The following is a 72,089-nucleotide window of genomic DNA, read 5'->3' as shown; positions in this document are numbered from 1 at the left end:
CTGGTGTTTCGCGCGCGCGCGCCTTTTCGCGTCGTCTGCAATCGCGTTGGTGTTGCCGTGTCTGCATGTCTCTGCACCGATTGAGTAGTTCCTAGTATGATCTCTCAGGAATCGCGTTGTATTTGTACATCCCATATCCGCTGATCTGCGAGGAAACAGACAAGCAGTGCAAGCTCTCTACAACAACCTTCAACAGAAATCTTCTGATCTCAGAGGCCACATGCTGTCGTCATGCCTATCTCCCGACTTCCCCGATAGATGACGTTGGCATCGGATATTTCTTTCGCTAGGCTTAGACGCGTTCGAAACGAGAAGCGATCTCGAAAACTACTCAAGGTTATCCATAATACTCTGTCGTCGAAGCGGCCTGAGACTAAGCGAAAGCCGTTTACGCAGTCATTTGCTTCCAACTAAGTGAATTCTACAAGGACAACGCCAAATTCAGTTCGAAGCGGGCGGCCGGGACCGCCGCCAACACGGCGGCCAACGCGCGGCGGCGTTCGCCGCATGTATTGCAACACAGCAAACATCCTGCGTCGTGTCGCCGCGTCGTTACTTGACGCGTGAAGTTCGTCGAGAAAGTTCGCTCCATGTATCCCGGGCTTTAGTGTCATAATGCAGTACTTCTCTTTTCTGCTCGTAGGCGGCGGCACCGCCCCGAGCAAGAGCGCGGGTACACGGAGGAGTGTTAGATATATAAGGCGCGTCTGTGTAGCTCTCTGCGAATGCGTTTGTGGCGCAATGGGTTAAACGCTCGGCGATCTATCGTCGCGGACCGAGAGGTCGTGGGTTCGATTCCCAAATTTTGCATGTTTGTGGAACTTTTTCTTCTGGTTTCTTTCTTTGTATTATGTTCTATGACGTATTTCCGTGACGGAAATACGTCAGTGAAGTCTTGGTGGACCCCGGAATAAAACACTTTCGTGTTAAAAAGAATTCATTATGTCACAATTTGAATACAAGAATCTTGTGCTCAGCCTTTACAATGATTTTACTAAAGCATTTGATTGCATCCATCATTCCATATTACTTGAAAAGCTTGAAGCCTATGGTATTCGAGGGAACTCTCCAAACCTCATAAAATCCTACCTATATCATCGCTACCAATACGTAAAATAAACAATTGCCGCTCAGATTTAAACTACATCAGCAGAGGCGTTCCTCAAGGCAGTATTCTTGGCCCGTTTCTTTTTATAGTGTATACAAATTACCTAGTAAATGTCTATAGAGATACTAAATGCATAATGTACACTGACGATGATGTACAGTTTTTTCCTCACCTGAACCTGGCAGCATTCAGAATAAAACCAACGCTGCTCTTAAAACTCCCCAAGGATGGTCAGCAGCAAACATTCTACAAGTTATTACAAACAAGTCAAAAGCCGTGATTTTCAGACCGAAATCTAAGCAAATAAATAGTAGTTTATTCACCCTTCTTTATGCACGGGAAACAATCGAAATAGTAAGTAGTGTGGAAATATTTGGAGTTATTTTCACACAAAATATGTTTTGGTTTGCGCGCGTTGATTCAGTTTTAGGCAAGTTATTCCGAGTTGTTGGTATGATGGCGCAACATATTACCTCTCAAAATAAAGCTTCTTGTTTAGAATACACTCCTTCTTTCTTCATTATATTATTGTTTATTGGTATGGGGTACGACGACATGCACAAATCTTGAAACAATATATATATATATATATATATATATATATATATATATATATTGTCACGAAGATAATTATAACGAGCTTGCCGAAAGAGAACAGCCTTCTTTTATGATGGCCGACACTCAAGAGAACGCGCGCACACCTGCGCCCTTCGTCGTCTTCTCTCTGGCGATCTTGTGCCTGTAGTGGGCAGCTTACTTCGCGTCATTACTCCCCACGTGAAAAGCGACCGTCCCGGTCGCCGGTGGGAGAGGGTAAAGATCGACAGAGAGCGTGGGAGAGAGTTGATCAGAGGGGCACTTCTTCGCGGGCGTAGTACGGCTTCATACGTACTACGTGCACAATCTCGGCTCGTGCTCGCCGTCGGCTCGAGCTCATATTGGTACTCTGAGGGACGACCTCGTAGTTCACGTCGCTGAGTCGCCTGACGATCTTGTACGGGCCAAAGTATCGGCGCAGTAATTTTTCTGACAGCCCCTGATGATGGACGGGTGTCCACACCCAAACATAGTCGCCGGGTTCGTACTGGATGTGCCTTCGGCCACTGTTGTAACGGCGGGCGTCGGTACTCTGCTGGTTGCGGATGCGGTTGCGAGCAAGCTGTCGAGCTTCTTCGGCTTTCTGGATGATGTCGTCAGCGTTGTCACTTCTTGTGGTTCCGTTGTCTACCGGGAGCATGGCGTCTAAAGGTGTTGTTACGCAGCGCCCATAAACCAGTTCAAATGGTGTGAATCGGGTGGTTTCCTGCACGGCCGTATTCTATGCAAATGTCACGTATGGTAAAGTTTGGTCCCATGACTTGTGCTCTACGTCAACGTACATGGAGATCATATCGGCCATAGTTCTGTTGAGGCGCTCGGTTAGTCCATTAGTTTGTGGGTGATAGGCCGTGGTTTTCCGATGATTGGTGTGGGTCAGCGTGACGATCTCTTGCATTAAGTCAGCAGTAAACGCAGTTCCTCGATCGGTTATTAAGATTGAAGGGGCCCCATGACGTAGTACGATTTCATGGACAAAAAACATCGCGACTTCTGTAGCAGTTCCACGGGGCACAGCTTTGGTTTCTGCGTACCTCGTTAGGTAGTCCGTTGCGACGACTATCCATTTGTTTCCTGTGGACGACGTAGGGAACGGACCGAGGAGGTCCATTCCCACCTGTTGAAACGGTGCTGGAGGAGTGTCCAGGGGTTGCAGAAGACCAGCAGGTTTCAAAGGTGGAACCTTGCGCCGTTGACAATCATGGCAGCTTCTCACGTAGCGCTGAACGGACGAGAATAGTTGTGGCCAGTAATACTTTTGACGTATGCGCGCTAACGTCCTGGCGAAGCCTAAGTGTCCGGCACACGGGTCGTCATGACACGCCTGCAGCACTTCTTCGCGCAGCGAAACCGGGACGACAAGAAGGAACGTTTCTTGGCTGTTTTCGGAGTTCTTTTAACACGAAAGTGTTTTATGCCGGGGTCCACCAAGACTTCACTGACGTATTTCCGTCACGGAAATACGTCATAGAACATAATACAAAGAAAGAAACCAGAAGAAAAAGTTCCACAAACATGCAAAATTTGGGAATCGAACCCACGACCTCTCGGTCCGCGACGATAGATCGCCGAGCGTTTAACCCATTGCGCCACAAACGCATTCGCAGAGAGCTACACAGACGCGCCTTATATATCTAACACTCCTCCGTGTACCCGCGCTCTTGCTCGGGGCGGTGCCGCCGCCTACGAGCAGAAAAGAGAAGTACTGCATTATGACACTAAAGCCCGGGATACATGGAGCGAACTTTCTCGACGAACTTCACGCGTCAAGTAACGACGCGGCGACACGACGCAGGATGTTTGCTGTGTTGCAATACATGCGGCGAACGCCGCCGCGCGTTGGCCGCCGTGTTGGCGGCGGTCCCGGCCGCCCGCTTCGAACTGAATTTGGCGTTGTCCTTGTAGAATTCACTTAGTTGGAAGCAAATGACTGCGTAAACGGCTTTCGCTTAGTCTCAGGCCGCTTCGACGACAGAGTATTATGGATAACCTTGAGTAGTTTTCGAGATCGCTTCTCGTTTCGAACGCGTCTAAGCCTAGCGAAAGAAATATCCGATGCCAACGTCATCTATCGGGGAAGTCGGGAGATAGGCATGACGACAGCATGTGGCCTCTGAGATCAGAAGATTTCTGTTGAAGGTTGTTGTAGAGAGCTTGCACTGCTTGTCTGTTTCCTCGCAGATCAGCGGATATGGGATGTACAAATACAACGCGATTCCTGAGAGATCATACTAGGAACTACTCAATCGGTGCAGAGACATGCAGACACGGCAACACCAACGCGATTGCAGACGACGCGAAAAGGCGCGCGCGCGCGAAACACCAGCATGCATTGCGACCGGAACTAGTGCCTCCTGATTGGCTGTCGTCCACCGCTGCGCGCTAGACGCTTCCGGCGGCGGCGTTCGCCCGACGAAAATGTTTGGACAGGCAGATCGGCTGCGGACGGCAAATTTCTTGACGCCGGCCGTCGGACGTTCGCCGCCCGACGAAGTTCTTCGCTCGGACGCCGGTTATTCGCTCCATGTATTCCGGCCTTAACGCGCACCGACAGTGAACGCTTCGGTGGTCTCAGCACTACGACGCCTCGATGCCAGCATTCGAAGGGACGCTGGCATCAAGAAGCACTACCAACGCCACCTAGGTGGCGTTCACCGTACTCAGCACAGCGGAGCGTGGCCTCCGCAATTAGCTCTGAAAATGTTTCTGAAGTTGATCGCGGAGGCTGCAATTACGACGCGCTGTACGCGCTGATTTGACTCGGTGACGATTCAGTTACGTGCTTTGTCTTGCGCGTTGTATTAGTGTGTCAGTTACGTGCTTCGTCTTTCGCGTTGTGCTAGCGTGTGCAGCGTAGTGCAGCTTCCATATGCACGACGGTTGCTCATGGTCATCGACGTTGGTAGTCGTGATGGAGGAGACGTGCCACCAGGCGTCAGCGTGGGTGCATCAACGCCTAAGGGCGCTTTAGCCACAAAACACCAATAGACATTATATATCAATGTGCAATAAACATTACACTACTTCTGTGAAGACACGTTTCACTTTCGTGTTCTATACCGATTCCTATATAAGAGGGATCAACCACATTTTTTGTAGAGCACGTCGTTCCGGAGGCAGTAAGAAGTCAGACCGCGTGACATCGGTCGTGGGACAACGTCGGCTCCCTGAAGGTATCTAATGAGGGGAAGCAATGTACTGTCTGCACGTTGGAGGTCAGCCATCTCGACAGTGTCCACTACACCGAGAAACGGAAAATCTTGCTCTACGTCACAGGGCTTCCAAGGTATAGGTGCACGTGAGAGGCAGTCAGCGTCGCCGTGCTTCTGTCCGGATCGATATACCACTGTGACGTCGTACTCCTGAAGGCGGAGGCTCCAACGAGCGAGGCGGCCTGAAGGGTCCCTAAGACTCGCAAGCCAACACAGTGAGTGATGGTCACTTATTACGCGAAAAGGGCGGCCGTAAAGGTAGGGTCGGAACTTGCCGATGGCCCAAACGACAGCTAGACACCCCTTTTCAGTCGTGGAATAGTTGACCTCTGCCTTTGTGAGGCTGCGGCTCGCGTAGGCTAGTACTCGTTCGGCGCCGTCTTGCCACTGAACGAGTATAGCACCGAGCCCCACGTTGCTGGCGTCTGTGTGGATTTCTGTGTCAGCCTTGTCGTCGAAATGCGCGAGTACGGGGGCTGTTTGCAGTCGCTTCCGCAATTCTGTAAAGGCTTCCTGTTGTTCTTCCGTCCACTCGAAGGGTACATCTTGGCGTGTGAGTCTCGTTAATGGTTCGGCGATCCTTGAAAACCCCTCGACAAAACGACGGTAGTAGGCGCAGAGACCTAAGAATCGCTGAACTGCCTTCTTGTCTGTTGGACGCGGGAACTCAGCGACGGCAGCTAGCTTCTCGGGGTCTGGCCGAACACCGCGGGGGCTGACTACGTGTCCGAGAAACTTTAGCTCCTGAAAGCCAAAATGACATTTCTCAGGCTTGATAGTCAGATTTGCTTTGCTGATTGCGAGGAGTACATTCTTGAGTCGTTCGAGATGTTCATCAAACGTTCTGGAAAACACCACAACGTCGTCTAAGTAGACTAAGCACGTCTGCCATTTCAGTCCAGAGAGAACAGTGTCCATCATCCGCTGAAATGTGGCAGGTGCGGAACACAGGCCGAATGGGAGGACTTTAAGTTCATATAATCCATCAGGAGTCACAAATGCCGTTTTTTTCGCGGTCACGCTCATCTACTTCGATCTGCCAGTACCCAGACTTAAGATCCAACGAGGTGAAAAATTGGGCGTGGCGTAGACGGTCCAGAGCGTCATCGATCCGTGGCAGAGGATAAACGTCGCGTTTGGTGACACTGTTAAGCCGTCTGTAGTCTACGCAGAAGCGTAGTGTGTTGTCCTTCTTTTTGACTAAAACGACGGGTGACGCCCATGGACTTATGGATGGCTGAATCACGTCATCATCTAACATTTCTTGAACCTGGCGCTTTATCACCTCCCTTTCCGTAGGCGCAACGCGGTAAGGATGCTGACGAACGGGGCGTGCTGACTCGTCCGTAGGAATGCGATGCTTCGTAACGGAGGTGCGCCGTACTTTAGACTCGGTAGAGAAACAGCCAGAGAAGTCGTTGATAAGGTCCAGTAGCTGTTGTTTCTGTCGTTCCGATAAGCCCGGGTTAATCTGAATGCGATCGCTCAGGTTGGCCTCTATCGATGAATTAGGGGAAGCAGTTTCTAGCGAGGCGACATCAGTGAAGGCAGCAATTTGATGGAGGAAGGCGACAGCTGTGCCTTGCGGTAAGTGCTGGTATTCGTTGCTGAAGTTTGTCAGCAGGACTAATGAGCGTCTGTGCTGAAGCTGAACGAGGCCCCGTGTAATGCAGATGTTCCGCTCAAGCATTAACGGAATGTTTGCCTCGGCGATGCCCTCATAGCCGTCGAATGCGTCGCACGTTACCAGGGTCAGTAGGCTGCTTCTTGGCGGTACCGTTATGCTGTCTTCGACGATGCGCAAGGCGTTTTCGGTGGGATCTCGTCGCCAGCGTCGCTTGCTATAGCTTTTGCCGTAGAGAACGTCACGCTCGATTTTTCCAGGTTAATTATGGCTCCATTCGCCTGTAGAAAGTCCATGCCGAGTATCAAGTCCCTCGAGCAGCTGGGCAGAATAATGAAGACCCCGACGTACGTAAATCCACAAATATTTACCCGAGCGGTGCATCTGCCCACATGAATTAATAGATGCCCTCCAGCAGTACGGACATGCGACCCAGTCCACTGCGTAAAACCTTTCTTTAACTTTGACGCAAGCTGTCTGCTCATAATCGAGCTGTCCGCACCAGTGTCAATTAAAGCAGTAACTTCTTCGTCGTCTATGGTAACCAGTATGTCTGACGTTACCACTTGCCTTTGGGCACTGGAGTGTGACTGAACGTCGGTGCTTTGTCGTCGTTGTCGTCGTGATGGAGGATATTCGAAGCGCTCGGCGTCAGCGGCCTCACCTCCGGAGGTCGCTGGACTCAGTTTTCCGGGTTTGCAGGGCTGGGTGCGGTGGAGGTGCGGGGTATATGATACCATTGCCGGAGACGCAGCGTACCCCTGACTCATCCCCAGTGAGTAGTCCGGGAGAGATTACTCCTGTGCACGTACGCACCAGCCGCCGTCTTCAAGGGCTCCAACCTGAGCACGGTCTGTTGCCCGATCGTATCCGGACGATGAACCTGAGCCCACAGCCTCCTGCTGCTGCGGCTGTTTCGCCGGCGCAGATCATCTTCAACCAGCCACAGACGCCGATTGCGTTCCACGGAGATGCTACTGAAGACGTGGAAGATTGGCTAGACCATTTCGAGCGGGTCGCCGAATGCAACGGATGGAACGAAGACCGCAAGTTGCGCAATGTGTACTTCGCGCTCCAAGACTCCGCGAGGACGTGGTTCCATAACCATGAAACGACATTGACTTCGTGGCACGAATTCCGACAGCAGCTGGTCGCCACATACTCCAACATGGACAGGAAGGAGCGAGCGGAGCTGGCAATACAGGCAAGATTCCAAGCCCCGAACGAGAGCGTCACCACGTATACTGAAGACATGGCTCGGCTGTTCAGACGTGCGGATGCCTCAATGGCCGAAGACAAGAAGGTGCGACATTTGATGCGAGGTGTGAAGCAAGAGATCTTTGCTGGACTTATTCGGAATCCGCCCACAACACTTGCAGACTTGCTTGCTGAAGCGACAGCAATGGAAAGGGCCCTTCGACAGCGTGCCAGACAATACAACCGCAACGTGATGGAACTTTCACACAGCCCCTCTAGCATGACCTCGGAAAACCACCTCAAGGACTTACGCGAATTGATCAGGGCTGTGGTAAGAGAAGAGCTCCACAAAATGCAGCTAACCGACGCGCCGACAGCCCGAATTTCTGTGGCGGAGATAGTGCGCGACGAGATTAGGCAAGCCGTCCAAGCTCCTGAACGCTACGAGGTACCACAACAGCGGGAGCCAGTCCGAATGACTTATGCGGACGCCGTACGACGACCGTCGCTGTACGGCCCCTCAAACGTCATGCGCCCCTCCGAACAGACTGAAGTAGTGTTCAGGCGTCGCAGTCCATCGTCCATCGAGGAGTCGAGGCCCCGAAAAAGCGACGTTTGGCGGGCTCCTGACCTCAGGCCCCTATGTTTTCATTGCGGAGAGGCTGGCCACGTCTACAGGATGTGCCCCTATCGACGAGGGGGCATCCGCGGGTTCCCTCCAGGTGCACCTCGTCCACGACCTGGTCAGCGCCCGATGGAGATAGAGAACTTCATCGCGAGTCGCGACAGTTCATTCGAGCAGCGAAGGCACGAGCCCCGTTCTGCATCGCCTGCTCGATACCGATCGCCAAGTCCCTCATTTCATCGAGACGCTCGTAGGCGTCGTTTACCCAGCACCTCCACCAGTAAAATGTCACGAAGATAATTATAACGAGCTTGCCGAAAGAGAACAGCCTTCTTTTATGATGGCCGACACTCAAGAGAACGCGCGCACACCTGCGCCCTTCGTCGTCTTCTCTCTGGCGATCTTGTGCCTGTAGTGGGCAGCTGACTTATCACGATCGGTGCCTGTAGTGGGCAGCTTACTTCGCGTCAATATATATAATGCAAAAAAGTTTGTTCGAGCAATTTTTAAAGTACCATATAATTCCCACTGAAAATACATTTTCGTAATTTCGGTTTTGTTTTCTAGCCTAGAAAATACTGCTATATTATTTTTTGCTTCAGATTTATTTTTGAACGCAAATATAATCCACGCGTTTAATCTTTATAACTGTAAGTTAAGTCTGGCGTTCAAACGGGAGGTAAAAGAAAAGTTAAAGTTTTTCCATGAGTTATCTAATTTCAATAAAAACACACATTCATACGCCACTCGTTAAACAGAACAGTGGAAGTTGGTCACTACGTACGTGGGCAAATTATTCTATGCAAAAACGATCATACACACTGCCAACCCTTTTAAATTTATTTTATAAATCACATATTGAGTTATAAAACTTCTGTACGAACACTACGCGAACATTTAATCAATTCTTGCTCACATGATAAATAAAGTATTATCTTGCCTTTTTTTCATTTTTAGCTTTGTGATTGTTTTATGTGAGAGTGCATTAACTTGAATCTTTTGTATTCTGAATATGTGTGCTATTGTTGTCTGCTTTGTAAAGGTGGCTGTGAGCTTCAGTCAAGTTGCTTGTTTGTCAAGCGACTTTTACCCGCGGTCTCCTCCATCGTCGATGGAAATAAACAAGTTATTATTATTATTATTATTATTATTATTATTATTATTATTATTATTATTATTATTATTATTATTATTATTATTATTATTATTATTATTATTATTAAAGCATTGGTCCCCTCGATGAAATGTATTTTTTCCGAGCGTTCCTTACACGCGCATATATGGCATCATATACGGCAGCATCGTGACTACGACAGTAGCCTTCATGCCCGTCGACGCGACGGTAAGCCTGAATGCTATCTCCCGACAGAAACTCAGTGATTTCTTCTTCAAACTTGCTCCTGGACTAATCCAAGAAGTTCGCATGAACCCCTGGAAAAATGTCATAGCCGTTGACACAACAGATGATAAGATGGTGCAAACTCTGCTTGGTTTGTCTGAAATTTGTGGTGTCCGCACGCGGCCCTACATACCACAGGGTGCGCATATTGCAGCTGGTGTCGTCTCTGATGTTGACTTGGATCTCAAAGACAACGTTTTTAAGAGCATGATCGTTTGCACACCACCATGCAAAATAATTAGCGTTCGTAGGTTGGGCTCGTCAAAGTGTATGAAAATATTGTTTGCCGGTGGAAAGCTGCCTAGTCACATAAAGGCTGGACTTGTGCGCTATACTGTTCGCCCCTTCGTACCATGGCCCTTACAATGCCATAAATGCCTCAAGATTGATCATGTTCAGGGCTTTTGCACCAAAGATATGGTCTGTGCCAAATGCGGTGGGAATCACCATGTAGATGCTTGTAAAAGCCCGACATATCAGTGCCCTAACTGTAAAGGCGAACATTTGGCAACGGATAAAGGATGTCCCTCATTGAAGGACATACAAAAGGCACTAAAAGAGAAATCCAAAAAGAAGACAGCAGGAGATGAAAGTACGCGTCTCGATAGTGCTGGTCCAGCGATTGGAAATGCCTCGACTAAGCAAAAAAAGTTGTCGCAGTTTCACCTGAAAGGCGAAGCATCAATTGCGATAGCAAACTTGTAGAGAGCTATACGGAGTAATGATATTAGCTTTATCAGCTGTATAAACTTGGACATGCAGCAGCATCGGCAACACGCAGAACTGTTGTCGACGCCATCGGCGTTTTGCCCGCGTTCGCTGAAAATGCGTGCGGCGTTGGTGACTGTTGCCGGAGCCTCTGATATAAATAGGCACTGCGTGCCGCAGCTAAACGTCGCCTCACTTCCCTGCCCCTCCCCCACGGCCTCTCGCTCGTCGGAAGAAGGCGCGTTTGCTCTACATACATGGTGATTGTGAAGGAGAACAGAGACGCCTACTTCTGCAGCCCTTAAGCGAGCACGGCGCAGAACGCGCGTTTGTTCTCCGCCGTGCGTTCACTCCCCGTGAAAGACGCGCCCCTCGCGCCCTTTCACTCGCACATACAGCGTTCGGCGCACGGCGACGATTTCATCTCCATTGACGTCATACGGAACCTCACGGCGACGGCGACGGCGACGGCAGAAATCTGCTTTTGAGTGTCCATATAATTGCTATCGCAATAAAAGAAGGGGGGCGGACCTTCAACCTCTCGGAGTCATCCTGGCCAGCGCTGCCATCGAAATCGTCGGAGCAAGTCACTATAAAGACAGCGACCACAGTGAAGAACACTGGAAACACAGTGCATAAACCGGTCACAGCCAACGACGAGGCGCAACTTGTCAATCTTCTGAAGATGCTTGTCAACGTCATCAGGTCTCTAATCGCCGGTCGTCAGACACCAGCAGCATCAGCAGCAGCGCAACTTTTGGAGGCCCTCGTTCCAGTCCTCGACGGCCTTCAATAGGCGTGTTACCGGAAACAATCTTATCAGTTGTCAGCAGCCTCGCCCCTTTGTGCTGCAATGGAATGTCAGATCGCTGCGACCGCGACACGCTGATCTAGTTGTTTGACTCATCGCTATGAAGACTCCACAAGATGTTATAGCGCTTCAGGAAACTAACGTAAGGAAAGACGAATATCGACTGCCAGGCTTCATGGGTGTCCACAGTAACACTCGGTGCGGGGAACCAACCTGTGGCTCTTTCCAGTGTGTGGACACGACGCATACGCGCAGTGCTTCAAGAGCATCAGTGTACGCACGTGCTGACTTAGATTTCACGGTTCTTGACACTGGTGACATCTGTGATGATGAGTTTGAGTGCACAGATGTTACTGTGAGCCTCAAGGGTGTGACTACGACGGTGGCAAGCATTTACATCCGGCCTACACGCTCTTCAGATACCTCACTACTTCAGTGCTTAGTGTCTCGGTGTGGTGCGTCGTTTGTGTTATGCGGAGATTTTAATGCTCACCATCCGCGATGGTGTAGCCGCCCCCAAGACAATCGTGGCGCAGAATTAACGAGCTTATTATCAAGAATGATCTGCAATTACTGAATGACGGTTCACCTACATTTATAGGTAGAGGAAAGGAGTATTCCACTATAGACCTTGCGATTTCAACGAGAGATGTGTGCTTAGCCTGGTCATGCGAAGCTGACCCGTGGGGCTCAGATCACCTGCCCATTTGGTTAACACCAACACATACTGCGGGCCGAAATACTACCGTCTATACAGTGACAAACTGGGATAAGTTCCGTCAGCTTATCTCAGCGGCACCATCTCAAGACAGTCTGTTCAATCGGGTGAGTAAGTGTTTACGACAAGCTACAATACAACGACGACGAAGTATCGGCAAACCAAACCCCGATCTTAAGCGTTTGCGGCTCGACGCCGCGCTTATAGGCCGGCACAGCGCTCTAAACGACGCACCGACTGGACTCTGTATAACCGCATTGATGTAGCCATACGGAGGCATACAAAACAGCTTCGTCGCAAGAGCTGGGCCACCTTATGTAATTTGCTGCATACTGGAAGTGGTTTTGGAAATGTGTGGTCCTGTTTCGTCTAGAAGACAGGCTAGAGAAGCTAATTTTTTTTCCCTGATGTGATGAGCGGTTTTCGTCGTCGCCGTTCAGCTCTGGACAGCATTTCAGACCTTGTCTCAGCGCTTGAACGTGCTAAAGGAAACAAGCACTCCGCCTACATGCTCTCCCTAGACGTAAAGCAAGCTTTCGACTCGGTTCCGCATCAGGCGATTATTTTCGCTCTTGCAACCGCGGGAATTTCGGGTCGTCTGCTTCGCTTTGTCTGCAATTTCCTATCGGAGCGCCGGATGAAAGTGCGTGTCGGAGCAATAACAAGTGAATCCCGCACAGTTAAGTGCGGTGTCCCACAGGGCAGCGTTTTATCGCCGCTTCTGTTTAACAAAGTACTCGCCACGCTTCCAAATCGCTTGCCTCGAGACAGTGACTTCCCTGTGAGCATAGCTATCTATGCAGATGATGCTGCTCTGTGGATAAGCGGCCCTTCGCACCTTGGCCCGCGGCTTCGTGCAAGCTTGCAAAGAGCTCTGAACGTGACTTCGGAGTACTAGGGTGAAGTTGGCCTGCAGATATCACCTGCTAAGTCGGCTGCAATAGCATACCACCCTAAACAACGCTCTCGTCGAACAATGAGCCGATTGTACCTTGACGAAACGCCGTTAATCTGGGTGCGACAACACCGTTATTTGGGATTAATTGTGGATGATCGCATCTCTTGGCGTCCTGCCATTAAATTCGTACGACACAAATCGCAATCCATCCTTATGTATGTGGCCGCCTTGACTGCTAGAGGTGTTGGCTGTGACCAAACAACGGCTCTGCAGGTGTACCAATCATCTGTACTCTCAGGCATGATGTATGCGTTACCATTCCTGAACGTCTCACCTAGTTTGATGGCCCAACTGAAACGTGATCATCGCGTTGCCTTTCGAATAATGCTGGGATCACCTCGTGAGGCGGAATCAGTTGCATTACTCACTGAAGCACATCATTTACCTCTAAGGCTACAAGCAGACCAGAGAGCTCTATTTCATATTGAGCGTCTGCACCGCGCATCGAATGGTCAAATGCTCCTTGAGCGTCTGATTCACCGCCCGTTTTCTCGCATTGGAAAAATGGCGGCATTATTTATGAACATTACTGACATTTCTGAACATCATGCTTCAGTTACGCCTTCGCCTCCGCAAGATATCACCAAACACGTGCTGCCCATTTACCTTAGAATCCCTGACATACACAAAAAGTCTTATATGCCTGTTTCGGCCATATTCCAATTGGCTCAGTCGCACATTTTCGAGAAATTTCCAGATTACCTTCAAGTATTTACAGATGCATCTGTACACAGCGACGGTCAAGGTGCCTCTGCAGCTTTTTTCTGCCCCTCAACTCAAGTACGACGTATATTTCATATACCCCATCCAGCCTCGTCAACAACTGCGGAGCTAGCAGCAATTAATGTTGCACTGAAATACATGCAAGAGGAGTTAACCACACCGCCGAAGATTGTCATATTTACGGACTCCCGTGCTGCCCTTAGCAGATTACAACGCAGTCAGGTTGATTGCCCAATTGTGCACAGCATTACTGACTCTGCCAACAAAATTTTATCACGTGGGGTATGTCTCGTTGCTCAATGGATACCTTCGCACGTAGGGATCGCCGGAAATGAAGAGGCTTCAACTTGCACTCATAACGACTGTGCTTGCCCTGAAACTTTGTGCAAGCTTGATGACGCTCGCCTGCTGATTCGTCGCCACCTACTCAAGCAGCATCCAGACCAGCGCGTCGCAAGTGGAATGTTCCCGCCGCGTGTTCGCGGTCGAGGCTTGCCTCGTCGCGCTAGAGCGCAACTACTCAAGCTAAGGGTTGGCTGTGTTAATGTGCACGAACGTTTACACCGACAAGGACGTGTGACTAGTCCATCGTGTACGTCTTGCGGTGGCTGCGAGACACTTCAGCACCTGATATTGGAATGTCCCGCTTTCAGTGGGCAACGCATATCGCTGGTGAGGGACTATCATCTCCTTGGCCTGCGGTGTACGACTCTAGACGAATGTTTATACCCCAGTGGTTGTGCGTCTCGACGTGATCAAGCTCATCGTGCTCTCCTTATTTTTCTAGAAGCAACGAACTTAGGGGCACGTTTGTAACCCAGCAACTATTTCTTTTATTTTACATTCATTACTAGCTTGACCTGCAGGGACGGGCTCTACTGTATGTTTTAGTTTATTCTTTGAGATTTGTCATCTCGCTCTTTCTTTCCTCCTTCCTCCCCTCCTTCCTATCTTTCTTTCTATATTTATCTCGTCCTTCCCGAAGAGCAGGCAGGTGTTGTGCCCCTTCTGGTGGCAGTTGCCAGCCTTTCTTCTCGCTTTATCTTTCCTGTGTATATGTTTACAAATCAAATAATAATAATAATTACGCGCGCAAGCTTTCACCTGCGTTCTAACTGCGCCACAGTAAGGCAAAAAAAAAAAAACCCTTTCACTCTGTGAAGAAGGACGACTGCAGCCAAGCTGTTGTGTGTTCTTCTAAAATGACGAATATATATATATATATATATATATATATATATATATATATGACTATAAAATGCAATTAGAACATCAAGACAAAGACAAATCCATCTTAATCCACCTTAAACTCACCACTCCCCTAATATAGACCTACACCACGGCGCCACGTCACGAAAATGCGGTGGCGCTGTCGTCGGAATTTAGTTTCGCATGGTAGGCACTCCGCCGCCGAGCCGCCGCCGAGCCGCCTACCACAGTAGCCGCTGGGTTTCGCGGGTGGTTGTGCGGTTCCATCTGTGAGGTCTTTATTATTGCGATAGCAATTATATGGACACTTCAACCGGATTTCTGCCGTCGCCGTCGTCGTCGCAGTCGCCGTCGCCGTGAGGTTCCCTATAGATAAAATCTTCGCCGCGCGCCGTATGCCCGAGCGGAAGCGTGCGGGGACGCGCGCTATCACGGAGAGCGAACGCACTCATCTCCCACGCGCAACTAAGGAAGCAGGAAGCCAGCGCCGGAGGGAGCGGGGGGGGGGGGGGGGGCGCACTTCTACTCTGCCAACAACCGCGCTCGTCGCTCGTCCGCACCGTCTCTTATCTCCACACGGCTCTGACCTTTAGGCGCCGTGCATTCGCCGCTCAGTTTCCGTTGAAGCGATAGACCGCACGTACCTTCGCCCGCTGCGGCGTATGCTTGCTGCCAGCGTTTTGACAGTCGTTGTCTGCAGTCAGTCAGTGTGATCTATTCGTGTTTGTTTGTGCGCGCTCACACCACGCTTGTTCATTCAGTTAGTAATAGTCGGGCCACATTTTCCAACGCACGCTACACATGCAATGCTGCCCGGATCGGCAGTGCAGCGCTACAGGTGTGTCCCTTCGCACGCGCTGCCCACGGGAAGCGCTTCTCATCAACACCACCGTTTCACACGCGCCTTCTCGTGGTCATCGAGTCTCTCTTCATGTCGGTCTACTTACGCCGCAGCACACCTGCTTACTTAATCAGCTCATGTTTACTACAATTCATATTGCTACCAAAGCCGCTCACCTTACTTCGTAAGACATTGCTGTGTTGCTATCGCATTCATTGCTTCGCCCTTAGGGCGAAACTGTGACATTTTTTTTTCTATGATTTTACAAAGAAGAAAACGCCGTATGTCGATGAACTGAGTTGCGTCGAAATACACAAGAGGCTAAAGTTTTTATAGGTTTCCTGCTGATGAAAACCGTCGTAAGCAATGGGCCGCCGCGGTAAAAAGCGATAGTTGGATTGTGATACCAGATAATTCATTATGCGCAAAAAATTTCGTAACCGTTAAGGTTCTCTTCTATTTTGAGTGGCGTGCATTAGCCAACCTATATATGATCTTAGGATCGTTATTAGCGTGTCATTACAATTTCTCGCCGCACTGTGGGAAAGCTAGATTAGGATTAGCCTTGAATGTAGGTCGAGCGAGCAGACAAAGCACGTCACATTCAAATTTATTTTCATCAAAAGAACTGAGCCACCTGCAGTGTAGATATCCCATCACACGTTCACATACGCAGGCAGCACGGTCAAAGCTGTGTTAATTGCAGTGTGGATGTCATCAACGCGCCTCCACGTGTCAATTAAATTTTGAGTGTGAAATAAAATGTACAGTGTTAGTACATAGTTGAAGCGATCGGACGGCCGCGGCCAACAGCGCAGATTGCGCGGGCCTACACAAGCGGCGTCGCCGTAGGGCCGGTACCTCGCCTGTCCCATCACCGAGGCGATCGCTTCTCTCGCCACTCACGGCGACGTAGAAATTGGCTACAGCTCGTTTTTAAGATGAAATAGTTCTTAATAAAAAAAAAACTGTCTCGAATTTGCGTGTGTTTCGTAAAGCAGCGTCCTGTACTAAACCCTTGGCGCGATCGAGAGCAATGTTCCGACGGCATTTCGTCTCGCAGACGGAAACCAAGCCGTCTCAGTGAGGCGGCTCGGCTGGCTTGCAAGTACTACGTTACGTTTGCTATTCGCACGAGCGACACCTACAAAACCGATTCATTTAGGCCCACGTTAATCGTATTGTCAAAAATAAGCGCACTATGATGAGCTGCAGACCAGGTCGTAAGCGGTATCGGCCGTCACTGCGGTGGTTAGGGAGCTAGGCCTATAGCGTATCGTTCGACCGTATCCCGATGGGGGCGAAATGTAAGAACGTGCACTGGGTGCACATTAAAGAACCTCACGTAGTCAAAATTAATCCGGCGCCCCAACTATCGTGTGCTTCATAATGAAATCGTGGTTTTAGCACCCCGCAACCCCCGCCTCGTTAAAAAAAAGTGCCATCCGCGCGTGCAGCGGGGGCGGCGAACCTGGGCGGAGCCTACGCGACGTCGCTATAGGGATTAAAATATATCGACGATGCCTACCGCTCTTTACAAACATGGTGTAGGTCTATACCTTAATCCACCCTAGTCCTTCTTAATCCCCCTTCACTCACCTCAATCCATCTTAGTCGAACTTATTCTACCTTAATGACCCTAATACACCTTAATCAACTCTAATACTCCTTAATCTACCTTAATTCTCCTTAATCTACCTTAATCAACCTTAGTCACCTTAGTTCTCCTTAGTACTCCTTCATCCACCTTAGTCGACCTTAATCCACCTTAATGCACCCTAGTCCACCTTAATCCTCCTTAATACACGTTAATCGACCGTAATCCACCCTAATCCACCTTAATCCACCCTAATCCACTTTAATCCTTTAACTGGTAGCTCAACAATATTGTTGACCTAACAAAAGCATCTGCAAAAACTAAACAAATCCAAATATTAGTCTGTGCCTTTCAATTTACCTTTATGTACCTCCTCAACAGTGGTACTCACTAAGATGTCGAGCGTGAGCAGGAGCAGATGTATTGGTCACAAAACCTGAAGGCTTCGTCATTATGTTCTTAGCTTACGTGGGGGTCATATTCTCGCTAATACGATTTTTTTTCATTTTCCTCTTATTCCTTAAAGGGTCCTTGAAACTGTTCGGAAAAATTTTGTAGACGCGTAGGGTGCAGCTACAGTAAAACATTCGCGTCACAATTTAAGTGAAGCGTCTCATATTAAGAGAGCTACGGACGATTACAAGTAACCCTCCTCCCTAGCCATGCATTTCCTCCTGAACTCGTTCGCCGAGTGATCGGGGTTAAGCTCCGCCTTCCGCTGGCTCTACGTCACGTTGTGACGTACATTGTCGTCTATTTCCGGTTGTCTTAGGAGGCAGCGCGCGAAGGCTCTCCGACCTCTCCGGTAGCCGCCCGGCCGTCGATCCCCAGCGAGAGCGATCAAGCAGCGTGCGTTGCAAACGTTCTGTCGCAGCGCCGAGTGTGTCTGGTATTCCGGTAACCACAGGCGAGCTGGGTGTTTTAACGAATAGCCAGAGGCGTAAACTAAAGCCCCTCCATACCACTGTGATGAAGGAGCTTCGTAGACGTACGTGAGCGGCCTGATCGGCATGCACAGTTCAGCCATCTGGTGGCGCAGAGCTTAACCAGCCAAATACAGAGCCAATATTCCTGTAACCAAGTGTAAAACATTTGAAACATATAAAAAGACAACTTGTTCAAGATTACGCTCCTGGCAAAAATTTGAGCCAGCAGCAAAGTAGAAAAAGAAAGTCACAGTTTCGCCCTAAGGGCGAAGCAATGAATGCGATAGCAACACAGCAATGTCATACGAAGTAAGGTGAGCGGCTTTGGTAGCAATATGAATTGTAGTAAACATGAGCTGATTAAGTAAGCAGGTGTGCTGCGGCGTAAGTAGACCGACATGAAGAGAGACTCGATGACCACGAGAAGGCGCGTGTTAAACGGTGGTGTTGATGAGAAGCGCTTCCCGTGGGCAGCGCGTGCGAAGGGACACACCTGTAGCGCTGCACTGCCGATCCGGGCAGCATTGCATGTGTAGCGTGCGTTGGAAAATGTGGCCCGACTAATACTAACTAAGTGAACAAGCGTGGTGTGAGCGCGCAGAAACAAACATGAATAGATCACACTGAATGACTGCAGACAACGACCGTCAAAACTCTGGCAGCAAGCGGATACGCCGCAGCGGCGAAGGTACGTGCGGTCTATCGCTTCAACGGAAACTGAGCGGCGAATGCACGGCACATAAAGGTCAGAGCCGTGTGGAGATAAGAGACGGTGCGAGCGAGCGACGAGCGCGGTTGTTGGCAGAGTGGAAGTGCGCCCCCCCCCCCCCCCCCCGCTCCCTCCGGCGCTGGCTTCCCGCTTCCTTGCTTGCGCGTGGGAGATTCAGTGCGTTCGCTCTCCGTGATAGCGCGCGTCCCCGCACGCTTCCGCTCGGGCATACGGCACGCGGCGAAGATTTTATCTATAGGGAACCTCACGGCGACGGCGACGACGACGGCGACGCCGACGGCAGAAATCCGGTTTAAGTGTCCATATAATTGCTATCGCAATAAAACTTGGTTATTGCTATATTAGCTGTGTGTTTGGTTGTGCTTTATGCCGCCAGGTGGCTGCACCGTGCAAGCAGTTTATGTTTGCGCCTCCGTTCATCACGTAAAACGTGGTAAAACGGCCACTACACTTGCGCTAGCGTTTACCTGAATACCGGACACTCTAAACTTTATTGTGGCAATCATTCGACGTGAAGTGACGGCCGCAAACGCGTAGATGTTGGCGCCGTTTGGATACCGACAGTCCGATGCGCTGCAGCCACTCCGCTCGTCTGCTGCCTTGCAACGGTGCACGGTGTCGCAGCTTGACATGTCGCCGGTCGCTACGTTTGCACACCACAACGCAACAAGGGCGAACCATGGTGCTCGCGAAAAGAAAGAACAAGACCAACACTGACCGCGCAGCTCTCGTCAACACGGAGCACGTTTTAACACAAGCAGACGACACTTGCTGTGGGCCGGAAGTGCTTTTAGTGTAGCGTTACATGTCCTTGTGCATTCTCTTTCTGTACTTTCTTTCCATATAAAAAAATTAACTAACATCTACACTATTGCGAAGAACATTTGTTCACCATAATGTTAGAAAAAGTATCGATGACGCGCCCTGGGAAGCCAATCGGATAGCTGGCCCAGCGACGTGTTATGGTCAAATGGCGTCTCTTGGTCACAAAACTCAGCCGATTGCCGTGCTGCGATCGGTAGCGATGTACCTTTTTAAAAGCTTATAACGAATTACACGCTTTACGTGGAGCGTTTAGATGCGTCAATTAATGATCAGAAGGACCTACTCTAACGACTCAGTACGTTTGTACAAGATCGTCAAAATCGTTTCAGGGTCCCTTTAACTCCATAAAGGTACATCTCAAGAACACACACTGACCTTGCCAAAGCAAGTGCCAGAGACCAGTTTTGGACCATACATTTACCTGTCACCACCTGGTCAACAATAATTTTGACCTACTGCATCTCACTTAGTTTTTAGAGAAACCGTTTATTATTTCAATTAGCATGTATTTGAGCAGAGTAAAGAAGACTTAAAACAATAAAACCATTCTCGGTCAAGTCTTTCTCATCTCGCCAATTAAAGGGTTAGTCCTCTTTCATCCACCTTAACTGGTGGATTGGTGGGTAGATTACCACCGCCTTAGGTCGGACTCGTATTGCACCATCTTCGGGATTGGCCAACTGTTTCCTCTGTCGACGCGACTTTTTAAGTGCGAAGCACTTTTGGGGCCCGGGCTGTCGGCGTGTAATGTGATCTCATGTCGTCGTGGTCACGCGCAAAAACAGGGTCAAAACAAGTGCAGAATTGATCAAAACCGGATCAAAATAAACTAACATAATTCAGAATAATGTAAAACATAGGAATAATCAAACATTAAGCGCAATAATTGGCAGAAACTCGTGAAAATCGTTTCCCAAACGCCAGTCTGGTACCACCGCAGCGCAAGAGAGGGCGCCACCGTGCACCCCAAAGTGCTCGATTCCTCCTCACTCCAGCGCTACTCCAGCACCCGATCAGCGCGCGCCATTTGGCGAGAGAGAAGGAACGGGGCTTTATAATTATGCAGTTGGCATGCCCCGGAACTTCCTTTGTGCCACGGACGCCTCGAACTCGAACTGCAGGCGCGCATCGAGCGACAAAGCTGGCGCATCACTGCTTCGCACTTCCCCAGGTTTCACGTTAGTGGATCTGCATTAGCGCACGATTTTTTTACTCACCCTGTCGACGCACGCACTTTTGGTCAGAACCAAGCCATATCCAGCTTCGCTGTAAAACGCGCCAAGCGTCTCAACGTGCTCGCTTGCCAGCGAGGAGTCGTAACTCAAGCCGCTCAGCGGCGTTCAATCTGCGACGTGACGTGTGCAATGACGCACGCATCTCACCATCTCACCAGCTGGTTGGAGCACTGCCGAAGGTACGAGGTGTACACAAGTAATATCCTTGAGCATAATACTTAACGAAGTTCCGGGCGCAACTGGCTGATTATTGGCTACACAAGAGAGTTTTATTTTTGCTCGCTACACGATACGGTACAGCGATACGTGACATGTCAGGACCTTTGCGCATGCACGTCGTATACCGAGAATCACTGTGGCAGTTACCGCCGGCAACATGGGCGCGCCCGTACAGCGCCGACCACCCGCTTCCATCCGAATCCGCGCTTGTTACTGGCTCTCCGCCCTGTCAGCTAGAAACAAGCGGCAAAATCCGTCATCGCTATACTCATCTCAAGCTGAGCTCAAATCATAAGGTATGTTTTGTCTAAAGTATCTCTCTCTCTCTTTATATATATATATATATATTGCTTTAAGTAGCGACAAGCTTTGAAGCATCGCCGACGAATCTCATTGGTCGGCGCTCATTTTGGCGGCCATGTTCTCCGCTTCCCGCGCTCTCGCCGCCTCTGGGTCCGCTTGCCGGCTTCGGGGGATTCACAGTTAAACCGAATGATCCCCCGGTGCTTCGCCCATTCATCATCATTCACTTCGTGGATATGCGGTGATGTTTTTTTGTCTTTTTTTGTCTTTTCCTTGTGCGAAGGATTTTCTGCGGTAGGCGCGACCGTAGCTAGAAACGCGGCAGGCGTCGTATTGCGCGACCGCAATGCAACGCGGCAGCCGTCGCCGTAAAGACAAATTTCGCGTTCGGCCTCAACAGCGCAGTACTAAGCCACTTTTGGGTTCGTATTTGGTTGTCTGGCCCCATGCCTGAAGCGTATATATCACTTGTGTGGTGCAGCAGCGGCTGTTGACGGTCGGATGCTATCTACGCAGATACGCCGCTTCAGGAGGTTAGGAAGCACATGGCGGCCGACAAAGGTAGATGTCGCTACTTGAAAAAGAGCAGAAAATGTAGGGACTTTAGTTTTGTCGTAATTATTGAGCTCGGTTGTTTGTTTTCACGCTGCTAGGACTATAGACACGGCACTGAGCCGTAAAACTGGTTTGATTTCTAGTTAGCAGATGGCGCCACAGCATTAGCATTGGTGATGCTTTGAAGATACGGAACGCTATAAAAGCCTAATTTTTCACTGCATAATTAATTTACTACCCCGCTTTAGCATGGCACGGGATGACGGCAGGGAGCAAACGCCAAGTAGACGCCGAGCAGACACTGTGGCGCAAGTGAACCTTTGTAAGGGCATTTGCCCGTACTGCTTGCCAAGGAGGCTGCAAGGTATACCTTGAAGGAACGCGTACAGGTAAAGCGAAGCCCTGCTTTCACATGCATGTAAAGGCAGCTTATGGTTACGGCGTCAAAACATTTTTTTGCGTCAATCCACCAACCATGGAGCATGTAACTGGATGGCAAGCAGACGCTGCGCAGACGACGCGGCGCGGATGAGCACATCTCGAGGGCATTCGGTATTCCTATTGGATAAGAATTCGTGTAGCGTCCGCAGTGCTGCAACCAGCTTATGAGATGGAATATAGGCACATTTTTAATCAACCATGGAGCCGCCGTTTCATTCAACCATGGATGACCGATTTCGATTCCCACACAGGCCCAAATTTACGAAATGTTTTCAAGGCCATTGATTTACTTTGTTAACAGGTACCTTCCTGAGAAATGTGACATCAATCCAAACATTTTGATGTGTTTTACAGCGAAGCTGTTAGCCTCTAGTTGGTCGGGATTTTTCGTGCCGTGCTCACCCCCCCCCCCCCCCCAAAAAAAAAAAAAAAAAAAAAAAGGCAGCTGGAAGGCTTTGTGTGAGTTTCCGCGTACCAGAATTATGTTTTCTCGTATATTCGAATTACAATACGATGCTGTCATGTCAGCAGGTTGTGCGTAAGTTGTACTTAAAGAATTCTCTGACGCAGTTTACTTTGATAAATTCAATTACTTCAATCACGCTCTTGCGCTAGATGCAGGGTCTACAAGAATTAGGATGTATGAATGGATGATATGAGCGTCCCCTTCGGAACGGGGCGGTCGGTTGCGCCACCAAGCTCTGGTTATTATTTTGCTCAATGTCCTACCTATCTCTAAAGAAAACGAAAAAAAAAAACGCGAAGAATTCCCATCACCAAACATTCTGAACCCCTATTGGGAAATTTGTTTTTGTACGCCTCCGTTGTTTGTCGTTTCCCTACGTTTCCTCCACTAATCTTCTAATCACCTCTTACTAATCTCTACTGCGGACACGTTCACTTTCCCCCTGCTCTCGCTGAACCCAAGGCCTTCAAGAAGGCCAGATGAGCCTAAATCGACCGCTGGGCAGATATCTTCACATTCTAATAAAACATGCTCCATCGTTTCCCTAGCTTTACCGCAGCAAGCACATGCTTCTTCTCCCTTGTTGTATCTAGCTTTATAATTGCGCGTTCTAAGGCATCCTGATGTCGCTTCGAAAAGTAAAGAGCTTCCCTTTCAGTTATCATAGATTGTTTCTTTCCTGATTTCGTTTTTTCTTGTTAAGTAGTTACTCACAGCAGGTTTCTTTTCCATTGGCGCCACCCATGAGATAGTCTCAGCTTCTCTGATTTTGCACTTGACGTTCTTTGTTGCCATGCTACTTACTATATACCGGTCGCGTACTTGCTGTTAAGCTTCCTAGTTCTTTTCCTCCTGTGTGAATCAATGTTTTTCCTGTACAAATATCTGAACACTCGGATTCCTCAGTCGTTCTTCATAATCAATTTTACTCTGAGCTTCCCTCACTTCAAAACTTGTTCAGCCCATAACACCATGTACAGCTTCATTTGTAGCCTTCCCGTGGGCGCCCAATGCGAGGCGGCCCACTGTCCTTTGGTTGCCATCGAGTCCTGATTGTACTCCTGACTTCAAGCAAACAACCGCATTTCCAAATGTAAGCCCTGGAACCACTACACATTTCCACATATCCCGTAGCACCTCGTAACTATTGTAACCCCATAGCGCTTTGTGTTTCATTATGGCGGCATTTCTCTTCCTGTTTGCTGTTATTACAGCGAAGGCTGTATATGGCTAGGCGAAACGAAAAACCGTTCGTCCCATGCTTCGCTAAACGTCTCCATTGGCTGCGCCGTGAGTTACGTCGTTCTCTACGTCTCACCCAAGCGCGCGCGCCATTGGCAGCGCCGTTAGTGACGTCGTTCTCTGCGTCGTACCTGCTCTGCCCGCAACGCCGGCTCCTCGGCTCGCCGTTGTCGCATGCGTTCGATATCTCGAGTTAGCTCGACGTCGTGGTTAGCAGAGTCCGCCCGTCATTGGCGCTTGCGTTCCACTTCGCGATTTCATCATGGAGGTTTCGTCGCAGCCGAAGCCAAACTGCCGCTCGAGAAACTCCGCCGAAAGCGGGCGTTGGCCCCGGCGAACGCGTTCCCGCCATTGCCACGTTGACGCTCCTCTGCCCGCAACGCCGGCTCCTCGGCTCGCCGTTGTCGCATGCGTTCAATATTTCGAGTTAGCTCGGCGTCGTGGTTAGCAGCATCCGGCCGCCATTGGCGCTTGCGTTCCACTAGAAGCACAAACATGTAACCAATAATTGAGAAACGCTTCAATACAGCGTCGGTATTAACCCACTGCTAAACACAGGGGCCGCACGTTTCAGCTTCGCTGGTTAACCATCTGTACGGAGTGCTTGGGCGGTGTATTTTTTTATGTGTTTGCACATATCTATTGCCTGCGTTTATACATGTACTAAGGCATTTATATTCTTTTACCCAAGGTATATCCTGGCCCTATATTGACACTGTCTGTTCATTGTTTTCATTGTATATCGTAACAACTGATTTTTTAACGCTAAATTTCACACCTAAATTCTTGCCTTCCCGTCCACAGATATTAGCCAGACGTTGCATACCACTTTCGTTTTAGCTAGCAACACAATGTCGTCCACATAAAACAAACCTGGAATCTGCTGCTCTATTATTGTGCCCGACTGTTTGTATGAGAGGTTACACCCGATATTGCTTCCCTCTAGCGTACATGTACATCATAAACAGCAGCGGGTATAGAGGGCACCCCTGTCTCCGTCCCCTTGTTGATATCAACTTACTCCTCGCTCCTCATCCCTTCCCATTCAACGCTAACTGATGATGATGATGATGATGATAATATTTAATGGCATCCTCTTTGAAACGGGGTGGTGACAAATAGCCACCTAGCCTGCTTGATTTATACAGGTATGCTATACATGTTTTTTTTTATTTTGTCATATGTAAGAGGCCGCCTGCGGCGCGAAAAAGAAGAGCACGTGAAGCACAGTGTTGGGAACGGCACGAGCTCTCGAGGCACGTGAGCCGAGGCGTAATCGGGGGATGAACGGCGCTGTCCGTGGATTATCGACGTGGCTCCGGGCCAGGAAGGTCGCATCGCCAGCTACGCTCTGGCGACGGGAGACTTGCGGGTCTGGCTGAGTCCGTGACGTTGGCCGTCCAAGGTGTGGCCGTCGACCTCGGCAAGTTCGAGCGAGGCTCCTGGACTGGCTGCAGCCTCTCACGGCAGGACCGGGCACCCCAGAGAGGATCCCTCTTCTGCGGCAGACCGGCACGTTCGATTCTCCTCGGGACGCCACGTCGGCACTCATGAAGAAGTTGCGACGCATCCCGACACTAGGCCTATCCAGGTGGGCCTAAGCAACGCCGAGCGCCGTCACTGAAGAATTACTGACGAGCTCATCACCGACGAAGTACCGACAAGCTCACCACCGATAAAAGAGACGACGCGACGACGGCAAGGCGACAACATCATCAACGAGAGCGCCAACTGCTTGGGAAAGGAGCCGACAAGTCGGAACACACGTTCAACGACGGGTGCAACAAGGTGACTCTTTGTAGCGTTTCAGGCGTGCGTCTCAGCGATAGGACAGGGTTGCCTGACTTTGACGGATTAGACGCCACAGACAAGCGTAGGCGTAAATCGGAACATGCTTAGTATATTAAGCTTTAGTTAGTATCTTTGTTAGTATTGTTCCCGCAGTGGGTTTTAGTGTGCTTGATTTTTTTTTTTTTAGTTTGAGTCTCCAGTTTGCGTGCGATTAAAAATCTGTTTGCTGTGTCGCCACTCGTTCTCCCTCTCCATCTCTATTAACACCCGCACGCCCCCGAGATCGGTGACAAAAACATCACATATATAGATGATTTTTGTATACATATGTAATTCTTTTGCCCCCTCAGTATCTACCTTGTACCGCTACCTATGACTAAGAGATCAAATCAGGTCGTATCAATCTCTTCCCTCGTTTTTTTTTCACCAATACTCTAAACGTCTCTTACTTATCTCGACTGCTGAGCGGTTCATGCTTCCGTCCACTTTAAACCCAAGCGCTTCTGGAAGGTGCACCTTACCTCTCACTGGGCGAATCCCTTCACATTCCATTAGGATGCGTTGAGTGGTCTCCGGATCTTTGCTGCAGCATACACGTGCCTCATCTGGCAACTGCTGTGCTAACTGTACCGGCACCTAACGGCAGCGGCCACTCAGACGGACCTCGAACAGCAGCTAAAAGGGCTTTGTCTTTCAGTCCTCATAAGAGGTTTATGCTTTCTCGTATATTAGAACAACAATCCGAAGCTACCCTGTCAGCAGCTTGTGTTTAAGTTCTACTGTGCGCATTTTCCTGACGCAATTTAGTTTTAAACATTAATGTAGTTCGATAAGGCAATTGCGTTTGGTGGACGGCCTAGAAGAATGAGGTTGTACGCTGCACTTCTGCGCACGCTCGTGCACGCGCGATGTACGTCGCTTGTGCAACGTCGTCTAACGTCCGCACTAACGTCTCTGTACATCCACTTACACAGGGTGGAATAGAGGCGGATATTTGCGCCGTTGGCCCTTTTTTGTGCGATAGCTAAGTGGTGACGCCGACGACGACGGATTTTCACGTAATGGAGCATGTATAATGCTTTCGCATTAAAAATCCGGGCACATCTAAACACTTATGAGTTGTGAATGCGAAAGCATTAATGTCCAATTGAACGGCGCTGAGCGGTCGTTCTAGTTTTGCGCTGCGAGTAATGTACCATAGCGGTAAGTGCTGCCCTTGCCAGCAAGCCGCAGCAGCCTGCGGTGCCAACGCTGCATGCCACCGACGCGGCGATGCCCTCTCCCCTCCCGCAACACCTGGCGCGCTATTGGCGCAGCCCGTGTTCCCTTTGGCTCGCTCTGCCAACTCTTCTAGATAGCACAAGCCCTGCGCACTTACATCCCTGGTGTCATGCTACCTCGCCCGACTGCCATATAATCTAATGGGGATGCTCCTGAGAGCTGTGATGTTGACGTCAGCGCCTTCGTCACCGAAGGCGGAAATTTTGGTCCAAGTAGCATGGCGTCATAAAGTAGAGTGCGCAGGTCTGTTATCTAGGAGGCGTTGGCGTTGCTCCGTCGAGGAGCGCTCGTGCCGTGAGCGATAGCGAAGGTGACGTGGCGTCGCGGCGATGCCCTCTCCCCTCACGCAACACCTGGCGCACTATCGTCGCCTCTTCCTCTTCACAACCACAATCTCCCTCTCTCTCGACGCAGCAGGTGTACCATTTCGCCCGTTCTACTCCGTCGAGGTATGCTCGTGACGTGGCGTCCCAGCCAATGGCAATGCGAGTTTAGGTGCAGTTTCGCTGCTACGGACGACAGCTTTTATTGCGATAGGAGGCGACTTAGCTGCGGCACCAAATGCGTATTTATATAAAAACGTTGCGAGGCGAGAAGGTGGTAAAGACTTCCGACGCTGCTCGACGAGTTTCCCGTTCTGATCTCGTCGAAACCCTGCGAGCCGCCCTCAGAGGCCCTGGCAACAGTCATCAACGCGGCGCGCGTTCGGTGCGAACGCGGGCAAAACGGCGACGGCGTCGACACCAGTTCTGCGCGTTGCTGGTGCTGCTGCATGTCCAAGTTTATACAGCTGATAAAACTACTATCCTTGCGCCGTATTCTCTACTAAGTTGCTATCGCAATTGATGCTTCGCCTTTCGGGTGAAACTGCGACATTTTTTTTAGCTCAATGGGCGATTTGACGCTTTCTCATCAAAAAAAGAAAAAGAAACTGCTACATGCTCTTGAGACAGCAAAGGCGGCAACTGTCACTGCAAATACAAGTAGACTGAATGAGGTAATGGCGTCATGTCTCCATAATGTCTGCATAATTTAGTATTGCAGTGACAACTACGGGCGCCAGCAGAATACGAAGAATACGGGTGTGGTTGTTGGTGCTCGCACTCGCTCCGCTTGGCCAATGCCTGTTTCTGTGCATTCATAAAAACGCCGAGCGCATCTAAACCTTGAACGCGTACTATCAATTGGTGGAGCGTGCTGCTTCCTTTTTCGTCCTGGAACTCCGTACCCGTACTCTACCCCCAGCCTCGGTAATGCCTGACGACGTGCCACAGCAAGGTGCTCCCGCACCACCGGTGGTCGCCTGCTCCGGCGTACCACGACAGCGAGACCCTCTCATTTTCAACGGCACCGACGAGCACGACGTCGAGGACTGGCTCACTTCGAATGAGCGGGTTAGCGCCCACAATAAGTGGGATGACGGCACCAAACTCAGCAACGTCAACTTTTACCTGGCAGGCGTAGAACAGCTGTGGTTCCACAACCATGAAGCTGATATTGCCAACTGGTCCTTCTTTAAACCGAGCTTCGAGAAAAGCTTCAGCCGACCCTCTGTTCGCAAGCTCCGCGTAGAACAGCGCTTACGCGGTCGCGCCCAGCAATCCGGCGAGAACTTCACGTCCTACGTTGAGGATATTGTAGACCTCTGCCATCGCATCAACCCTGCTATGTCCGAAGCTGATAAAATCAGACACATTATGAAGGGGATCGAGGACGACGTAGTAGTGATTGTAGTGACAAATACGGGCGCCAGCAGAAGACGAAGAAGAATACGGGTGTGGTTGTTGGTGCTCGCACTCACTCCGCTTGGCCGTTGCCTGTTTCTGTGCATTCATAAAAACGCCGAGCGCGTCTAACCTTGAACGCGTACTATCAGTATATTTAAGACACCCTTGTAGGCGCAGGTGAGCACAATGACGTATTTAATGCATGCATTTATCACATAAGCTATGAGTATAGTTTTGGACTACATAAAATTGCGTATTAGTACCGTGTGACCATGATGTCTAGTGACCGTAATATATATGTGTCTTGCTGCGTACTATAGTACCATTACGTGACAGTTGCAACGTATCTGAAATATGCCAGAAACTGGGGCACCATTTTTCGCCGAGTCTGCAGAGAGACCGCTAGCAGGAACGGGCCTCGGGCAATCAGGCACATGACTAGTCGGTGTGAGCCTTTGCTGGGTAACACTTGAAGCGTGGTTTGCACTTTCCGGTCGAATGCCTGGTGACCGTCTGGTTGGCAGAGAAGTAGCGTGTCATCGGCTCCGTCCTGGTATAGGCCGGCCAATCTGCGGCGCTGCGTTCGTGCAGACCACACTTTTGAGACAACTGTGCCAAGACACGCGAAGAAAACGTTGACGCTACACAAGCGCCGGTTGTGAGCGGCAGAGCTTATTCAGACCCCGACATACGCGTATATACAGAAAAGCACCAGATCTCGTATCGACGCGGGTAAACAACCAACAACCTTGAAATCGATCTTGCGTAAAGAAAGAAAGACAATTAAAAAAACTCTCTTAACCTTGCACTCGGCCGCGCAACGCTTGAAACAGCGAAGCTGGGCGATCGTAGCGCAGCATTTTCCGGAAGTGCGCGCGAACTTTTCATCTTATTACTCATGATGATGATAATTTGTTTTCGCGCGTCTCGGACTTACGGCCGTCACTGCGCGTTGCATAGCTGGGCTATGCAACCGACATCGCGTTCCAGGAGACCCGCTCCGTGAATGCGTCTCTCTCTCGCTCTCATAGCGCGCAAAACCTCTTCATCTCGCAGAGCACGAGTGTGCGAACGCGCCAGCTGTGCACGAAGACGACGACGCTTGAACGCAATCATATGGTTCGCATAAGTGCATTCTCTGCAAGGCGTGGCTGTATAGCCTAGTGGTTACGGCGCTCGCTTGGGGACCGGGAGTACACGGGTTCGGATCCCGCCTCGGCAAGAAAGTTTCTTTTCTTTCTTAGTAGTTTCTTGCTACGCACCACAAATTACGGCTGGCTTAAACAGCTTTGCTGTTAAGAGGCCAGAAAACCAACGAGGCAGCGCAGAAAAAGCGTACGACAACCTGCAATGTTGGCTGTCTAAGGTGCACCATAGCCGCAGCCCGACCAAAGGCTGGTTTTTTCTTATTTTATTTGTTTGTTAATAGAAAGAGGGTTCGCGGGCAGTCCACCAAGCCTTGCTAACACAACGAATGGAAGTGAGGCGAAAAGTATAGCATCCTGCAACAATATTCACTCGCGGCGCAATTTTCACATTCACGTAACAAAACATACGGGGTCTTACTTCCAGTGATTCGTTCAAATGAGATCCGTGTGCGTCAGCATTTGTTGACTACCAGTCTAGTTACTGCACTGGTCAGCAATGTGAATTGAAAACAACGCTGTGCAAGGGCATTCTCTCACTCTAAGGAAGTCTTTGTTAGGGGTCTGTTTTGCCACTGCCTTAAATACACCAAATTTTTTGCGAAGACTTCCCTATATCCGATGCCGTTCCTTCTCTGTACCCGACCTTCTTCATTACGTCCGAGCTTCGTGCTTCTTGTACCCTCCTTTACACCCCCCTCTATATCCGACGCATTTCCTGCGTGCTTCGTCGACTCTACCAAGGAGGTTATAAAAAAAAAAAAAAACGCACTCGCATCCCGCCCTTGGTTGCTTGCGGGGATGGTTTTTGCCAGTACCAGCGCTTTGCTGACTTAAATCTTCTATAAAGCAGTTCCATGACACGGTGTACCCTTGAAATAGTGAACAAGTGGTAACCGCATCATCGGCATAAACCTGTCAGTTCAAAGCCTCTGAAAAAAAAATGCGTTTATTTTTCAGGGGCTTTTTGCCATGCATCTAAACACTCCGAGCACTGCTGTATATTGACTGATTGAATACTCTATGTTTTTACATTGTCAGACACCACAAAAATCACGCTACTTGCGTCTACATGCATTCCATTGCATTTTTGTCACATTCCTCTAAAACAGGAACGAAAGCTCGTTCCTAGTTCCTTCCCAATTTTGAAACGAGTTCCCGTTACAAGTTCTTTTAATGCGAAAGGAACTCGTTCCAGTTACACTTCGAACATTGGAACGTGTCGTTACATTGACATTACATTTTATTTTTTTTTATTAAAATGGAGTGTCGGATAGTCCTGGAGCGAAATAAAGTGACCAATTTAAAACTCACATCGAACTACGTATACATTGCGAATTTGAACATCGCCTGCAGCGGATTATCTAGAGATAAAAGGAATCCAAAGAAACACTCCTAGACAATTTTTTTCAGGGAGTACCGGACATACTCCATACATGTCTAACTGCAACATTGGTACTCGTCTATTACAAGTGCAACACACATGGCACTTTCCACTTCAGTCTGCAAATGCGCAGTCAGGATAATGCGCTTCAGATGTGCAAATATAAGGTTACTCACATGAAGCAATATAATTAAATTTCTTGCACAAGAAACCGCATCGAAAGTAACAATACATAGGCGTTTAATGAATGCTGATTCAATATTGCAGTATGAGTGGGAAAAAGTGTCCAGAATACATATTCATAACTTAGTAAAATCTATTGTTTGAACTCAGCAAGACTTGCATCTCGATGTTGGTGTCCGACAGACAAACCCGTGACAAATATTGAAGATTGTCACGTGACAATCTTGAAGCCAAGTCATAAAAAATATAACGAAGAACTCACGAAACCAATGCACTATAGTCACGTGACATGCAAGCGGTAGTTGTTTGCGTCTCACGCGGTCGCCCGTCCACCTTGCATGATGTGCTGCGTACGTGCTGTTCAATGCCGTGGAACGTTTACAAAAGGAAAGCCGTTCTTTCTGCCGTACCTTCGTAAACTTAACGAGTTACCGTTACAGTTCCACCGACCCTTAACGGAACGGTGGCGTTCCTTCATTCCTCCCAAAAGGAACTAGTTCAAAGAACGCCGTTCTTAAGAACGCCGTTCCGTACAACACTGTTCCATTGTCGTACTCAACGGTTCGCACTTTTAACGCGCCAGCGTTAAGGGCCCCGTGTCGCAGCGAATCCGGCATTGGCGTGCGATGCGGATGGCATAGAAAAATCATCCCCAACCACCCCGACCTCGCAGGCCCTCTACGTGGTGCAAGGTTTTGGTGAACAAAAATTGAATTTCTCACAGTGAAATCCGCCAGGAAAATGGTAAAGTACGACTTTACCATTCGGCGTCGGATTCGCCGTCGGATTGTTTACCAATCAGCGTCGGATTGTAATTTAAATGTACGAGAAAACCTAATTCTGCTACGAGGAAACTCAAACACAAACCCCTTTTCCAGCATTTCTACCAGACCTACAGCCGCGCGTTGCGATGCGAACGGGTCCCGATAACGCTATCGCGTTCTACTCTTAAAGGCGAAGCTTAAGCGTCCTCCAATTCCTTCTCTAAAACCCACTACACTGCTCCGAACCTCACCGCCCTGGTGTGCCCTAGCTGGATAATTGCACAGGCCCATCTTTCAGGCCAAGGGCCATGCTCCACAAGCTTCGCACCTCAACAATCTTGATTTACAACGAATCCCGGCCACGGCGGCCGCATTTCGATGGGGGCGAAATGCGAAAACACCCGTGTACTTAGATTTAGGTGCACGTTAAAGAACCCCAGGTGGTCCAAATTTCCGGAGTCCCCCACTACGGCGTGCCTCATAATCAGAACTGGTTTTGGCACGTAAAACCCCATAATTTAATTTTTTTTGATTTACAACTACAAAACGCACGAGAGGAGGAGTCTGCACATTGACACGAATGGCGCTACTTTAGTTTTTTTTTTCAGGGACTTTAGGGATACGTAAGGGGCCTACATGCAAGCGCTGTTTTAGGGTGGTGACAACCTTTGTAAGGGTACTTGCCGCCACCAGCTAAATTGGCGGGTAAAATGTTCCGCCAAATATAGCATGTGGGAATCAAAATGGCGAAAAGACTAGCCGACAGACCACGTTATCCCGCAACTGTGGTGACGTGAAACTAATTCAGTATTTTAAATAAACAGCCAGAGACCCATAGCGTGTCTGACAGCAGCACATGGCACGTCTACGTTTTAGTTAAACAGGTTTGTAGGCACAGTTTTCATTACAGCACACTTCAAAAAAACAAGAGTATTTGACGGTTGGAACGGACAATGTTTGCTGAAATACGCTAGAAACTACCAGTTTCTGTCGAAAGGTGGTGTCTTCCCTCCCTGCCAGCCAGAATGATATAGAAAAACATAACAAACACAACCTAATTAAACCTTCGTGATGTGGAGATAAAGTGGAAACACAAGCAGCACTTTATAGTTTCCTTCCCGCCTCGGAATCGTACACACAAGTCTAAACGACACCTTTCCCTATCCGCACAGTGTTGAATAAACGTTTACACATACAAATTCACATATGAATTTCCTGCTCCCATCATGAGAAAAAAATCACAGCATATCCACGGGGTGAATGATGATGAGTGGGCGAAGCTCCGGAGGGAATCATCGGATCTCCCGCTTAAGGGGACGCTAGCACAAACGCGTTAGAGACGTGCAGTACTCTCTAGTAAGGGGGAGCGGCCACAGCATCTTACGCAGCCATTTACACATGCCGGAACGTGCACGGCGTTTGCCGACGCCATCACATGACTGCTGAGAGAGTATAACCCCCGTATTCATAAACGCTCCTCGACTTGAACTTGACTTGCCACCGCCTTGGGCAAGCGCGTTCGAAACGCGTTGAAGGTAAGGCGGAGAGGCCACAGCGTCTTACACCAGCTTCTTACACGGGCCGTAACGCGCTAGCACAAACGCGTTAGAAACGCGCTAGAAACGCGGCCTTTCGTTAATGTTGGGTATTTATTGCCATCGTGGTGCTTGTGTCTATGTGTGCTTCGTGGCGTAGTGGGCTAACGCCGCGCGCTCGGAAGCGAGGGGTCCCTGGTTCGATTCCTTGCTACGGACACAACTTCGGAATTTTTTTTCTCATTTTTCTCAGACTGGTCACACACTACTACTACGACGAGGGACGAACGGGTGCCGCTTTAAGGAGCTTCGCCCCTAAAAAGTGGTCGCAGTTTCACCTGAAAGGCGAAGCATCAATTGCGATAGCAAATTTGTAGAGAGCTATACGGAGTAAATGATAGTAGCTTTATCAGCTGTATAAACTTGGACATGCAGCAGCACCGGCAACACGCAGAACTAATGTCGACGCCGTCGGCGTTGTGCCCGCGTTCGCACAAAATGCGTGCGGCGTTGCTGACTGGTGCCGGAGCCTCTGATATAAATAGGCACTTGGTGCCGCAGCTAAAAGTCACCTCCTTTCCCCCCCCCCCCCCCCCCCCACCGCCTTTAGCGCGTCGGAAGAAGGCGCGTTTGCTCTACATATATGGTGATTGTAAAGGAGGAAAGAGACGCCTACTTCTGCAGCCCTTAAGGAAGCACGGCGCAGAACGCGCGTTTGTTTTCCGCCATGGGTTTACTCCCCGTGAAAGAGCGCGTCCCTCGCGACCTTTCACTCGCACATACAGCGTTCGGCGGCGACGATTTCATCTCCATTGAGGTCATACGGAACCTCACGGCAACGGCGACGGCGACGACGACGGCGACGCCGACGGCAGAAATCTGCTTTGGAGTGTCCATATAATTGCTATCGCAATAAAATGTTGTCGCAGTTTCACCTGAAAGGCGAAGCATCAATTGCGATAGCACATTTGTAGCTGCGGCATCAAGTGCCTATTTATATCAGAGGCTCCGGCAACAGTCACCAACGCCGTACGCATTTTGTGCGAACGCGGGCAAAACGCCGACGGCGTTTGAGCTATACGCAGTAATGATAGTAGCTTTATCAGGTGTATAACCTTGGACATTCAGCAGCACCGGCAACACGCAGAACTGTTGTCGACGCCGTCGGCGTTTTGCCCGCGTTCGCACAAAATGCGTACGGCGTTGGTGACTGTTGCCGGAGCCTCTGATATAAATAGGCACTTGATGCCGCAGCTAAACGTCGCCTCCCTTCCCTCCCCCTGACCCCCCTCCCCGTCACGGCCTTTCGCGCGTCGGAAGAAGGCGCGTTTGTTCTACATATACGGTGATTGTAAAGGAGGAAAGAGACACCTACTTCTGCAGCCCTTAAGGAAGCACGGCGCAGAACGCGCGTTTTTTCTTCGCCGTGCGTTCACTCCCCGTGAAAGCGCGCGTCCCTCGCGCCCTTTCACTCGTACATACAGCGTTCGGCTCGCGGCGACGATTTCATCTCCACTGACGTCATACGGAACCTCACGGCAACGGCGACGACGACGGCGACGCCGACGGCAGAAATCTGCTTTGGAGTGTCCATATAATTGCTATCGCAATAAAACACCCTTTTTATAGTGTGTACAAGTCGAAGGCAACGACAATGCTTAATGCAGTTCATATTCTTGGCGTGAGAAAATACTACCACGAGAACGTCACCGTGCCTTATAACTTGTTGCCTTGTATGCTATAGAAAATATTAAGTTTGATGTGTTGAAATAAAAGGAAAAGGCAACTAGTGTGTTAAAGATGTATGCAGGTTTCGTGTGCGAATTGGCGCAAAACTAAATTAAAGAAATTTAATAAATCGCGTACCAAAATGGGTACATCAGAGGGTGACAAAAAGAAAGCAGGAATGCGCCGCGACTTCTATCGAAATTAGGCATCAAAATGGCTACTCACAAAATTTGGCGGTAAATAGCGCTCAAAATTTTGGATTTGTCACCACCCTAAAACAACGCTTGCATGTAGGCTCCCTAGGGATACGCAGAGCTGAGCGCCATCTGATGGTGTTGCAAGAAACCCAGCGGCGCGTGCGAGCAAGACCGTAGCAGCGCCCGGGAAGTCGGGAAAAGAGGCCAGAAACACCACACATCCACGAAGTGAATGATGATGAGTGAGCGAAGAACCGGGGGATCATTCAGTTAACCGTGAATCCCCCGACGCCGGCAAGCGGACCCAGAGGCGGCGAGAGCGCGTGAAGTGGCGGCAAAGCGCCGGAAGCGTTCTCTACCTGAGGTTGGTGGCGCCGATGCTCGGCTCAAGCGCGAGCATCGCGAGCCCTCAGCTCCAGGTCCGCTTGGCGGCGTTGCCGTACTGCTGCAGCTTTGCGAGCCCTCAGCTCCGGGTCCGCATGCCGAGTTGCCGTGCTGCTGCAGCTTCGCGAGCCCTCAGCTCCGGGTCCGCTTGCCGGCGTTGCCGTTTTGCTGCAGCTTCCCGCGCCCTAGACTCCGGGTCCGCTTGTAACTAGCTCCCCACTCTGACGAATAAAGTTGTCTCTCTCTCTTGTCTGCGTCGCCGTGCTGCAGCAGCTTTGCGAGACCTCGACTCCGCTTGTAGTTGAGCCGCCACTCTCGCCTTTGCATCCATAGCGGGCGCGCCGTTATTAGAAGCGACCGTTATCATATCCATGACTGAAGAGAGAAAGAGAGCGCGCGTCGGGAACGAACGCCATTGCGCACCGCAGCGTCCCTAGCGGACTCCATGCAAACCAGAGCTATGGACGACGACGATGGGGGAGACAAGGTTTGGCCCTAAGGTGCTTCGCCCCTAAAAAGCTTCGCTTTAAACAAATGGGCTGACGGTTTAGCTCTGGCTAAGCAGGAACTACTGTGCGCTAGCACTGCACCTTTAACCCTAGTTTTGCGTAGTTTGTCTTGGCTTATCTTGGGCATGTGCCACTCGGTCTGTACTAGTCTCCAATGAACCTCTTTGATGCCAACTTGGGTTATTGGGTGTGTGCCAGACGGTGTGTGCCGCTCTTCAATGAACGGATTTGACCAAACGCGCGGCGTACTTATCCGTAGTCTCATTCGGCCGTCGAGTCCTAATAGCTTGAACGTTGGCGTCTACGCGGCATTGTCGCTGTTCGGCAGTTCCGTTAGCCCGCGCGTTTCTCGTGGCCTCGGAATCAGCGTCGAGACGGCGTTCCTACGGTTGAGGTGTTTCATTTACACGTTGACAACATTTTCTCAACCGGTCTGCTTCCAACTTGTTCTCACGTTTAGATAAATTGTCAGGATCAGTCGATGCACACTCACGTTGACGTTTCAGCCGTAGTTGTGCGTTCCGTCGAGCCCGGCGCTCCGCGTCTACAAACACAGATGGACCCGCCTACTTATCCATGGCCCATCTCCGAATAACTGCAACACGACTTGTTTTGGCGCGCTGCTAAACTATCTGTGAGACGAGGAGAACAGCGTGTGGCGCGCGCTCTCTCAAAGGCTGTGGCGTGCGAGGCGGGAGCGAGTAATTGGCTGCAGGTGGTTAGTCTACCCCAACATATGACGTACCTACTCCTTGCCTCCTCTCCACCACGCGCGGCACTGCTGTTGGCTCTACATTAAGGTACCTAGATAAAAGAGGTTTTACTCTACATGGTCGCGCAGTGCACGGACGGACAAACAACGGCTTTACTCCGGATTGGAAGTACTAGCGCTGGCGCACTAATATATACGGAACCTCACGGCGATGCCGATGGCGACGGCAATAATTCGGTTGGAGTGTCCATATAATTGCTATCGCAATAAAACATACACACAGCAGCCCAGCAGGAACGTTAGTGTGCATGCGCTGTAGAGCGGTGGGCCGAACGCTGCCTTTCTCTGTCACTGAGGCGACTGAGCGTATCGTTGACGGTGCGTCCACTTCGCTTCTTCGTGTTAGCAGGCAAACTTACTCCGCGTTCTAAATGCGTAAGCATTTCCCCGGCCGCTGGATAAAAATAATTGGGAGGACGCTTAAACTGCGCTTTTAAGAGTGCAACGTGATAGCATTCAAGATCCCTGACTGCTACTCATGGTTCCCGACGACTGCAGCTTATGCAACCATAATGGTTACTGGCAAACACTGGCGGCGAACGCTATGCACGTAGGCGATCTTTCTGTTGGAAACGCGGCCTCTTGCATGGGCCGATCCTGGAGATTGTGCACAACCGCACCAAAGAAATTACATCATTTTCAGTTTTCCGTATTTGTTTCGCACTTTTAATATTTCAGTCCGAGAAGATTTAACATAAAAGGCATGCGCTGTGGTTTTTTGTTTCATGACATTTGTGTGTGGATTGTCATTCTCAAAATTCCGAGTAATAGCTTTGCCAAGAATGCAAGACAAGGTGTGAGCAACATTAATGATAGAATGGTGTGGCGTACCTAAACGTGGTTGGGGATGATTTTCTCGGCCGCGGGCGCCAATGCCGACGCCGGGTTTTCTGCGACACGGGGCCCTAAACACTATCGTGTTAAAATAAATCAGCAGCCCTTCCTCTGTCGAGAAAATGGGGGTAAGCGAAGCTTGTCGTGTGTTTCTTCGGTGTTCCTCGGAACGAATTGCGCTAACGAGTACCACGTTGTGCTCGAACCACAACCGGTCACACACACTGTAGCTGGCTCCGAAGTTCTGGTTGAGAAACTCGCGTTGAAAGCTGGCCGTCGCACCGGGGAAGTTGGCACTGGCGTTGCCGAGGCGTGTACCACCGTTGTCGGGTTCCTGGAGGGCAAGACGACGCTGTCGCAGGCGTTCCGCTTGATTTCCCTAAACTCAGAGTCAGCGGCTCTTCGCTGACGTTTGGCCTCAACATCGCGGTCCGGCAACTCGGGGTCCGGGGCTCACGTTTCGTCTGGGCTTCGGAAGCCCTCATGCTAGAATCGGCACGTCGACGACAAGCCCTTTCCCGAGCAAGTTCGAGGCGTCGTTGCTCAAACGCAGCCTGCTCCTCGGCGGAACGCACCACGCGCAGCCTTCCCAACCGGACTCCGAGACTAATCTGAGGCGAGGGAAGCCCGGCGGAGCGCGCACCAACCCCCTTTCCTTTCCCTCCCCGCAACACACCAAGCGACCCTGATTGGTCGTGCGCGTCACGTGATCCAGCGCCGGCGCAGCTGGAATCCCGACACCCGTGAGACAATTCAAGCTTCGCTTGAAAAAAAAAAAAAACGCTTAACCTTGCACTCGACCGCGCAACGCTTGAAACAGCGAAACTGGGCTATCTTAGCCCAGCATTTTCCGGAAGTGCGCCCGAACTTTTCTCCTTATTACTGATAATGATGATAAGTCCCAGCTGTATTTGCATTCGCGGCCACTTGGCTGGTGTGAACTGCGCTGCTTGCGGGGGATGGGACGCGTCGGTTTTCACGGGCGACGGGCGATCTTTTTGGGTGATGGCAACTGGTCAATAAACCCACATATGCTACCTGAAGGCATCATTGTTGCCGGATTCGAGCCCTCGTTATGTAGTGAACGAGAAGGGAACCGAGGGGCCCGATTTTTAATAAGCAAAGATCACGTGCTCGTGACGCCTGCGGCAGAAAGGATGTTCCACATCCGCCCTATGGTCTGTGAGTGGTGGCGCTGGCTGACACTCCCAGGGTTAGTTCTAGTTGTAAAACATGAATATCCCAGAAAGTGGATGGGAAAATGGCTCCGCGGTAGCTCAATGGTACGAGCATCGCATGCATAATGCGAAGACGTGGGATCGTTCCCCACCTGCGGACAGTTGTTTTTTCATCCATTTTCATTTCCATTAATTTTTTCATTTCTTTAATCCAATTTGTAAGTACAAGTAATTTCCCCCACTTTGTCCTTGGTGTCATGGTTTGTAGGCGTCTTCTGGTATGATTAATAATAATCGGGCCCCTCGGTTCCCTTTCTTCTCGTTCATTATATATATATATATATATATATATATATATATATATATATATATAAAGAGAGAGAGAGAAAGAGAGAGAGAGAGATCCATCACCTGTAGTCCACAGGGGTACGTGTCATTGTACTTTGAGCCTTTCTGCACATCCCCAGGATCGGCCCACATTGTTGGTCTATGTCGCCGGAGTCGATCCGCCATATCCTAGCCATTATAGCTTCGCTGTAATGTAACTTCGAAAGGACCAAACGTTGGCGGTAGTGAGTTTCGAAACTACGACCCTACACTCAGAAGCCGAGCGTCTTACCACGGCCGCTGCCTAAAAAAAAATCACAGCATATCCACGGGGTGAATGATGATGAGTGTGCGAAGCTCCGGAGGGAATCATCGGATCTCCCGCTTAAGGGGACGCTAGCACAAACGCGTTAGAAACGTGCAGTACTCTCTAGTAAGGGGGAGCGGCCACAGCATCTTACGCAGCCATTTACACATGCCAGAACGTGCACCGCGTTTGCCGACGCCATCACATGACTGCTGAGAGAGTATACCCCCCGTATTCATAAACGCTCCTCGACTTGAACTTGACTTGCCACCGCCTTGGGCAGCGCGTTCGAAACGCGTTGAAGGTAAGGCGGAGAGGCCACAGCGTCTTACACCAGCTTCTTACACGGGCCGTAACGCGCTAGCACAAACGCGTTAGAAACGCGCTAGAAACGCGGCCTTTCGTTAATGTTGGGTATTTATTGCCATCGTGGTGCGTGTGTCTATGTGCGCTTCGTGGCGTAGTGGGCTAACGCCGCGCGCTCGGAAGCGAGGGGTCCCTGGTTCGATTCCGCGCTACGGACACAACTTCGGAAATTTTTTTCTCATTTTTCTCAGACTGGTTACACACTACTACAACGACGACGGGGACGGAACGGGTGCCGCTATAAGGAGCTTCGCTCCTAAAAGGTGTGGCCTGCCGCGTGCATCGAAAACGGTGTGATCCGCCGTGGCGCCACACGCCAGGGGCTGTTGTCTGGCATCGGCATTCGGCATAGCAAATGCGTCAGGAACGCGCTTGGAACGCCGTCGCGCGTGCAAGCCGACGCGTTCCATCGTCAATGGCTAGCGCCGTTCGGCCAGCCAAGCGGCCGACAATGCAACTACGGCTGTCACATTCACTCCCATTGCAACGCGCCCGACGTGGCAGGCCGCACTTTTTTTTATCCAGCGGCCGTGGATCCAGTGGCCGTGGACCGGTCTCTTTCCCATGCTTGCGAAATGTGAATATAGCTGTAATTACGTACCATATGAATCCCGGCGGTACAAAACAAATGTCAAAGGAGAAGTATTTCTACGAAGGCTTTGTAGGAAGATTGGTGATGGTGGAACAAAAACGATCTATCTCTATAGACCACACGTAGAGCTGACTCGCAGCATTGCAAACATCAGGAAAATTCCGATTTTGGGAAAATTTAACGCGAAACACGCTATACATCCCTGATGCGTTTCGGTGGTCGCGGGATGCGCCTTCCGTTGGGGTGCTCTTTGGGGCGCTCTTTGGCCACGCATGGTTCTTGCGCCAGGATACCAAGAGAAGGGAAGCGCAGTCGAGGACGGCAGAAAGTCAGGTGGGATGATGAGGTTAGGAAATTCGCAGGCGCAAGTTGGAATACGCTAGCGCAAGACAGGGGTAATTGGAGATCGCAGGGAGAGGCCTTCGTCCTGCAGTGGACATAAATATCGGCTGATGATGATGATGGTTCTTGCGCCAATAGCATCCAATAATCATCATCCGTTCGGCGTTCCTTCATCAACCGAAATACCACCGATCTCTGATAGCTCATGCGCTTCGCGTCGTGCAACACAGACAGATAAGCAGTCAGTGAATTGATAAAGATGATGAGTACATTAGGGGTTATATGGGTCTTATCACGATTGATAGTGGTTTCGATGCCGATAGATAAGGTGCTAAAAACGATAAGGGCTTATAATGATCGGAGAAATTTTGATAACGTTTATATAATGTGCTAAAAAGGGATAAGGGCTTATGATGGTCGTAGCAATTTTGATAAGGATTGATAAATGTTGATAAGGGCCAATAAGAGTTGATAACGGTGGGATCATGTTTGGTAAGGACAGATAAGGAGCGGATAAATTCCGATAAGGGCGCGAGCGGTAAATGTCCTGTAGACAGTGGGGCAGCATGAAGGCAGCCGCGGTGGCGCCGACGGCGGAAATGCGCCTATTGCATTGTTATTACAATGAAAAATAGTACAAGTAGCCCCATTTTCACAAAATCTGGCGGAAATTGGCAACAGGAGTGAATGCAGCCCTACCCTGCGCTGATGAAGGCAATTACGGCGTCCGCGAAGGCTCGCGCACCTCGAGGCTCGAGGTAGTCATCGGCTCCGTAATTGAAGGCAGCGTCGAAGTCGTCACTGTGCTGCGGCGCCTGCGCTGGCGTGCCGTTCTCGTGGTCCACTAGCGCGAAGTCGTACACGTGCACCAGGGCCGCGTCCGACAGGTACTCGGCGAACGCCAGCGCGGGACACACGTACAGCGCGTCGTCCAGCAGCACTCCGTAGCGGCGGAACACGCGCCGCGGGTCGTTCAACGACTCGAGGTCTGTGTGCAGGCTCTCGGCTTCCAAGATCTCTTCGCCGAAGGTGAACGTGAACAGGGCGGAGGCGGTGCTGCGGTGCTGGTCGGGCGTGAAGTGCGCCCACGAGCCGTTCGTGGAGGCGTCCAAGAAGCGCGCGAAGAAGTGCTGACCCTCGCCCCGAGCGAAGCCCACCAGGACCGACAGCGGTGCGCCAGGGTGGCGACCCGCTGTGCCACCAGAGACCACAAGGGGCCGCCGCTGGTACGCCAGCACCTGAAGGCGGTGGTGCGAGCAGAGCTTCTCATTCCATATAGCTCGGATGCACGCTCCAGAGCGAACAGACTATCCCACGAGAGGCGCACAAATGATTAGTGTTATCGTATACGCTTCATTCACTGCGTCATGCAGGGGATGCATTCTCGGACGGTCGCTTTAGGCGATATCACTTTCAGCGTGCGCTTATTGGTCGGTTGAGAAAAACCGGATGAGCTGATTGGCCGGTTGAGCTCTACGTCACGCGAAAGCGATAGTATCGCCGAAAGCCATCGTCCCAGAATACGTCCTCTGGTTTTCAGCACGGGAGACAACTTCTCCCCATTGCCTCTTGTTAACCACGGATAAGGGGTGCGGGGACAGTCAGCTTTAACTTTTCCACGCTTGCATCCGATATAGCTTCCTCGCACCAGTGAATGAGAGCGGCTACGCCAGCGACGGCAGTGGAAACCGAACGCGCAAGCGGTTTCGATCGCAATTAAGACACAGTACAGCAAATGCAGTCCATCGTTTTACGTGCGCATCGTTTTACATAAAGTTTTTTTTTAATAGATGAATAACAGAGTTACAATGCTATGTCCGACGCCCCGCGCAGGTCGCACTGTACGCTTGTCAAAAGTTTATTAGCTCCTTGTTTTCTCACGAAATTTCTTATGTCACATTCGGACATTTAGGTAGGCGCTATTATTTCTAATAATCTCGACTGGTACAAGCATTTGAAGAAGGTGATCTCATTGGCTAACAAATATTTCGGGCTTTAAGATATCACCGACGAAAGGCCTCACCATCTGAAACCACTGGCACACAACGTACTTAATATGATTCAAACTAGAAGACGCATCAGTCATATGGAACCCTCACCATGATTGCCTCAGACGCATTTGAACCTTTTCAGAATTGTGCCATGGGGATTACTCACACAACACTTTCCTGTGACACAACTACCTTTGTTTTAAAATGACATTCTGAAATACAAACTTTTCACGTTGTCGTTACATTGCCAGCTTATCATTATTACACAAATTTTGACATGGTGTTCTTAATCGCGCACCATAGATTTTGCCACTGTAACCGTCTCCTGGCACTCATCCCTCACTAAATGCATCTCGTACTCATGCACTTATTCCGCGCCACTCATGTGAGTGTTTTTTTTTTTTCCTCTGACAGCCAAAGATTGGAACAACCTTCGTTAAAATGTCGCAGCCATCACTGGTTTATCTAGTTTCATGTTAGATGACAGCACGCATCATAAATTGTTACAGACTCAACAAAATGTAATATTTTCTTTTTGTTATCCACTCAGTGTGTAATAGCCCATATGGTTCTTTTAGCTTATTAAAGGGAAGTAGCTACAGTGGCGACCTGCATGGTATTAGCCATGGATACTGCAGCATGCTGCTTGCTACAGCCGAGTTGAATATTCATTTGCCAAGAGTGCTATGTACTTCCCACTGCGCTCAGGCAACCGTGCACCCTAAGCATGCACAATGTTTGGCGTCCTCTTCCAGTTCTCACTTGCGGCGCGTGCCAGCACGTGCCGGTAAAATAGGTCTGCGCACAGTGTGCTCGAAGTTAGAGTCACCTACAGTCATGCCGCTGGTAAATCGACACCCTAGCAGAACATCATTTACCACACAGACTTCTATGAACAACTACGTCGCGCAAGAGGACTCGAAAACAGCGTTTCATTAGCATGCTCATGGCTAGTACCACGTATATGACGAGACATAGGACTCTGTAGGGTCGAGCAAGAATATCGATAATGTGTCAACGTAGCTATCAGACAGTATGTGGAATCCTCGAGCTAAACTTTATCCAAGAGGCTTGTCACGGAAACCACAAATGTTCGCGGGTAGTGCGTCTACCTACTTTGGGGTCAACGGGCACCAGCGGATCACCGTACGTGGGCAGGAACGGGCTCAAAGTCTGCGCAAAATAGTCATCCACGGGCAGTGCCACCAGTTCCGCTGCGAGCGCCGCCTGTAGGCAGGCCAAGGCGCGACGCTCGTCTTCGGCCTCGTCAGGTGACGCGCACAGCTTGGCCACACTGAGCCGCACGTTCTCGGCGTCCGCGCATTCCCCCAGGCACGACAGCGGGGAGCCGCCCTGCAGCATGCGCAATCACGTTGGGTGCACGGCAAAGTTCTGGCGGAAACTTCCTGGCCTTGAAACGGAGAAAGTCAGGCTATAAAAGATAACGGACGGCCAAGATCATCACGAATTGCAAAACGTTATTACGCTAGAGGCAAGAAGAAACGCTGTTACAAGTTCTGATCGCAAAAGCGGTTTTTGTCGAGGTCTCCAGCCGACTTGCTTTCCGCAGAAACTGCCTCATCGCCCTAAATGACGGCACCAGGCTTGCCTACAGTCTGCCATTATCAGACCTTGGAGGGGGGGGGGGGGGGGGCGGTAATCGGTTCCAACCGGTTTCCCCCTTTACGAGAAGTGAACGATGTCGCACTTTCAATGAGCCTTCATCCCAGATCGGCAGCAAAGTTCCAAAGTTATCTCGGCGGCCTTCTTAAGATTGGTTCTCGATATCGAGGGAAAAAGGGTCTGTAGTAACACAAAGGCGGCTTACATTTATCGCTGTCCTTTACTGGCGTGGCTTCAGGCAGCATCACCCGCCGCGTTGGCTTAGCGGCGCTGCTAAACACGAGGTCGTGGGATCAAATCTAGGTCGCGGCCGATGCATTTCGATGGGGGCGAAATGCAAAAACGGCCGTGTCCCGTGCATTGGGGGCACGTTAAAGATCCTGGTGGTGAAATTTATTCCGCAGTCCCCCACTACAGCGTGCCTCATAATGAAATCGTGGTTTCGCACGTAAAACCCCAAAATTCAATTCAAGCAGCATGCGCATTGAAACGACTGAAACATACAATAGAGAGTTTTAGATTAGGGGAACGCAAGCGTAAGGGCCCCCAAGCGCTAGGGGGCCGCTACGTTTGCGTCTCCCTAATATAAAACTCTCTGATGACGTATACATACAACCGCACGAACGCGTCGAAACGCTTAATTTCAATAGATACAATGCATTATACCATAGAAAGGCGCAGGTCCCGCGTTCTCCGCATCCCAGTACTATTTCAAAACGCTTAAAGGGATATGGATACAAAAGTTGGCGGGTGGTTTTTTGCATCGGAACAAAAGTTGAACTGTTGAAAATGACGAATACAACAAGCTGCTTTGAAAAAGATGACGAGAAACATCTTTTCTTTTTGCGATTTTCCGTTGCACCTTGCCTCCAAGCGGCCGCCTGCAGAAGCTGAAATTTGACGTCATAACACCCACCAGCGCGCGCGTGGCCAAGGTAGGCCACAGCCGTCTCAGTGTTTCTGGGGGTGTCGGTCTCTTGCAGCGTTTGTTTAACGCCTTTCGGCGATCATCGCACGTGGTCCGTCTGAAACATTATCCCCGTCGGCGCTAAACGCAGGTGGCGCGTCTTACATGCGCCTTCCCGCGGTCGTCGCTCGGTATTGACGCGTTCGTCGCGGAGGAAGGAAATGCCCAGACATTGCTGTTATAACAGCATCGTCGGTCGTGACACGCCGTCGCACACGTTTCCCAGAGACGAGAAGGTGCGTAAACTTTGGAGACCTGCCTGTCAGCCATCACGATTTTGTGTCCGTATCCCTTTATAGACGCAGACTTGGAACGCTTGGACAATTTTGACACGCGGCCTTATTGTATCTGTATCGGTATAATGAACAGTGCTTCGTGCAACGTGCTTCGTGCACAATAATAAAAAAAAGACCACGCGAAAGCGGGTGCGGTCTGAGCAGGAGAGGGCTGGCGGAAGAATTCGAGTTTGCACGCCGCAGGGGTGACTCCGCATGGCGGCGTAACGGTATGTCCCCGGCCGCAACACTCCATTTGCTAGTAGACACAGCGTTTGACCGCTGGGGCCACGCTGCGCCGCTCGCGCGTACCGCGTTTCTAGGTGGTTCCGTTCACCGAGGGCGCTCGAACGCAATCATATGGTTTGCACAAATGCAACCCTTGGAAGCGTGGCTGTATGGCTGAGTGGTTTCGGCGCTTGCTTCGGGATCCAGCGGACGCGGGTTCGGTACCCGCTCTGGCTACTTTTTTTTTAATATTACGCTTTTCCCTTTTTTTTTTCTTTCACTGTTTGCCAGCGCGGTCGCTTGAACCCCGGCGCCACGGCGGCAGCCGTGGTGCCGGGCGCCGACGCGAAGCGGCGGTCGTTGGGGTGTTGCGGAGCGCAGCGTAGCAACACCCCAAATAAAAAAAATACTGCTCCAGTCAGGTAGACTGCTCCCTCCCTGATAGTGAGATTATATTTGGATCATCAAAACAGTGATGCGTTAATAATACCACCGATCCCAACAGCAGGCTAAGTCACCACCAGCCCAGCGTTTTCTCCGTCAACGCCTCCTCCGTTCCAACGGCGGCGGCTCGAAACATGGTACGCGCGAGCGGCGCAGCGTGGCGCCAGCGGTCAAACGCTGTACCTACTAGCAAATGGAAATACGCGTCCCGGCCCCCCATAACCCTTTTTAAGATTGTGGCTAGTATCATCTCCAACCAATCTGCTTTGCCGGTAGCCATTTCATGCTCACATCTACTCTCGATTACGGGAGAGCCAGCAATTTTTATCTCTAGTTTCCAGTAAGATCCCTAGATAAAACAAGTTCTTTATCTAGGGAACTCAGTTTCCGGTGACAACTAGTGACATCCTTTATCCAAAGTTGGCCATAAACGGCCAGCAACTGACAACACCGCGAAGTGGGAAGAGGAGCCAAAAAAAAAAAAGCTATCGCTTTAAAATTAATAATGTTTTGCGTGCCAAAACCCTAATTTGATTATGAGGCAGCCATATACAGTAACTGTAGCCGTAATATCCGACTAGCAACCCCATCCGTTAAACTTAATCTTACTGCTCCCTCATATGCGCATGTGCTCTTTGGAATCATTACACCAATCTAAACATATTAACCTTCTTGAAACCCGTGCAGAGCCATGCAGTACTATTCGTTTTCTCTATTCATACACGTCTAGCTCGTCGATACTCAAATCGCAAGTCAATCTTTCCAGCCTTGCATCACACCGCCAAGACGCCTGTCTTGCACAAATTCTTTCGTGCATCACCTGCACAAATACATACATACATACATACATACATACATACATACATACATACATACATACATACATACATACATACATACATATTACATACATACATACATACATACATACATACATACATACATACATACATACATACATACATACATACATACATACATACATACATACATACATACATACATACATACATACATACATACATACATACATACATACATACATACATACATACATACATACATACATACATACATACATACATACATACATACATACATACATACATACATACATACATACATACATACATACATACATACATACATACATACATACATACATACATGCATACATACATACATACATACATTACAGTTTTATTTTCCAGAAAACAAAATACACATTTCTGGTAGGGATACCTGGGCAAAAAGCTGTTTTTTTACAGCTTGACTGGGCCCGGGCAACCTAAAAACTTTTAGCAGTGGTGACGTTCAGGAGATCAAACAGACTAATGAAAAAAAAAATAACCATTAATACCACATACAGATGACATGCACATATTCTTGCACATATACTCACATATACTCAGATATATACTAACACACGTATATATTTAAATACACAAATAAACCGATTAGACCAACAGATCACAGATATACCAACAGTAAAAATTTATAACAAATCCATTTCGAACAATAATATAGGTTTGAAAAGTTTAGTCGCGATTTAAAATAGAACCACTATGTACAATTTGCAATTGCATCCTGATAGTTAACAGTATTATAAGGCTACATGTTTCGGAAATAATCTTTAAGCTATTTCAAAGTAAAGCCCATGGTATGCTTGTACCTGTTTAAGATACTAGGTAAATTATGTTCCAGAGTTTGTAACTTTTAGTTCGTGCGGAAACGCGGTGTGAACCACAGGTCCGTGTTTCGTGTGCATTTGTTACTTAGTGCGGGTTTAATGAAGCTGTGTGTGTAAGGAATTCGTGAATGGGGCTAGCCGAAAAATAGAACGAGCGTAAAATACGAAAGTTGTATATGTGATGAGAGGCCATAATCTTATAGGCGTGAAATGCAACGCCAGTGTGTGATAAGTACGGAATGTTTGCAATGTATCGAACTATCTTTTTTTTTTGTAACACGTGGATTTTCATACTATTTGTCTTAGTAGTTGTTAGCCATACTAGGCTGCAGTAGTTGATATGTGCCTGGAAGTGTGCGTGATATATTTGAATTTTGACAGATGTCGGAAAAATTGTGCGACAACGTGCCATCAGTCCAGATGCATGAGATAGTTTTCTGCAGATTACATTCTCCTGTGTATTCCAAGATAAACAGGCCTCGAAAGTGACGCCCAGTATTTTGTGTTCGTGGACGAATTCGATTTCCTGCCCTGCATAATAAACGGCGCGATTGATCGTCAATGGCTTGTTTCTTGCGCGGAATACAATGATTTTGGTTTTAGTTGGATTCACTGCAAGTCTATTTTGTTGGGACCAGTAAAACGCTGTATCCATTGTATATGCAAGCCTACTGCCACTCAAGCCGCACCAACATGGCCGTATACCCATCTCTAGTCTGCATACTGTTCTCCATGCTTCCTCGCATTTCGTCGAGACATCAATGTCGTGATAACGTTCCTGTCAACACCGTGCTTTTATAAAACCCAACCCACTTCAAGCGCATGACTGAAGAAATAATCTGTGAAAGCAGCCCACCCCTCATGTGAAACCCCTTCCCAGGGGTATTTGAGGTAATAGAAATAAACAAACAAGCGTGCACGTTGTCCGCAAGAAGCGTCGATTTCCTTGCCTGTAGCACTGCCCTGGAGAAGAGCGAGCCGCCACCGAGCGGGGAGAGGATGTGGAGGCCGGCGCTGATGGCGCCAGCGTCGACACCCCACAGGACGAGGTTGCGAGGGTCCCCGCCGAAGGCGGCCGCATTTCGCTTGAGCCACTGCAGGGCCAGGTGCTGGTCCCAGAGACCCTGGTTGCCAGGGAAGCTAGAGACGTTGCCGAACAGGAAGCCGAACACGCCCAGCCTGCGATTCCAATATAGGAAAGTTAGAGGCGTCCAACCATGCACAAGTAGAAGGAAGCGCACAAATACCATGCGCTTGTTGGGAAACACTTCGAATGCTATGAATTTGCTCTGCAGACGCAAGAACGAGAAGAATCAAGGAAGAAGCTCAAGTGTTCTTTTCTTATCACTCGTTCCCAAGTCTCGACTTAGGCAGCCTACTGAGGCAGCATACGATTGATTAGTTCACCGCTGCTGAGATAACGTACTGTACGTCAACAAAAACTGCGGTTGACAGGAAATTTCAACTCCGCCGCCACGGCCGTGAGTGGCTATGGCTAACACCCCCAGATTACAGAAATAACCAAGAAAGTGGAGGAAGGCGAAACAGCCACTGTCGTATAGCTCAACTCGTATGCGACATGCACGCGTCATGCGGATGTTGCGGGCTCGGCTCCCACCGGCAGCATGTTGTGTATTCTCCCATTTCCCCCGCCCCCCCCCTTTTTTTTGTTATAATTCTACATTCCAATTAAAATCAAACTTAATTTTTCTTGTGCTATCCTTCGCATCGCTGCCTGTTGGCTTCATGTAGTTTTTGACATATGCATGTCAGAAGTTCTGGCATGCGTCTGTGAACTACTGAAAGATAAGGCACTCGATCAGTATGATAGGTGCCGAATTAAAATTGATCCCACATTACTAATGGTGTCTTCGATTGGTCACCTCCATCCCTCGAAGCAGAGTCGGGCAGATCCGGCGTTTCCCGAACTCAGAGGTAGAGGACAAGCGCGCAAGCCAAACGTGTGGCTCGCTCTGGCAGGAGGAAATGGCAGATGTGAAAATACGTGACTACTGCCAACGTCCGATGTTTCGCCTATCCAAAGCTGCCGGGAAAGCCGGCGGACGCGCCGGTGGCACGAGCGTTCGTTGAGACGCGAGCATGCAGTGCCTAGGTGGCCTATGGATCGTCGCCAACAGCGGCGACGCTGTGTTGTGATGACGTTGCTGGAAACGCTCTCAATCTCGATGACTGCTCTGACGGCAATGCTCGGAGCGCCTCAGAGCGCTCGAAGATGGAGGAGAGCGATCGAAAATAACCAGCCGACCGCAAGGCGCGCAGCCTCTTTGAACCAGCCGAAGACAACGCCGCTCGCGAGAGCGGTCTAGAGCGCTCCGAAACGGACAGCCGAAGATGCCATAAGAAATCCGCTGGTCCTTCTTAGAAATGCGCGAGTACTGTACCTCCGCATTTATCAGGGCGCCGTTTCTGCAGAGTGTAGCGTACAATGCCAGTTCTAAAATTCTTTTCAGTACGATATAACTTGAGCCGCCGTGGCAGCAAAGGCTTGTAACTCTCTTCTGAAAGTGACCTTCAATGCTTTCGAGCAGGCGTCGTGCGGCCGTTCAGAGTTTAGCGACGAAATCTGCGACATACTGTTGTGCTACGGCTCACAGCATCACATAACCTGTAGTTTGGTACAGCGACGACGCAGTCGCAGCGTGTAGCCATCCTGGCTCCGTCGTACTGCCGCAGCCTGTTGGAGCCGTGCGTGAAGTGGCCGCCGTGCAGGAGTACCACCACTGGCCGCAGCTTGGCCGGGCTCAGTCCCGGAGTCCATATGTTGACGTGTAGGCAGTCCTCGGTCCAGTCGGGTCTCAGCTTGCCTTGCGGACGCTCTGCGGCGCGCAGCCATTGTGGTGGACAGGGTGGCGCCTGCGCACAGAAAACAGGTTGTCATTGCAGACATACTGCTGTTGACAAACCGCAGCGGTTACTCAAGACTACAACGGCTGTGTTGCGTAAAAAAAGAAAGAAAAAAACATTGGAAGACGATTAGCGTTATCGGGCCCCGTTCGCATCGCATTTTTCTTTATGAGTAGGCTTCCCTGCAACACAGAACGGGGGAAAGCCAGCTAATAAGGACCAAGCTTACACCGATTCCCTTAAAGTCGGCTTCACTTTTAAACAGCAATGCATTGCTGGGAAGCCGTTTTCCCAGGGGCAATATAAGTCGTCTTATATTAAAATATGAAAGCCCTACGATCTCTTTTTATTTTATAATTTGTTTGCTATTGCCCCGACGCGCGCGCGTGTCCAAAACGCATTAGGCAGGCTAAGTCCCAATGTGACCAGTCGAGGATGCGAGCGCCATCTGGATAGGATTTTCGCAAGTAACCTACCCGAGCGCGCCGCTGTTGGTATGGTAGGAATGCTGGGAAAGTGGTTTGTGCTTCAGTTTCCTCGTAATAGAATTATGTTTTCTTGTACATTCAAATTAGAATCCGACGCCACCATGTCTGTAGGTTGTGGTTAAGTCGTACTTTACCATTTTTGTGACGGATTTACCTGTGAGAAATTCAATTTTTATTTTCTAACACCTTGCGCCACGCGGAGGGTCGGCGCGGTCTGGGTGGGTCGGGATATTTTTCTCCGCCACGGATGCCGACACCCACACTGACGCCGGCGCCGATGCCGGACTTTTTGCTACACGGAACCCTTAACTTTGTCGCGTTAATACACAATCCTAGTTCCTAGCCGCACGTACGGTCGGTGTGTCGGCATAGAGAAAGGAATTCAACAAGATCGGACGCTCCCATAGAGCCCAGCGGCCGAATTAACTGCAGCGCGCCAAGCGGTCGTTATCAATACGTGAACCACACTTCCAGTTTCGGCTTTAGACGCGCGCGTTTTGAACGCTAGCTGGCGCGCGTTACGCGGGCTGCGCCCATCTGTTTTCGTTTGATTTTTATTTTTTTCATTGCTCAACCGCGCGTGGTATTGGTGCGGAATCGTTTTATTATTTGGCAAAAATTATTACGAACGATCTTAACAAGCCCCATCGAATCCGTGCCACGTGCAATTTCACAAAGTAGACGCAAGACGCCGTGTCAAATTAGGAAATGTTTATTTTACTCTATATAAATACTCAGTCCGGGCTTTTTGTGCATTCATCCAACGTTGTGGCCCCAGTTAAGCAGTAGTTACCGTAGAAAGCTTCACCGGACGGTATCAGCTGAAGAAAAACGTAAATTACAATCATGTGTCATTTTGGTATTTAGACATAGGAATAGTGCGTGTAGAGGCGAAACGTGCGAAAGCAGTGAAAGGGCGGCATTACAAACAAAAGCAATACGCTTTTACATACATGGCGTAGAAAATATCCGACTGAACCCAAACAATACCATACAACATGAAAACAACTAATTTCCTAGCATTCCCCCTTTCCCGGGCATTATTTCCTGCACTTTAATAGCACAAATACACGGGCGACTTCGTGTTTGCAAAATTTGCCCTCAGGCGACGCGATGCTACGCTACGTACACTGATGGACGCAACAGAGGCTCCCAGCCAGCCCATGCTTGACGCTCGCAGAATGCCTTCTGCTCGCACTCAAGACAAATGCGTGGGTGCAAAACCTGTTTTCAGTCCTTTCGATGACCGAATTTTCGAATTACACGTTTCTGTTATGTCCCTCGGCGTTATCTTTTGCGCGTTCTGCCGACGCCTGCAACACACTCTTATGTTATCACTCTTGGCAATCGCTCCTCGAGTTTTCGACAAGCGTAAGTACGGAAAGAATGTATATGTTGTTGCGGGGCCACAAAAAACGTCACAAACTTGTCCCGCTAAGATTCAATACACGCCAAACTAACTTAGTCACCACGGCCGAGCTGCTTATCGCTAACTGCATCACAGCGCCCAGTGCGGCCAGCGTGCCTCAAAAGTTCCCCAATAAGTTACGAAATTACTTTTCAGTAATGTCTGACGTCAGAGAATGCCGCACAAACGTCTCCTAGTAAGATGCACTACACTACGCACCACGACCGAGTTGGTTCTCGCTAACTACGTCACAGCGCCCTGTGCGATCAGTGTGCCTCAAAAGTACCGAAATAAGTTACAATAATCCCCTAAGGAACGTCGGAAACATATCCCAGCATGATTATTAACTCAAATTAACAGCGCCAGGACGGCCGAGCTGTTTTTCGCTAACTGCGTCATAAGTCTCGGTGCCGTGCCGTAAGCCAAATTGCGTTGGAGACTGTGAAACAAAATTTCTCCCTTTGCCGTAGTCCAATAGTGCCATGTGCAAGCGCAGAAGGAACGCAAGAATACGCCGGGAGCCCAAGGCTACATTAAAAGAAAAGGAGACAGACGGGTCGCCGCACACGCGCAGCCGTCCTCGCTCGCTTCGGTGGCGTGTCTGGCGCATGACGCGTAATCTGGCGCGTCATCGACCTGTCGCTAGGTAAGGCAAGGAAAATAATTCGCAAAGTATAACTTCATTTATACGCAAAACTTTTTTACTTTTCGCGTCAAAGCATTAAAAAATAAAACAATGTCTGTTAACTTAATTTCACTTTTTTTTCGATGCTCGCGGCAGCTATCGGACGGTGTCAATACTAGCGTGATGTGTTTCCTGTTGCCAGTTTTCGCCGAGTGTACCCTCTTGTTGAATTTCTTTCTCTATGGTGTCGCTGTAAGAAAGAGATACGATGTTCCGCCTCGAGTATTACTTAAAATCTTGAAACCAGTGTTTTCATTATTTCTTGTTCTATATTGTATTTCTTTATAGTAATTCTACATGCATTGGTGTTCTTATTAACGACGGCTATGGTATATTTTATTCATGCATTGTCATTCCTTAGTGTATCCGAATCCGAATCTGTGCCACTTCAGATGGTATATTTCAACAGCAATATTATGAACTCGAATGCTGCGACTTCTTATTACTCTGTCTTTTTTTTTGTTATCTTTTGGGTTTGTTTATGTATGTCTTGCTGACGGTAATGTTGCAAGTAAAAAAAAAAAAAAAACCGGCAGATCCCAGGCCCTGTGGGAATTGATTTTATTCGAAGCAGAGGGCGGATAGCCTACCAAGTTAACGAAACGACCATGAGAGTACGAAGACGTAGGCGGCTCTTTCATGACCTACATGACACGCATGTCATGACATTCATGTCATGAGTCCTTAGGAATCCCTTTAACTACACCTAAGAGACCTTAAGGCGAAAGCCTTAGTCATGCTCATGACTATGACTTCGACCATCAACCTTTAGTGTTTCCTTCACTTAGTACCCACGTACGAACCCATTTCAGTGATTTTTGAGTGTTTATCTTTTTTCGCTGAGTCATTGTCATTTATGCTGAGTCATGCTCATGACTATGACTTCTACCAGTATTCTTTAGTGTTTCCTTCCCTTAGTACCCACGTCCGAACCCATTTCCGTGTTTTTTGAGTGCTATACATTTTCGCCGAGTCATTGTCATTTTTGCTGAGTCATGCTCAAGACTATTACTTCTACCAGCATCGTTTCGTTTACTTAGTACCCACGTCCGAACCCATTTCAATGGTTTTTGAGTGTTCATCTTTTTTTCGCTGAGTCATTGTCATTTTTGCTGAGTCATGCTCGTGACTATGATTTGTACCATCGTCATTTAGTGTTCCCTTCACTTAGTGCCCACGTCCGAATCCATTCCGGTTGTTTTTGAGTGTTAAACTTTTTCGCTGGGTCATTGTCATGACCTAATGACACGCATCTCATGATAATCGTGTCATGACATATCATTTATGTTCGTCATATACTTCTGTCATAGTATGTAAATTTTGGTACATACCAAGTTAACGAAACGACCATGAGAGCACAAAGTCGTAGGCGGCTAGATAGATATATACGGTCAAAGTAGGAAATGTTCGCCAAGAAATGCTCCGCATTTAAAAAAAAAATGGCTGAGGTTTAACTCTTGTAAACCAAGTTATCACGAGCGAAAGGTCTGTTTGGCTTGGTTTTGCAAAAACTATGCACACAGTGTTTCATTAGCGCACGCTTCCGCACTTGGTAAGCTTCTCTATAACGTGCTAATCTGGCCTCCCTTTGCTCCGGTATTTCAGCAGCTAACCTTGCCTCTGCTTGAGATTTAGCAGCCTGCCGTCTAGCCATATCTACTGGATGAATGGATTCGGCCTGTCGCTTCAGGCTGTCGGATGGCGCCCAGCCGGTGCGCCATCCACGGTGAGACTGAGCGACCAAGCGCCGGCGAAGCAGCTGTTAAACCCTTGCCTAGTCACGTGGTACCACAGTGGCGAGGCACTCCGCAGCGGATCATGTGGCGTGACTTCATACCTGCCCCCCTTGCGCTCCTGCGGCTCAAGGTCATTGCGACGCGATTAATGACCTTGCGAGACATGGCGTAGTAGAGCTTTCACTCTAAAACAAAAATGCATTTTTCGTTCGGGAAAGAGAGAGCTAGTCAAGCATGCCCTAGCTTTTTCTCCATCTCCCCCATCGACCGCGATGGTAAGTAAGGTTATTATTATTATTACAATAAGGGTCGCCATAGTCGGCGGAATCTGCGCACTGTTTCAGGGTGCGTAGGAAGCACGATATGATTTGGTCATCGGCGGCGATTCGACATGCGATCATTGTCCGCAGCAGGAGACATGCACAGAAATACGACAGTATCTTCTCGCGTATTCTTACCACGGAAGAGGACGCTACGTGGCGTCGAGGAGTGCGGAGGCACTCACATCGCGCTTCGCAGTTGCATGCTTTTCGGTGTGTGCCGCTCTAAACACCTAGAAAAGTTCAGCTCCATTTGACTCGTGAAGTCACCCGGAATCCGTGGACACCAGCTTTGTGGCGCGGGAGCCGTTACTTACACCGCCACGTCAGAAGAAGCCCTCCACAACGTGGCAGCCGCGCCAAGCCTACCGACAGGTAGGAGGCTCTGGCAGCTGTGCCGGTGATGCCGGCAACGCAGACGATGATGACCCAGACGTCTGCACTCGACACAAAAAACGGCGACGTGCGTTCCTCTGCCACGACGGAAGAGGACTTGGACCTTACTGGACCTTCGACGGACCATCAAGCCAACGGCAACTCACTCTGAAACTACAGACAGATCGACCACCGAGGACGACTGGCACACCGTCCTCACTTTGCGGCAAAGAAAACAACAAGCGAGAGAGAAGAAACAGGGACTAAGAAGACCCGAAGAACGAAACCCGCCGGGATCAAATATGCCCGCCGTTTCCGAAAGACAATTTCAAGATAGTGATTCGACCCCACCAGGTCTTACGTATGCGAACAATCACCACCCCGGAGATGGCTGCGGCAGTGTCATCCGCCTGCCAAAACACCGTAACAGGTGAGCACTTTCTGTTACGGAAAAAGCCGAGACGGGATCGAACATAGTTATCATATCAACCTCGGAACAAGAAGTGGCGGAACGAATGCGTCGCATAACCACGCTCACACTAAATGGTCGCACACATGCCGTAAACTTGTACGCAGCGACTGGCGAAAGAGCCCTCAGGGGAGTGGTACACGGGAGACCAGCCAGCACACCCACCGAAACGCTCATAGCCAACGTACGGGTGAGAACGCTAGGGCTGAAAATAATACATGCACGCATGATGGGGGAAACGAAGAGAGCAGCGATCACCTTCCGTGGCTCGACTCTCCCGTGTATTACTGCGGGGGATAACTAGCCTGTCAGTCGTATAGAGCAACGGTGCAGGTGTGCAAGATCTGCTACAGCAAGGGACATCGTACAGATGTGTGCCCCCAACCGGACACTCGCGTCTGCCGCGTATGTGGAACGAGCGACCCGGACGACGGACATATTGCCGCAGAGGTCTCTCCGCAGTGAAAACACAGGAGCCTACGGTTGGCGTCACGCCACACGTCACTTTTCCTGGGCCTTGTCTCAGCCATACGGGGCGCATTGTGCGCTATCGGCACGTAGTTACTTGGCCTCGCGATGGGTGCACTGTGAACGATGGACGCACTGTGAACGATGGACGCACTGTGAACGATCGGTGCACTTTCAACGATTGGTGCACTGTGAACGACGGGTCGCCTGAGCATCTCGGAGTACGTTGGCGTCGGTCGTGCTGGTGCTGGCTCAGATTGTGGTTCCCGTATGGCTTGTCTCACTTCGCTTCTGACGATGTCGACGATAGATGGTTCCGGTGGAACTTCGTGAGACTGCATCTTGCGTAGCTCTTCCCTGACTACAGACCTGACGAGTTCCCGCAGTGTGTGTAGATTGTTGTCAGTACACGCAGAAAAGACATTTGCGGACGCGCAGCTTAAGTCGCGGTTGTATTGCCGGGCTCGCTGCTGAAGCGTCATTTCAATCGTCGTTGCTTCCGATCGAAACTCGGCAACGGTGCGTGGCGGATTGCGAACGAGACCCGCGAAAAGCTCTTGCTTCACCCCATGCATGAGATGGCGCACCTTTTTGTCTTCACTCATGTTGGGGTCAGCGCGCTTGAAAAGGCGGGACATGTCCTCTATGTACATGGCTACGCTTTCATTCGTGCGCTGATTCCGTGCCCGAAGAGCAGTTTCTGCCTTCTCCCTGCGATCGTTGCTACCATACGTAGCCAGCAGCTGCTGCCGAAACTCTTCCCAAGACGACAGAGAAGCCTCGTGGTTTTCGAACCACGTTCGCGCCGAGTATTCTAAAGCAAAATACACATGGCGCAGCTTGCGTTCTTCACTCCATTCGTTAGACCTTGCCACTCTCTCAAAATGGTCCAACCAGTCCTCGGCGTCTTCGAACGAGTCGCCGTGGAAGGCCTGTGGTGTAATAGGTTGACTCACTATGAGCTGTGCCGGTGTAGTGACTTGGCTGGTCATGGTAGCGCGGTCAGTTGGCTCCCTTGCCGCGAAGAGAAGAGGTCCCAATTCTGGCGAATCCCCTCGAAGACGACGGCTGGTCCGTTGGTGCACTGGCGTCAGTTCCAAGGGTTCCAATCGCCGAAGATCAGGACTAAGCTCTCTTCGGTGTGTGGGGCTCGAAATCATACCCCGCACCTCCACCAGATATGTAGCACTCTTCAATGAAGCACACTAAACAAACTGGTTTATTGTGGGCGAACTTGTGCCCAGAGACTTAACACTAAAACACATGCACACAATTGACAAGCAGAGTTAACAGGAACGCGTCCCACAGTGAACCACGTCCGAAAATTGAGCACACGCGCAGCCGCGTTCGCGTGCACGAGAGCCGCGTTCGCGCCACGCGCAAGGCGTTGCTGGCGCTCTTCCAACGGCGGTGCGATGAGACGCCTGGAAGGATACTTCGCGCGGAGAGACCTCTGCGGCAATATGTGCGCGCCAAAGTGTGCCTCGTGCGGAGGGGAACGCGTCACAGCCGACCGCAGCTGTACACAGCCGCTCAGGCAGCCGAGAACACCCCCCAGGCAACCGAGAAGGCGCTCTCCCAGCCCAAAGCGTAAGGCGATCCGCTGGTTTACATCCGAGGAAGAGGAATAAGAACTTATTGACGAAGCGAAGCCGCGATCGCGAAGCCGACACAGGACTCCTTCACCCAATGATCGAAGAAGAGCCCGAGCACGCTCCAAGACACCACCTCCATCCCGACGGAGATCGAGATCAAGGTCCAGGCCTCCAGCGACAAACAACAGTCAAACAACAAGCAGGCGGATCACGCTGCCCACTCAACCCACCACGGAACCGGCGGGACCGCCACCTGCGAACACGCAGGTAAGCTGCGCATGGGTCGCGGCTCCCACGACCACGCCAATAACACAAAGTGAGGAATATCGGAGAATAATCGCAGGAAATAAGCAACTTCACTCCAGTCTTGCCAAACTCGCAGCACTAAAAAACAAAAAAAAAAAGAAAGGACACTAGGACCCACAGCCAGAACACACAGAAACAACCAACGCAAATGCAAACAGACGCAGCACAACCCTGCGGCGCAACACGGCCGGCGAGGGACAGCTACGCAACATAGAAGCCCAGCTCAAGCTTCGCTCCGCTGAGATAGGAAATCTCAAGCAGTATGTCGACAACTCCATCAAAGGGTCCCAAAAATCACGGAAACGGGGAAACCCAAGCCCCGGAGGCCGTAATCCCAAGGTCTTGTTAACGACTGACACGGAGACAAATTTTGAGAGTTCATATGATGGCTAAACACAACACACTCAGTCAAGAGAATCTCGAGTTGTGACAGTGGAAGTGCTGTCCCCTGCACAACAAAGAAGTTGCACTGACATAGTTCGTGGAAGCAGCGGTAATTGCACCAGATCTCATATGCTTGCAAGAAGCCGGCAAACCGAAAAGCTCAATAAGAGGATACACACTCCACACAAACACCAATCACACGGGGACGGCAATATTGGCTAGGAAGGATCTTGAGGTGAGCGTTGAAACTATACCGGGGATTCAAATACCACATTAAATAGCCACGGTATGGCCGGAAAAGCGAGGTCGCCCGAAGAACATTGTAGAAAATGTATACAGCTCGCCACGAGACCCCAAGGCAGACTTCACACCCAATATCTCACACATCATGAATACCGCGAAACGAGGATATAGAGTAGTATTGCTAGGGGATTTCAACGCCTGGCACACGGAGTGGGGTTACAGAAAGGACACGGCCAAAGCTACCAGCCTACGGAACGCAACTCAGACTCACGATCTGATCCTCGTCACGCAGCTTGACTCGCCCACCAGACTGGGAAATAGCGTGTCAAGAGACACGGCCCCTGACCTCACTTTCGTTAGCGATGAACGAGGAGTCACTTGGACTAACCTAGACGAGACATTGGGGAGTGACCCTCACATTCTCAGTGTCTCCGTTCAAACGGCAAAAATAAGACATCCGATGGGCACGGTACGTCTGACAGATTGGAAGAAATTTAGGAAATGCCAAACTGAGGCCCCGAACTTCAACACGATAGGAGACGTGACGGGGTACCTACGGGACGCGGCGGGACAAGCCACCAGACAATTTCAAACTACTGAGGAAAACCCAGTGATCGACAACCATCTGAGCCACGTTTGGGAAGCAAGAAGAAGCCTTACAAACGTAGCGTCGTCGTTATGTTCGCTCGTGATGACCATGATGGCGACACACCTCGAAGGTGTGCAGCTCGGGAAGTCGTACGTTGGCGCTCGGGCAGGCTCGCCACGCGCCTGGAGCCACGTCACCCACTTTGACTCAGTGGCCAAAGTTTGGGTCCTACACCGCCGGCCGCGGCTGAGCACAAGCAGACGACAGTAAGCTTTCTCCGGAAGTACGAAATTCTCACCGAAATACGAAACGCAATTTTGCTTACTTGAGCTTGTTTAGTGAACTGCGCCAATAAATATAGACAGTAACAGCACAATAAAGCGCACTGCTCCAAACACAATTTTTGATTGATTTCATGTATCGGCCAATGGCAGCGCTCTTGAGAATCTGCCCGCTGACGTCATGGGGCAGCCGCCCATAGAGTTTTATACAATAATTGTACGAAACTATATGCAGCTGCAAGCACCTGCGAAATAGGTGAGGAGAAGGCCTCTGTTGAAATAGAGTGTTAGAGAAAATGATGATCTTGTGCTCCGCTTGTGAGCCCCACGGGCCGCGCATGAGTGCAAAATTTCGCTGATATACTCACAGAGTTACAGGATGGATACCAAGAGAATGGAAGCGCAGTCGAGGACGGTAGAAAACTAGGTGGGGTGATGAAGTTAGGAAATTTGCAAGCACAAGTTTGAATCCGCTAGAGCGAGACAAGGGTAATTGGAGATCGCAGGGAGAGGCCTTCGTCCTGCAGTGGACATAAATTCAGGCTGATGATGATGATGATGATGATGACTCACAGAAGTGAATGCTGTCGGCAGAATGTGTTTTTCTCGCCAAGCCGGAGGAGTGGTTGAGGGACCCTTTGAAAAGTACGACGCGCACTGTAATAGCAGTGTCCGCGAATTTCTGCTGCCGACGACTACAAATAAGAAGGCTAAGCCGCCAGGCTAAGTGGTAACAGGGGTTGTACACAAATCTCCAAGGCCAAGACACCATAAATGCTTTGCTGTTATCACTTGCTATTTCCAGTGTTCTTCCAAGCTTCCATATCAGCTCTTTCGGTAATTTCCTCAACAAGCACGTTTGTCTCTTGGGTATTCAGAATCTCCTGAAGTAGCCTGTACATTACAAAAGACAGCATTGCAGAAATTATGAGCCAAGTCCCAGTCACAACGTCTCCCGGCCATAATTCTTCCGAAAAATGCGCACCCTCCCCAATCCTCGCTTTCTGATTTGTGGTTCGCCAAACCTTGTCACTTTAGTTGAGTTTAGCAATATTTGAGAACTGCGATTTCTTGTGAGTGTTTAACCGTTTTCGTGGACCAACTCCGAAGATAGTGCCGTAGTAACACAGCAGTAGAAAAATGCACAACAGTACCGGTGGTAATGCGCGGTGTACCCCATGGCGGCACGGTGCTAACCAAGGAAGTTTACAATTTTTACAGCGTAAGCTGTTATGGGCTCATTCCAATAGCAGTTTCGGTTCGCAATGGTGTCCGCTGCCGCCGCCTCCGCCGACGGCGTCCGGCGATCGTAACTGCTATCACTGGAAATGCGAACAAAAGTACCCGGTTCCCGCCGGGATCGAACCCACGCCCGCTGCGCGGGAGCCAGATACTCTATAACTGAGCCACGCAAGCGCTTGCTATCAGGCACCGGGGAGCAGACGATCCAAGCCTCCACCAGTATGGTGGCGCCATTTAGTTTATGCACCTGCAAACGCAGCGTGCGCAGGCGCAGACGACGATATGCGATTCAGTCGAGGCACGCAATATAAAAAAATGAAAACGCGATCACCATCCTCCGCCAGTATGGTGGCGCCATCTAGTTAAGGTGCCTGCAAACGTCACAGGCCTGCGCAGCCAGGCATCATCGGGCTCAGCAGAATGCTGTGCAGAGAGCATTACAAGCCGCAGCTCGCCGTCGACGCCGGGCTGGCAGTTCAGATCGTTGTCGTCAAAACGAGGCGCAGAGACTTTGTCGCGAAGACCCTGGTGTGCATGGTGCCGAAATTGGAGCTACTCTTGAGCCGCTCCACCAGCTTACGCTGTGACTGTGCTGCCTGTGCCGCACAGCCGTGTGGCTTTTTTTTAAAAGCCTTCTTGGTGCTAAGGAGAACATTCTTTCGTCGTGACACCTAGCGTTTCGAGACGCTGTCGTTTGAGAAGCTGCGCCTCTGCTCGCAGCTACCAGAGGCGGTCGCAGATGCTGCACGGTGTTCCGAACTGGTCCTTGAGTAAGTGGCGCTCATATGTACCGGTTGGCTCCCGCATTCGGGTAAGGCACAGTGGTGAGGGGAGCGCCAGCCATAACACCATATTGCCCAACGTAGTGCCACAAATAACCACCTCCCAAAGCACGCTGAACGCACTCTTGGACATAGCAAGTGGGGTTGGTTGTTGATGATTTTCTTTCTCTTTGATGAAATCTCGCACCTTGTACGTGGCTCTGAGCTCCCCGGTCCATGGTCGCACTGGCGTGGGCCTTTGGAATCGGGCGGCGCCCAGAGGGGGCTCGGCGTACGGCACGCCGTAGAAGGCCAGCACGCTGCCGTTGCTGCCGCCGTCCACCCACAGGCCGCGCAAGCTGCCGCTGCTCGTGACCACCGAGTGGCTGAGCTCCAGCGAGCGCCGCCGGTGCGCGTGCTCCGAGCCTCCCCTGTGGCCCAGGTAGAGGATCCAGAGCGCCAGCGTCGCGGCCGTCGTGCAGCACGCCAGCATGCCTGCGCCTCTCGTCGTGTGTAGAGCGCCCCGCGGAAATGTCGCGCCGTTCACCGCACAGTTTCTTACAGGCACACCATGGAGAGAAATGCATGCATGCAAGCGTTAATTGGCATCTTTCTCGTAAATGACAGTAAACGATGGCGACCTGTGGTCCATCTGCTGCAAGGTTTTACCCTCTATTAGAACAGTGTGCAAGGTTGTTCTTGCTATATTAATATATTTGCGTGGCCTAGTTAGGAATTTTCCTCGCATTCTCTGGCAGAGCACCTCTTTGCTGTGTATTGTGTACGTATTGTTAAGTTGCCTACGTATGTTGTGATTTCGAACATTAGGAAATCTGTACCTTTATAAATAAATAAATAAATAAATAAATAAATAAATAAATAAATAAATAAATAAATAAATAAATAAATAAATAAATAAATAAATAAATAAATAAATAAATAAATAAATAAATAAATAAATAAATAAATAAATAAATAAATAAATAAATAAATTGCCGGTGGTCCGCTAAATATATGACAAAAGGGGGAGACTGGCCCACAATCATTGCACGCTGGTTTCAATAGTACGACTCTGTTTCCTTCGGGAGCAAATATAATGCAAGGCGTACGTATTGAAGGCGACCTGAGGCTTGCAATGAATATTTAACTGCCAGATAGCTTTATTTGCGCAAATATGGCTATTTCAAGCCGAGCCACGTCAAGAGAAGCCGAGCCTGTTATATACCGACATTTCTGTGGAGTGACACCACACTTTAAAGAAGTCGTATAGACGGTGCCATCACGTTTCATCAAGGCTAGTAGGGTGTAAACCTTTACGGTTTTTACGGATACACAACTGGGCTAGTTGTCGCAATTGCACCAGGAAGTCCACGCGTATATATATACAACGGAGAATGATGATGCATAACCCGTTACTGCGTGTTTTTTTTTTTTCTTGCTTTCCTTTTTTTCTTTTTTTTTTTCGAATGCCTGCAGGTCGGCGAATATGGGAACTTAAACCACCTCGAAAATGTGATAGTAGTTTAGTAACTGCGGGATATGCCTAATTCTTTGATCTCATTAATCTTATCTTAGCGGTGTATGTGATGGATCGTCGCAGACCACCTTGCCTTCAAAGTTGTAATAACAGTGTATTTACTGTTACAGAATATTCACTCTGAAGGCCGAAAATGAATATATTTTACTGGTAGACTCTGAGTAAACACCACGGTGAAAAATATCCGTCCGCTCAATTATATTATACTGGCCCATTCTTTTAACCATTTCGGTGAAATAATAGCCTGCAATCGATTTTCAAAGAGATCGTTCAAACCAAACAGGCAGTAAATAGCGTCGCAGCATCTCTCGTGGTTACCTGTCTAAAGACCAAGCGATTTGGAACGACGGCCAGAACATCACAAAGTTTTGTTCCCACGCAATAGCTTTCTAAGCTATTGCGTCACGACGCACACACCTCCTGGGAAACGCAACCAAAACTATTCGTAGAAAACATTTTATAGCAGGTTATTTAGGGCACTCTGGCACCTGCCAGTGTATTTTCCAGGGTTTAAAGGTCTATGGCCTTCATTGAATGCAAAAAATTAAAGTCGGGAGATATGCCAGTACGCCTTAAGGCGTACGTGAAACGCAGCGTAACTAGCTATTCACTGTTTAAAACTACAAATAAAAATGACAGGTTGAGCCAAGGTTCCTAGCCAGCACCTATTGAGGTAACTTAAGGCGTAGCTGAAAGGAAGCATTAAAAAGTTATTGCTATTTTTTAAAACCCCACAGAATGCATTTATTCTAATTGTACAGCTTTCTCGCAAAACAAAAAAAAAATGCAGAAAAAAAAGCATTTGTATAAATTTACCACGCACAACTTTTACCTGTTTAAATTTGTTTTTAGCCTTACGCATGTGGGACCTGTTTCGTGTAACTGCACATAGCCACGCATATTCTCCCGAACCAGTTGTGTTTTTCAGATCGAAAGAGCCTACTGAAAGGGAAGCATGAGTAAGATGCAGCTAGCAGGTGAAAATAAAAGTCAGAAATGGCTTGTCAGTGGCCCTACTGAATATGCATTGCCTATTTCAAGTACGCCTGCTGTGCACGGTCGGCATTAGGCCGCTCTGTTTCGTCTTTTCCCTGATGCTCTGCACGCTATCCGCACTCTCGGTCTCTGTGCAATCAAGCCACCGTTGCGCGAGACCCAAGACGGTAACTGCGCGAACGCACTCACATCCGTACTCGAGCACTTGTACGAGCATCCTCTCTCTTGGCTCTTCTTCGAACTCTTCCGTTTCCATCGAGCATGACAAGCTGGAATCGTGTTCCTCGGCTTCTATCTCGTATGCAGAAGTTGGCGGACGTGGGCTGGACACGGTCGAATTAGAACGCGAGCACATGGCTGTTGACTACTCCTTATACGTACTACTGCTGCTGCTGCTGCTGCTGCTGCTGACGATGATAATGACGTCAAACCATGGCGCATACCCACTAAGGGGCATCGAGTAGCGCAGGCAAATACACGTTAACTAAATTGACTTTTAAAGCTAATGAATGCAACGAAGAGCAGAAAATAAGGAGTGGCACATAAATTATATCTTCAATCAGACTCCTCCTACTCCTGCCACTACAAATGCGGGCTAGTTGGTTGAACGTCGAAATTTATAGTGAGCGCGCGTGTTGTTGGCTAGAATGTCGATGCTGCTACTTCTTGTTGACATTCTTAAGGTGCGTAACATACCCCCAGCGGCTATGTATCCTCTTTCAGTGTTCGTCTTAAAGGGCTGATGACACGGTCGTCCAACTATTCTCAGTTTATCATTGTAACTGAGGGTACAGAGGGATTAATATAATAAACAAAAAAAGAAATTAGTTTTTCAGAGGCGCACATTCGAACTCAATATTTCCATTTAAAATATCTGCCTCGAAGCCTCTCTCACCGGTTGCCATTATGGCATGCATGAACTGTGTGATGTCAGGAAATGTAAGGCCCCTGTTCTGTCGTCTGCTCCGAAGCAGTCTAAAACCATGCCGTATGGCTTGCTCCTCACGCTCTAGCAGCCAACGGCGCAGCAAGAAAATTATGGGGTTTTACGTGCCAAAACCAGTTCTGATTATGAGGCACGCCGTAGTGGGGGACTCCGGAAATTTTGACCACCTGGGGTTCTTTAACGTGCACCTAAATCTAAGTACACGGGTGTTTTCGCATTTAGCCCCCATCGAAATGCGGCCGCCGTGGCCGGGATTCGATCCCGCCACCTCGTGCTCAGCAGCCCAACACCATAGCCACTGAGCAACCGCGGCGGGTAAACGGCGCAGCAAGGGCGTCGTCGTTGATTTGTGCCCGCAATTATTTCGCTTACGCAATAAAAGCAGCGTAAACCACAAAACGCCGGCAGAAACCATCCCGGACTGACCGCCGATGAGGCATGGCGATCATGACATATGTCGTATTTGTGCCGATCGCTTACGGTGCTTGCAGTAAAGGGAAAAAAAAAAAAAAAAAAAAAAAAAAACCAGCAGCACGTTTCGAAAAACCTCACAAAGCATGGTCTTCGGGACTGCCTTTGCTTATTTCCAGGGGGGCTAAAGTTCCTACATTCTTTCCTAATAAAGCAAGAAATGCCTATATAGGGACCTTACAGGGAGGAGCCGTTGCTGGGCATGCGTTTTATTTCGTCACATGTTAGTGTTGCCAGACGGGTGCACGGTTCAACTCCGATGCAGAAAAAAGTTCAAATATAGATTTTCTGTCATAAAGAATGCGCCCAAATTTTGCCTGCCGGCTGTGGGTTGCGTACTGTTTAACATGTAAAGGTTAATTTAAGTCCAGAAATTAAGTGTCATATAGCACCGGTAATGTATTAAATGTAATATTCAATTCGCGGAGGCAGCTAAGTACTGACAAGGGCTCGGCCAAGAAAGACCAACGGGTCTACCCACTGGTGAAAAAAAAAAAAAATGTCGCAGTTTCGCCCGAAAGGCGAAGCATCGATTGCGATAGCAAATTAGTGGACAGCTATACGAAGTAAGGGTAGTAGTTTTATCGGCCGTATAAACTTGCAAACATAGGCATGCTAACGAAATTAACATGCATGGTGTCACGCGCGCACAAGCAAACATGAACGCATCTCACTCGATGACCGCGGAAACTCGCTGTCAAGGAAGGAAAGGCAGGGAGGTTAACCAGTTCAGCACAACCGGTTTGCTACCCTACACATGGGAGCGGGATGAGGGGGAATGAAAGATGGGGAGGAGAGAGAGAGAGTACACAGCACAGCACACACATCGTCACTCGCTGTCAAAATGCTACTCGTTGTCAAAATGCTGTACATGAGTAAGGGAGGCCAGTTCTCAGGGAGAAACTATGTAATTCTACCCCATCTTGATCAAGAAGAAGGGCAGAATCGATCACTTGTAGCGCTAGCTTCGCGTCACAACATACAGTCAAGACCTGAGGCGGTTCCATCGATATAAAGCATACTGCCTCGCCGATGGCTACAATCTCATCCGTTCACGTACTTCCACCACCAAACGTTCACGTTTGGTGGTTTAGGCGAAAGCGCATTGACCGCCAAATTTGGTATTATGAATGCCACGGTGGAAGAGGCTGGTGACATCGACTCGTCAGTACGTAGTACATGTATCATCATCATCATCATCATCATCATCATCATCATCATCATCATCATCATCCCATATTTATCTCCACTGCAGGACGAAGGTCTCTCCCTGCGATCTCCAATTACCCCTATCTTGCACTAGCTGATTCCAGCTTGCACCTGCAAATTTCCTAACTTCATCACCCCACCTAGTTTGCTGCCGTCCTCGACTGCGCTTCCCTTCTCTTGGTATCCATTCTGTAACTCTAATGGTCCACCGGTTATCGGTTAATGGTCCCGGTTAATGGTTATCGGTAATGGTCCACCGGTTATGGTATATATACAGCACAGGGTCCTGTATATACGCCCTACCAAAGGGAGCCATGTACATGTAGTACAGCAGCTAGTAAGCGCTCGTGCTCTTGTTCTTTCTTGACCCACGTGCACTTCCCATTGACGACGAACTTCGCGAATACGGTTTACTTTAAACGTCGTGTTTAACTTTTGGTGGCTGTAAATAAGCGAAAACGTGCTCACTTTTATGTTAGATGCACCATTAGCAATGAACCTTCTCGCAGTCAAAAGATTTAGTTAATGTTCTGCAGATTTCTCCTCATTTCGTAATGACTAAAGAGATGTGGCTACATGCACTCGGTGCCAGGGAAATTACGTTTCTGGTGGCAGACAATGGCATTCTACTGGATTTCACACCTTTCTTATCATCCGCCATTCACGGACGGCCAATCTGGGTGAAAACGTGAGCAGATCACCGTTTGGGCCACTCTCTAAGTGCAATAACGGATATCATTGAAATACAGTCGCTACATTATCCGGGCAAATATTTCGCAAAGGTGTGCGAACATGCTTGCAAAGGAATGCGAAAAAAAAAAAAACCTGAATAGGAACAGTGGTCGCTGGCACAAATAGTTAATAATGTATACCTCTTCACATGGACGACATATACGCTATACGCTTGCTCCACACAATGGCGGTGCTGGTACGTGATGGTTGTAAGGAGGGTGGTATTTTGTATCGGTTGAACATCATGACCTACGTTGAAAGAAAATACGTGGTTGGTATTGCCATCAATTAGCACTGAGATATGCCATAAAAGTCCTGAGACATACATTTATATACAAATGTAGATCCGATTGATTAAATCAGCCTATTCTTTCCGGCGAAGGTGAACAAACTTTCCTTTTTTTTTTTACTGTCTTTATTAGTGGCTAGGTGTACCATTTTACTGCGGAGCGTACTGTACGAACAGTCTGTACTTATGTGATTGTCACTGCTGCACTGTAAACCAACTAATCGGCATCTACGAGCGTCTTCATGCCAAGTGTCTCACTGCTCTGCTGGTAAGTTAAAGCATTTAGGAGCAGCCTTTTCATCACTGTCTTTCAATTTTTCGAATAAACGTGTTACTCTTCCTGGTGCTTCCTGCTGTCAGTTGTCTGGCTTCAAATGATATCGGGTCGCTGGCGGTTCGAGCCTGCGGGCATGCAAGCGATAGTGTATAAATCCTTCCTGCCGTTATCATGTTCACAACGTAACAATTAATGAACTGCTTCTGCATAAGAAACTTGGTATAATGACTAAAGAAGTAAAATAAGAAAGTAAAAAAATATATACAAAGACGTTTTGACTCTCATGCGGGAGTCTTTTTCACAATGGTGACGGTTGGTACACTATTGTGAAGTAAAGGCTTCCGTATGAAAACATCAGCGTGATTGTTTCTTTTAAACTTCTATTTCTTTAATCGATGTTCCGTGTTTATTACACTCCTTTGCCATGATCATTCAGACGAGCTTTCGCCAAAGCCAATACTTCGTGTTGAAATGAGCGGCCAATTGCCTCCTATCTCCATGGTCTCGTCAAGAATCCGATTTCGATTGTGTGCTTGTGCTGCCATCTATGAAAAATGAGCGCAGCGAAGCGCGCTGCCAATTCACAACGTTTGACGACAGAGGGAACGAGTAGGCCACCTCCGAACCACTAAGGCGACAACAGCAGCAAAAGTCACTTTTTTTTTTATTGCTTAGCGTATGCGGTCTTCAGCGAAGATGGTATACCATTGCGAAATTTTTATATATATAAAGAAGCTGTGGGAGAGTACCGCTAACGAAAGAAGAGAGGGTAAGAGGGTAAAACTTCTTCATGACAAAGTAAAAATTGACAGCGACATGTTTGAATGGGATAGCAGTCAAAATAAAATAGTTCCACCAGGACCCTGGTTCCACTTAGCGAGCACAACCGCAGGCCCAAGCGCGTACGTTGAAATTGTGATGGTCCCAAAAAGACATTTCGGTGCCTCAGTATCAATGCTCGTAGCCTCGTACATAAACTAACCGAATTGAAAAGCGTTGCTATTGCCCATAAGCCACATATTATAGTGGTAACTGAAACCTGGCTACATCGAGATATAAACGATTCGGACATAACACCCCAAGGCTACAGCATCTTTCGTCATGATAGAGATAGTAGGGGAGGCGGCGTTGCAATACTAATCAACGAATCATTACGCGCATCCAGATTACCAGATATACCGGACATAGAAAGTATTACAGTTAAAGTATTTCTCGATGAATTTCATTTAGTTGTCGTGGGATTTTACCGCCCCCCGAATTGCGACAATGCATTTGTAGAAAAGCTCAATGAATTTTTGTGTTCAATACATTTTCGTTCTTGTAATTTATTACTAACAGGTGACTTTAACTTTCCATTAATAAATTGGTCTGATTTTCCTGAGGCTCTGGCTAGCAATTCCCAATTGTTTGTTGATATGCTGCTCTTGCACAATCTAACACAACTCGTTAAGGAACCTACCCGTATTCATAATGATAGTCAATCTATTTTGGATCTTTTTATTTGTTAGTAACAACTTGCTTTGTCGAAATCCTTCTGTGCAGGTGTTTGAAGGTATATCAGATCATAAGATAGTAAGTTTAACAATGGAAGTGTGTTTCAATTCAAAACTCGAGAAAAAGGAAACAATAATTCCTATGTTTGCGAGCGCTAACGACATTGAAATATTAGATGCTCTAGACAGTTCATTTTCCACTTTCACAACTCTGTGCGACACCGGCAATACCTCCGTTGAACAGCTATGGTGTTTTTTTAAAGTCTTGGTGTTGCGATGCATAAATAACTTTGTTCCGAAAAAACGGAGGATAGTGCGGAACTTGAAGCCATGGATGACAAAAGATATCGCGCGTATTGGACGTAAACTTAAGAAAGCTCGTCAAAATCAGAAGCAGCACCCTTCGCGGACAAATGCAGACAAGATTTACGAGTTGCGCGTTTTACTAAAAAACCGTATAAAAGAAGCAAAAGACCACTTCCAAAATCTGCGCATGAAAAATTTCTTGATGTCATCACCAGGCGAATTTTGGCGTTATCTAACACCACAGCAAAAATCAGTGCCGCGTCTTTGCATAAACGATTCGCTCATAGATGACAACTTCGAAGTTGCGCAGGCGCTAAACGAGTATTTCAGCTCGGTGACGTCACAAGATGACGGCACCACCCCTGGTTTTGCCTCTTTCGAAGAATTGCCGCCCATTGACGATACACGTGTTCATGAAGAAGGTGTACTAACACTTCTTTTAAACCTTGATGTAAAGAAGTCACCGGGAATTGATTACACCGTCACTCTAGCTCAGTGACGGTGTAATTCTGTTCGGCCTTGCTCAACGAACGGCTGGCGTAGGCAATGGCATGCTCGGCGTCACCAAAGCGCTGCACGAGGACGGCGCCGAGGCCGATTTCACTCGCGTCGGTGTGCAATTCTGTTGAGGCAGAGGGGTCAAAATGGCGAAGTATGGGTCCGGAAGAGAGCAGGAACTTCAGTTGACGAAACGAGGAATCGCAATCTGCTGTCCAGGTGAAAGGGTTATCCTTGCGCAGCAATGAAGTCAGAGGGTAGGCAGTATCGGCAAAGTTGGGCACAAA

The 72,089-nt window shown here is 49.2% G+C and overlaps 2 protein-coding genes across 2 annotated transcripts; both read right to left on the bottom strand.

Moving 5' to 3' along the window:
* Window positions 1-42,301: 42,301 nt before the first annotated feature.
* Window positions 42,302-45,139, bottom strand: LOC125939666 (uncharacterized). Its single transcript, XM_037718344.2, has 2 exons — window positions 44,723-45,139; window positions 42,302-42,853 (listed from the first exon to the last, which is right to left on the bottom strand). The coding sequence occupies exons 1-2, from the start codon at window positions 44,966-44,968 to the stop codon at window positions 42,311-42,313; spliced, it is 789 nt and encodes a 262-aa protein (XP_037574272.2). The 5' UTR covers window positions 44,969-45,139; the 3' UTR covers window positions 42,302-42,310.
* Window positions 45,140-45,316: 177 nt separating this feature from the next.
* LOC119456520 (acetylcholinesterase) lies at window positions 45,317-63,541 on the bottom strand. The gene is made up of 4 exons (XM_049669210.1): window positions 63,257-63,541; window positions 51,460-51,707; window positions 49,784-50,012; window positions 45,317-45,409 (listed from the first exon to the last, which is right to left on the bottom strand). Exons 1-4 carry the CDS (start codon window positions 63,539-63,541, stop codon window positions 45,317-45,319), a joined length of 855 nt encoding a protein of 284 aa, XP_049525167.1.
* Window positions 63,542-72,089: the final 8,548 nt, after the last annotated feature.

The sequence above is a fragment of the Dermacentor silvarum genome, chromosome 6 (assembly GCF_013339745.2).
Source record: "Dermacentor silvarum isolate Dsil-2018 chromosome 6, BIME_Dsil_1.4, whole genome shotgun sequence".
NCBI lineage: Eukaryota > Metazoa > Arthropoda > Arachnida > Ixodida > Ixodidae > Dermacentor > Dermacentor silvarum.
This window is presented reverse-complemented; position numbering and strand designations above follow the sequence as displayed.

Bases quoted from the DNA above. Each gene is read 5' to 3' on its own strand.
- LOC125939666 (XM_037718344.2), bottom strand. From the start codon at position 44,968: ATGCTGCAGGGCGGCTCCCCGCTGTCGTGCCTGGGGGAATGCGCGGAC. The intron at 42,854-44,722 runs GTAGGTAGACGC...CACCGCCTTCAG, and splicing joins TGGTGCCCGTTGACCCCAAA to GTGCTGGCGTACCAGCGGCG.
- LOC119456520 (XM_049669210.1), bottom strand. From the start codon at position 63,541: ATGCTGGCGTGCTGCACGACGGCCGCGACGCTGGCGCTCTGGATCCTC. The intron at 50,013-51,459 runs GTTATGTGATGC...TTGGAATCGCAG, and splicing joins GTCGCTGTACCAAACTACAG to GCTGGGCGTGTTCGGCTTCC. The intron at 45,410-49,783 runs GCAAGGAAATCG...GTGTTACTACAG, and splicing joins TCTCCAGGGCAGTGCTACAG to ACCCTTTTTCCCTCGATATC.